Source organism: Leptosomus discolor, chromosome Z, assembly GCF_034619465.1.
Source record: "Leptosomus discolor isolate bLepDis1 chromosome Z, bLepDis1.hap2, whole genome shotgun sequence".
NCBI classification, from domain to species: domain Eukaryota; kingdom Metazoa; phylum Chordata; class Aves; order Leptosomiformes; family Leptosomidae; genus Leptosomus; species Leptosomus discolor.
In genome coordinates this window covers 68,571,981-68,644,069 of record NC_141419.1, presented here as the reverse complement: position 1 = coordinate 68,644,069, position 72,089 = coordinate 68,571,981, and positions in this window count along the sequence as shown.

Below are 72,089 nucleotides of genomic sequence, written 5' to 3'. Positions count from 1 at the left end.
CTTAGAGACATTTTATGCATACGGTTAACTAAATGCAATGAACTCTTTACTGAATACATGTAAGTATTTGTAAAAATCAGACGTAGGTTTGTAAGATTATGATCTAATTTGTGTACTGTAGTATACCCACTGTCACTGATATGACAAATCTCCTTTATGTAATTTCGCCAGAGCGCAACATGACAGAATCTGGGCTGCTCCTCAAAATAACCAAGAGAGAGTTAGAAATCTCTGGGATGGAGTTAATTGCCAGAAGGACTGTCTATGCCATACGACATACTGTGCATGCAGGTGGTCCTGCTGGTCTTTTCTCCCTTGCTGTGCTGGCATCAACGTCTCAATTTGCAGTGTTCAGGTGAAAGATGAGAGTTCACAGATCAAAACCCCCAGATTTCCAGAACCAGACAGTCAGAACTGGAAGGCCAAAAGTTAAGCAAAAGACTAAATATTTATAGGTACAGGGAGTCTACACACAGCAGACATCCCAGTACTGAAACATTATCTTCCTGTTTAGATTGCACAGAATACAACTCAGTGCAAATTAGCACTTCTCTCAGATAAGATAACACTCCTTTGAGAGCAAGGACACTGTGTCAAGTTAGCTGTTCACAGTCCAAAAGCTCTTCCCAAGATCTTGCAGGGATTTCAATCTTTCTAAACCTGTTTGGAGAATATAAGTATTCCATTAACCTTTGCTTGTTCTGCTGAAGACAAAATGCAACTCAGAAAGAGGCTGGTTTTATCCTCAATTGAGGATTAGGTCATTCCCTGGCACATCTCTGAGCTCTGTTACTGCCCAGGTCCATGCGTTTCATCATTGCCTGGGGATCTGTTGTGGCTCATTCCTACACCATAACACCACTTTACATACTGATCCGCTACCATTTGTTAGAGCTGTAGAGCAGAGCCTGAAACAGTCCCGTGCATCTTGATAGGTGTGACACGAAGAGGTGAGAAAGAGGAAGAACCCAGAGAAATCTGCATTTGTCCTACCTACCATGTGTGTAGCAGCTGTGAGATGGAGCCTAGACCAGCCTCAAAATCATGACACTGCAGACTTTCATGAACCCCAAGAAATTATATGGCTCCTTCTTGTGCGCTTTTCCTCTTTAGCCAGGTGTTTTGCTCAGTACATGTGGGAAAATTTCATCAGAAATAACCTAATAAAACCTTTGCTGTTGTTCTTCTACTCCATTTAGTCTTAGTTATCCACCTCCAAAGTCTTGGCCTTGGGGCTTTTTTGGTCCCCACCCTTAGTCTTTAACTGTAATTCTTGTAGCAAATTTTCAGACACAGTGTGGGCTACATTATTCAACTGACAGGCTTCTTCACCCATTTTCCCAAACAGCTTTTACAGTTACTGGTTTTACTTGCATAGTAAAAGCTAAAATAAAAGGTTGCATTTATAGCTCATTGCATCACCAACCACAGCAGCAGGCCCCATTAACAGCCACCTAGCTCAGGGAGAGCTGCAGTCCCGAATGCAAATCAGTTAAATGAGAAGGACTGGCATCTAATGGTAGATAAAATTATTTGACATTGTTGAGGTCACAATTTCCTATCTGTTTTTGAAAGGTACTGCTATCAAATTTAAAAGACATAAAAGGTCAACTGTATCATTTTAGGAAATATAAGGTTAAGGGAAGAACAACAGAAGGTGATTTAGCTTCATGCTCCTTAGGTTATGATTTTCATAGATTATTCTTCCATTAACTCACAGAACAGATGAGAAAGAACAATACCTGTTTGTTTTCCCCTTACACCTGCCTCTCTCTGCTGTATAGACTGCAGGCTACAATCAAGCTTCAAGCAAAGGAATTTGGCATGCTTCTGGTGGGACCAAAATTTTATAGACCTCTGTAGTGATGGGGAGCAAAGTTTAGAGATTTCTCACCAGGAATGAGTCAGCTGTGGACATCTTTTTACCTAGACACATGAAGCCTGGTACGAAGCATTACCAGACAACAATGCCAATGTCATATTTCAAGTGCAGAACAACAGCTAATCCCTCATCAGGGAATTACAGCAGTTGCAAAAACAGGGAGCCACCAAGTAAGGCTAGAGTGCTTCTCACAAATAGAGAATCAGAAAATCATTCTCATAATATATTTCACTTTTCAGTGTGAAATGGGAGGCTGAAAAACCTTTGAATGAGATCAAAATTTAAACTGCTTTTCAGTGAGTCTCACATAACATGTTTTCTGAGACAGGGTTTTGTCTGTGTTCTTTTCTTTTCTTCTTTAGATATTCAGATTCAAAATCATCCATGCTGTTAATGTTTATCTATTTGCAGGAAAAATCAAGGCATGAACAACAAAACATTAGCTGCACCTGTGGATAAATTAGGCTGTTGGAAAAAGAAAGGTTGTTCCCTTTTCAGAAATACCTTGTGATAGGGACAGTCTGATTAGCTGATTTACATTCCTATCTGTAGTAACATGACTTAAACATTTTTCCTCTCACTTTGAGGTTGCTGGTATGTTTTATAGCTAGCTGGCTGTCTCTGCTGAGATACTGATTGCTGAAGATCGAGCCTGCTGGACTGCCTTAGCACTGTCCATTATGTTTAGTCTGTTGGGGGATCAGCTAGCTTCTAGCAAACCTGTGAGGCCGGACCTAGTCTTCAATGTCGTTTTGAAGCCATTTCCACTAGTGATGGAGCTCTGATCTTTATAACATGATGACTATTCTCAGGACAATGCTGATCACAGAGCACGTGTTGATGTGTTTGAGATGCGTTGTGTGCTCACAGCTGGGTGGGAACAAACTGTCAGAGCGCATTAGGCACAATAATCAGTAGGATATAGTTTAGACACTTTCAAAAGACCCTACCCCAAAGCATGTGGCCCTTCTGCTTCACTAGCATCCTTCAACCCAATCAGCTAAGAAAAAAAAATAAAATAAAAAAATCACGTGCAAATGCAATGAAAACAGGTAAAAGAAAACTAATTTAAAAAATCTACATTCTGCAACATTTCACTATTGCCGTTGATTTTACCTGATAGGCTTTCAGGTACTCTGCTAATGGATGGCTACAGAAAATCCAAGACAAAGAGTTGTAGTTGCAGATGTGTCTCTCAGTGAAGCAATTGCTTTGTCCTGAACTCTTGCATTGTTTCTCCACATCACAGAACTCCAGAGTGTGAAATTACCAAACCTATAGATATCTGTAGTCCAATAACGTGGGCTCAGCTTCTCTTAGGAGCATTGCCTTGAACTAGAAATGTTTCAACATGAAGTGTGCTAAAGACTTGTGATGGCTGCTCTTTCCTCGTACTTCAAAAAATCTGGATACTCCTTTACATAACAAATACTTTAGTTTCACTCTAGTGAAGAAATCTACTGTGTATTGATTTCTATCTTCTATTACTATAACCAAAACAGCTACATGAGGCAAAAGATTCTGGCTTTGTCTTGTTCAAAACACATACAAAAAAATCGCTATGAAAATCACCCTTCAATGGCTGGTAAAAATAGAACTGCAATTTATGCTCCCAAATACTACTTTTATCTTAAGGCTCTTAAGGAGCATTTTCAGTAATAATGGCTGATTTAGATGGATTCCCAGGGTGCTGGATCATTGCCGATGACATTAATGGTTTAAGGCTCCCTGAATTTTGATTGATTGCTGTAATCTGCAGAAACTATTTCAGGACATAGATTTATTATTATTAAGCCTATAAAATGGTGTCAGGGTCAAAGCAAGCTGATGATTTGTGTTGTGATGCAAACATTACAGAGGAGAAGATGAAATCTTTTAATAAACGTTAAATTCAGGAGAGAACAGTGTTTCATCTTTGAAGAATCCATGGCCAACCAATATAGATTACAGCAGCAGGGAGGGTGTATTTAAACTGAGGTTGCACTGCAAAAAATAACCTTCAACAGCATGCTGAGTCCATTGAGTGTTATTCCACCCAGCAACTGAGATCTTTCAAGGTGTTTCACTAAGTTAAACCATGCTTACCTCCCCTTTGTCATTCTCTATCAGTGTAATCTGATCTGATACTCTTGATTTCATGAGATATGGTGGACCTAAATCCATCTAATAGCACACAGAATTTAAAAAAAATGATTTTCTTGGTGAATTTTCCCCCCCATGGGACTCCTAGCTAAAGAAAAAGGAGACCGAACTATACTCTGACTCCATCAGAACATAATGCAAGAAGCCATAACAGAATCTGGAGATCACTGGGTTTTTTTCTTAACTTCATGTGTGCTCACAAGCAGAATCAGAGCAGCTGGTTTCGTGTACAAAGGAGAAACAGGATTATAGCAAGATAATTCACAGTATTACATGGAAGAGATGCAAAAATATCCTTCTTTGCATTTCCCCTTGTGACTGAACGAAAAAGAAGTTGTCAGATCCAGGGCTAGTAGTACAGCCAGGAAGAATGGGAGAAAGACAGTCTTAAAAATGAAGTGTGACATGGATGTTTTGCCTTAGCCCAGCCTGCATGCTGATGGGTTAATAGGTTATTTATGCAACTAAGTACCTTCAGGCAAAAGTTTATTTTCTGCAGTTGACAAGACATCTACTGAAGCACTGAGGGGTACACAAAGTCTGATAATCCATTTATTCTGGCGGTTCTGATCAATTAATGACTTGGATAAGGGACTATCAGTAAGCTTCAAAAACCATGATGCTTATTTCAGGCTGGCACAATTGAACTTCCTTGTGTCCTACTACATCCAAAACCATTGTCATCTCACTATAACTCATTATGCTATTATTGAACACAGTCCACTGTGATCAACAAGATGCAAACCCAGAAGTAAAAAGCTATATTGGTCCCTATAAACTTACAAAAGTAATTTAAAAAGTAGAAAGAACTGAAGAACATGATACAGGAAAAAGTAGGTAAAGTACTTGGGCTTTCCAGTGGCCATACTGTTGTACAGTAGATTGTACTTTTATGTAAATATTTATAACAACTGCTGTGTTTTATGTCATTAGACAGTGTTCACTGGAGCTCAGGCAGGCTAGTGGAGGAGTAGGAGAGGAGAGAAAAAGACAGGGCAAGGAGCACAAAGGCTGCTACAACAGGATATAGATGTGACCAAAAGCCAGGGCCTGCACAGCATGTAAGTGACATCCTAGAATATAAGCAGTGCCAGCACACAGGGTTTAGTAAATGTTCATGTTAGGAGGCTGCAAAGACTTCTCCTATTGCTGGAAATACGGCTGCTGAGCAAGAAGCCCTGGAAGATTAAACTGTGTTGATAATGGAGGGTCACAGAAGTGGAGTGGACAGAGGAAAGGAAGGGAACTCATGTCTGGCTGGGACTTATAGGAACATTTTTGCCCTGGTTCCCATGGTTCAGATGTCACAAGTAATGGGAACCTGTCAAAAACAGTCATAAGCACTCTCAATCCCTGATCACCCCGAAAATGTTATACAAAAGCGATGGATCCTGAAAAAAAATACAGTTCGATGAATATATGAACTTTTGAGAGGCTATTCGAAATGATAAAATTTTTCCAAAGCAAAATGTTTTCCAGTTTTCTTGGTTAGTCTAGTATCTGTTGCATCATCTGTAAGAGTCTGTTTTAGAAGATGTCTTTCATGGCCTGAAAGCAGTCAAAATCAACTACTCCAGTCAAAGGCAATGAAGACTTTATTTGGACCAAACCTTATATACACAGTGCTGAACTGCTTCAATAATCTGCAGTATCACTGGAGTCAGTCTGGAACTCCTGGCAGGATAATGCTCAGGAGTACCTGAAGATCACAATCAGTCTGCCTGTAGGACTTCAGTCCTGCGTCTTCAGCCACATTTGGAAGTCTGCCCATAAAATCTTCTGTAGAGTGGAGAAGCAACACTACTGGAACTCTCTTCAGTGAGAATGTTCCCAGAAAATGCTGTCAGCCCTGTGACCACTGCTGAAAATATTTGGACAGGATTTGCTAGCTAGTCTGGGGTTGGAGAGCTGAGGGAATAGCTCTGATTTCTTTCACAGAGAGTCTGAGCAAGACCTTGGAGAAGCTTCCTCAGGGACAACAAGGAGTGTGTCCACATTTTTCTTCAGAACAATGAAGCTTCATACCCCATGTAGATAATAAACCAAAATACTAATGTATTCAGCGTTAATGAGAAGGAATAAACACTCTGGGTCAAAACTAAAGAGCTGAGCTGATTTTGTGGCATTTTGTTGTTTTTTTTTTTTCTTCAGGAGAGACCCTTGTCATACTATGAGTCATCTTCACTCTTTCTTCAAACCAGAAAAAAAATATATATATACATGTAAGTGTGTGTGATTTTCTAGTTATATATGTGTACAGTTATATATAAAACCTATATAACTTTGAACTTTCTATGCAACTCTAACATACATTTATAATTACAACTATATAACTGTACAACTACATATATAAATACATACACACACATGCTTACTTTTTTTTGGTATAAACTCAAATATTAGCCTGATAAACGATCTGACCTGATAAATGCTAAAACATTTCCACAGGCTCCAGGTAGTTCAGGACTGGCTGGAACTTTTTAGAAACTTATTTCTTCCTTTTCTTTGCTTTCCAGTGCTATGCTGAAGCTCTGCAGAACTTAGTGGTGTTTTTCACTTGCTCTCTTTCTTCTTAACATGTTATGTGGCTGTGATGTTTTCAGCATGTGAACAAGAAAAATGTTAGCTAATTAAATCTCCCCACTTCCCTGTTAGTTAAGCCCTCGTGAGTTATAGCCAGAAGAAGGGATCTGCTTATGGCTGCAGATGAACTCAATTACAGAGCATTGAACAGACACTAGTTCTTTTGAGTCACAACCCAACTAAATAGCTATTTTGGCAACTTAACTCAATGCAAAACCCATTCAGCATTGGTGATAAGATTCCTGAAGAACATTTGGAAGCAAAACGTAGTATTTGCAAAATTGAAGTGCATTTCCAAGATTACACTCCCAACCTCACAAGCAGGAAAAGCAAAGCAAAAAGGCTGCGGTTATATCTCTTCAAGGAGATAGATGCCCCCACACTTGTATTCTTCCTAGTGTCTGATAGCTGTGAACTCTGAGTGGGGCGTACCTGAGGCATCCATGGTGTCATCTCCCAGCAGTACCACCCATCCTACACCACAGCAATCTGGAGGCACTCTGGTAAGGAGGAGTTAGAACTGAGCTGCTCTTGGAGACAGAGGGACAGCTCTAAAAACAGTTCCTGAAATCCAGGGATGGGCAGGACTGTCTCTGTAAGCGGATTACTCCCTCCTCAAAAGACCCAAAGGATTTCCAGTAAACAAAAGTGACATGTCTTCCAAGAGAGTCGACCAAAAACACCTTCAGGTTTACCATAACTCACTCCACTGTATGTCTTCTTTGACATTTTGGTGTATTAATTCAGGTCATGAAAGAAAGCCAGAGCTTGGGTTTTAGAATCTTCTAAGAAAGGGACATGTTACTGGCTCCCAAAACCACATGTAAGGCATGAATGCAGAGTGACCTAGTGGATAAAGAGCAGCCTCAGACTGGGGCACAGGACCCCTTGCAGGATACCACTTCCCCACAGGACTGGCTCTGAGCTGTGCATGGCACAGAAGTCTATGTTCCCCTAAAAAAGAGCAGAGGCGTCACTATCCAGATCTGAAGGTAAGCATTGCATCTGTGTGTTCAGTAAGCCTAAGGAGGAAGCCCCCTGCACCTTCCTCCTTAGGCAGTTATGGGACAAGTGACCTGGAAGGAACCACTGGTCTATGAAACAAAGAAGTGTTTAACAGGAAGACAGACATAGAGCAAGAATTAGAGAGGCTGGGAAACAGAGGACCTGTCATCAGTCACCCACCCCAATCTCTCATATGTGAAGAATCTTTGGTACCAAACCCAAAATATTCTGGTAAGCACATTAAAAATCCTGTCACTGTTGATAATGGGACCTACACTGTAAACGAGCTATATGTGGGCTACAGGAACAAAAGAATCATGCCTGGAGCAATGCTGTGATAATTCATTATATATATATAATGAGAGGACTAACATGAGCTATGCAGGCTGCAGGTGGAGAGCCTCAAGCACAATCTGGATCCTAAGAGGTGTTTCTGGGTGAGTCGTGCCCTCGCAGAGGTACAAGCAGGTATAGCAGGCCTGGGACAGATGACCATGGTGATCAGACCAAGAGCAGAACTTTATCCTCCCTCTCTCAGAAGAAGCAAACTGCTCTGGGTACACTGGCTTACAGGCAGAAGTCTGTCAGAGTTGCTGTGATCTCACTTTACTGAAAAGTTAGATGGGGCAGAAAGCAAAGCTTTCTCAAACAGTTCAAAGGGGAGCTTAATTTTAATGCTGCACCCCTTTTTCTGACCAAGCTTGCCCTGATTGTTTCCTAGTACCGGAAAGGTAGGGCTCTCCCCGGACAGCAATACTCTTTCCATCCAGTATCTGAAGATAAATAAATCAGCCAGTGAGTAAGGCAGTTCCTGCTTTCCTTTGCTGTAGTGGAAGGACACCATCACTTAACAGCTCTCTACAGTTCACATCAACCTTGCCAAAACTTTCTAGCTTTACAGATAAAGGCACATCTGCTTTACTTCGTCTAAACTCAAACTTTTCTGAGTAAAGTTAAAGGAGAATTGAACTGGCTCTGTTCAGGCCAAGACCTTTTAATTATACATGTAAACAATTAACAAGGTTTCTAATAAACGTTCAGTGCGAGTCATGTGGTTGTTTCAGTCACATCTGAATTATTTCTTTGTGTAATGTAATCTGTGTCAAGTGCCCTTGGGCAGGAAGCCATTGTAAGCAAGTTGACTAGTTTACTTTGTTCCTTTATCAAAATGCCTTACCTAAGTAACCAGTTCTGCATTTGCCTGCAAGATCTGTGAAGAAATACAAAGTGGGGTACAAGAATAAACAGACTTGCTAATCATCCAGGTGGAAAGAATAATTCACGGTTAATAACTTCTCCAATTAAGTCAGCCTATTCCCTATTCGTCTGCTTCCAGAATATCCAGAAGCAGACAATTGCTCCTCATTTGATCTTTATTTGCATTTTCCCAATGAGTATGTTGCAAGACTGATTATATTCTATGACCTGCTCCCTCCTCCTCCTCCTGCCAGGAGGACTCCTTTAAATGGCTTTTCTTTCACTGAGTCTCTCCCCATCTCTTGTCCTCAACGACTCCCCTTTGCACATTGAAATCCTTCAGTCTCCTTTTCTGAGAAGCTTTGGGTATTTTAACAAGAATCTTCAGTAGCTGGCTGCTACTGGCCTCAGGACATTTTTTCCCTATTTTCTGACTGAATGATCCATAGTGATGGTGGAGGAGAGTCTGAAGTAGCTCTAAAGTAGCTGTAATGAAGAATTACAGCATCTTACAAAATTTTTGTTTAAGACCATACAGGCTTCTTGCTCAAAGAGTCTTTGCTGAGACTGAGCTCTGTTTAACCTGGCAAAGTCCTGACAGCCAATGTCCCCCTCTTCCTTCTCTGTAAGCAGGGCGCTTTTCTGGAGGAGGCATCTCATTTAGGAGAGTGTCACTGGAAGTTTCCTGACTGTTTTAACCCACAAAATGATGCCCACAGGCAAACTTGTGAACCCAGACCTCTGCAACAGTCAATCCATGCAGAAGTGTTCCCTCATGCACATGCAGGACCACCTCCATCCAGGATGTCAGCAAAAAGCTCTGGAAATCTATTACTTCCTTTTTTCCAAGTGTCAGTTTGATACATTTAAAGTATTTCAGTTGTATATTACAGATTGCTCTGGAATTTTCTGTCATCACTTCTGTCAGTGACACAAAATAAACAAGTGTGTGTGAACATGTCGTCACCACTTTGTCTCATGTCTCTGCCAAAGAGAAGAGGAAACTGGGAGCCTTGTGCTCCAGGAACCTGTATCCCAAGCCTGCTGCCTCCCACGGACTTGTTGATGCACATACAAGTTTTCACTGAAGGCAAGTGAGAAAATACCCACAGGAAAAATGCTGTCGTGTTCCCATTAAGCTGGTACTGTCCAGAATTAATAAAAACATTCATTAAAATGCTTGTATCCCCTGAGAAAGCAAAGAGAACCGTATAGCAGCTGGCATATGAAATCATTGCTGTATGCTTGGCCCAGTGGAAACACAGAATTGCACAAGTAATGCAAAGGTGGATGGACAAACAGATAGACAGGCTTATTTTCAACATGTCTGAGATTTGTTTTAAGACTGTCTTGTTCATTTGTACCTGTTCTAATAAATTTCTTCCATAGGACTACAAAGCAAAGTTTGGTGCAACCAACAACTGAGCTGAAGAGACCTATTGAACAATGCAATAAAGTTTAATGTGATATGAACACTAAGACAGAAGAGATCTGACTAGCTGTTGAAGATTTGTACTGCAGAGAGATCCACCTTCAGATATCTACCTGATTTTAATTTTCCCTGCTTAAAAGGCACGCAACCTGAAATTGGAGTCTATTTGTGAGAACTATTGCATACACTTGCATAACTGTCCCCTGTCCCATTCTTCTGCATTTTTTTCTCTGCTCTGTTTCCATGGAAAGCGGAATGAGAAGGTCAGACATACGGTACAGGCAATTGTTTTAAAGGTGCTTGAAAGGCTTTACTATTCACTGATTTTTTTTTTTTTTTTCTGAAAATGGAAGTGGGAATGGAAGTCACCCACTCACTTTTTGTTATTTTTCGTGGTATTTAATTTGAATCCGTAATCCCAGGAAGCCAGGAAAGGCCATTTTTCTTCCCTACACCTAGGAAGAAGACTGTTCTTCAGGGAAAGTGTTGTGGTAGGAAGCACTGGCTATCAGGGTCCTGTCATGTCACATGCTATGTGACACTGCTATGCAATGCACAAAAGGCCCAGTCTGAAACAAGGACTCTGTACACACCTGAGAAGGGAGCTTCAAGTCTATTTGCTCATTATGAAATGGGAGTACTGTTTACCTCAGGGATCTTTTGAGGCTGACTACAGTTACGTTTGGAAAGCAGTTTGGAAAGCACAACTAGAAATTACTCAACATATAATGCATTTGCCTTCTTGCTATTACTAAGCAGAAGTAGGATAAAGGTATTAGACTGCTCTCTCTTGATGATTTCCTCCTGTTTTATTTTCATGCTGCTAGCTTCCATTTCCATGGAAACAGGGCTAGAGAGGGAGCTCGTAGCAATGTGCAAGCTATAGTTGGGAATGGCACATGTAGATTTTAGCTGCCAAAAGTTGACTGGTAGCTGTAAAAATGAAGGCACAACACAAGAGGAATGAAAGAGGGAAAGGGATGGGCAAAGGGAAGGACATCCAGAGATTACAAAGCCAATGGGCAGTCCTCCTTCCTAGTAAAGGTCATGGACATTTTGTGTTTTCCCTCTGTGTTACTACCTTCATTTTCCATGCCTGCACTTGAACCTGGCCTACTTTCTGTTATTTCTGTTATAATTAGGTACTATTTTGATGCCATGATGCCTGAAGGCCCCAGAAAATCTGAGGCCCTCTTGTGCTAGAACTATGCCTGGAGCAAGAGACATTTCCATAGTGGAAAGGAGAAAAACACAGGAAAGGTAAAATGATTTGGCTGTTGTCACACACACAGGCTGGTGACAGAGCCAAAACCAGACTTTATCCAGAGCTCATTGTACAACTCCTCTCCACTTGCTCACTGCTTGCTGTGCCAGTGCTGAGGGAGACATGCTTTATCCACCTCTTTATCCAATGCTTTCTATGCGCTTCCTGAACCTGAGATTTCCTTCCAGAAGCTGTCTCTCTTGTCTTCATGTTCATTTTGAGTTTCTTTTCGAAACCCCATGCCTACAGCAGCCTACAGACCACTTCTTCATTAGCTCTTTTACCTGTGTTGCTGACTTGTTCCCCCCAACACTGCGCAGACAGGCCACTGACTCTGCTAAACCCAGTGTGAAGGAGCCATCTTTCCCTCTTCCCAGTTTATGCTAAACCCTTACCTGTCTGCCCAAGCCACCTGTAGTCCTTCAGAGAGAAGTTTTGCCTGTGAATTTATTTTTTCTTGGAAGCTCCTGATCAAATCATTCCTCCCCTTAAAAGCAGTGAGGCATTGTATTAACAGGGCAATTCTTGAATTTCCAACTCACAATTATGGATATTTCACCTTTGAATTGCTCAGTTAACACTCAGGCTGCTCCACCTTTCCACTGAATTCTGTGATCAGTCACCCTCTTTGCTATCACAGATGTCTGGGTTTTCTTCTTTGCTATCATGTACCCTGGTCAGGGGCCACAAGTCTTCTAAGGATACCACTATTTCTGAATGGAAATTCATGATGGAATTATTACATTTTAATTACTTAATTTCAAATAAGGTCCTCTGTCTAAAATATATGATATTGAATGAACAATTATTTTATTGTTCATGAGGCAACAGGTGCATGACCTTATTGACAGATACTGATTATTAAGGAAGGCCTTCAGCACTAGTTATGCTTGGTCACTGAGACACATGACCTTTAACTCGCCTGCAAAGTGCTGTTGCAGGAAGAGAGGACACAGGATGAACAGCCCAAAGGCAAGGGTCCTAAAGGAGGACTGAGCTAATCTTTCTGATGATGTGGGAAAGGACTACATTAGGGCCAAGTAAAGGGGAGGAATTGTGTTTTGGAGGCATTAGTGCATACTCTAAAGGCTTGTTCAGGCCCAAGAGAGATGAGCTATGAATCATTGCATTACCACAGCTGACTAGAGCCCCTGCTACCAAAACACAGGAACAGTGCAATGAGGGGCACCGCTATGAATGCCACTCTTCAGTGAAACATGTATTAAAGCCTGCGTTTATAAGGTGAAATGCAAACTCATTAACTGCAATCAGTGTGCTTGTTCAGCTTTACTGTTTGGATACTCTCAAGGCTAAGTAGGATCCAAATCTCATTTACACTGTGTCCCTCTCCACCTCCACATGCTTTATTTTTTCACTGAACTCTCAGGGTCTATGTATGACTCTTTCCAGTCTAAGAATAGGAAGACCGAAGCACCCTAAGTATTCAGCCAAACCCAAAAGCTCGTTGTTCTGTAACTACTTGAACAAGCATGTAACCAGCCTTCCTCTGGGTGCTCAGGAAGGGTTGGTATTCATAATGTTGGGGCAGGCAACATAAAATCTCCTAACAGCAGATAAGCTAAGACCTCATACATCAATGCATTACACTAAAGGATTAATTTGGTTTATGACAAAACAATCCTAGTGTGTTAGATTGTTTTGGGGGTTTTTTGTTATTTATTTAGTGCACTGGAGCTCTTTGAATCACTTGGTGTTCTTTATATACGTTCAAATAAGAAGAGAAGCACAGAGAACTTTTAGGGCATTTTATACTACAGGGAGAATGAATGAAGTGATGTAAATTCATGTTATGATACAGCACTATTCCCTTTGTACCTTAAAACTCAACAGAGTAACACATCCTTTCTGTGTGTTAACCTCTTCTTCCATCTTCAGCCTACCACAAACCCCTTCATCACTTCACAGCTGAAGTGTACCTTGTGGAAATATTGCCCCCTCCTTGTACCACCTGAAAGCTGATAAGAAATTACAGCTAAATACCAAAGAGGTCTGCTATCACTGGAGTGTGAGCTGTCCCAAAACCATTCCTGCGGAAAAAAAAAAAAAAAAAAAAAAAAAAACAGGTTTAAAAATTAAAAAGGAAAATAAAACAGAAGGCATGGAAAAGATTGTCAGATTTAGACATCCTCCAAATGTTCCCCAAATCCTCCATCACAGATGTGTCAAAGGCAGGGAGATGTCTCAGTTCTGGCCTTGCAGCAGCTAAATTCCTTCCCACATTCCAGTCTGTCTTGACCTCTACATCTACTTGTCAGCCCTCAGTGCTCCCCAGTATCTCCAGAAATCAACTTTGCACAGTCTCAGGGACTAGCAGACACATGCATCAAGCATCCCTGGCACTGCAGAAGCCCTTTCCATGTGGGAGCAACCACACTGAAAGCCCACAAGAGGATATGTTTCCCCTTCTTCCAGATTTCAGCGCATTAACAAAAGCCAGGCATCAGAGAAGTGCTGAAAGAAATCAGAGTCACCTCATGCAAGTCAAACCCGTTCCAACCATAGCGAATGAAAAATACCTATGAGTACCATTACTGACAGAGTTTGTCAACACCACCATGAAGAAGGTGGCTTACTGATTCTCCCAAACAAGAGCTTGGCATCTCCTGGGAACACTTTTTGGACCTGACTGATCCTATAAATTATGCTTGGCTCCAAAACACTTCTGAGTAATAGGATTATGAAGTAGCTGGAGAAATACTTTCTTTTAAATCTTTCGACCACCAGGCAAGCCCCTAACTCATAGTATTGCAACACGTTTGCTAACACTTACAGGTTAGCATCTGCCTATAGGCTATTAAAAAACATCTGTGCCTGCTCATGTGATTTAATACCTAGCTTAGTTCATAAATTGTTCAAGGGGTTGAAGAAGAAACTTTTGAAAGAGTTTAGTTCTGACTAAGGGATATAGGAAGGGGGGTGAACTCTAAGCAAAGACCAAAAGGAAGCAATAAAAAATACCTGAGTAACAAACACTGTAGAAGGGCAAACATCCTCACTACATGCCTCTACATCAAAGGAGTTTGCTCCTGCAGCATGAGAACAGGTCGATTCAGCAGTGTCTGGTTCCTCCAGTCCATTTTGCCTGAGCTAAAGACTGAGCATTAGAATACCATTAGATTCAGCTGAAGAGCTGTGAATGCTGAGTGCTTAGCTTCTAATGGCAACACCAAAATGCATTTAACACCCCACATCCAGAAGCAGACAAACGGAAACAATTCTATGGTAGCATACAAGAGACTTTTATTCCACTTGTGCCAACTGTTCTTCACAGTCTCACCATGCAGCAGATGTGCCACAGGGTGGCGAAGCAAAAGTTTCAGGGAAATGTAGATGACTTAATCTTTTTATATATGCCTAATGTAGATGACTTCATCCCCCAAAATAACCGAATCCAGAAGAAAATTTTAGCAAGCAAAGACAGCTCCCGAATACAGTGATTACAAGACAAATGGCATTACATTTGACAGATGAGTTATTTCTTTTGTGCCTCCTTAAAATCTTTTCCCTTACAGTCCCAAGACTAGAAGAACCTACAGGAAGTTGTAAGAGGGAAGAAAACCCTTCCTCCAGAGGAGTTACTCTTTCTTGGGATGATTTGTTTCTAATTATTCCAATGGTTTAAAGATATAGCATTGCACTCCTTTTACTAGCTTGGGGCCTTAACCAATTCTCTTTTTCTTACACTGCAGAAATCACCAGGACTCGTGTGGGCACATGTGAATATAAGGCATTATTTACAATCGAGCCATGTCTGAATATTTTCCTTCTTAGCATGCTGAGAAATGAAAGCAAAATACAAAGTGAAGAACACGTCCCAGAAATGGAAGGGCCATTGCTGTTACTTCATATGCCAGTAGATCCTAACCTGTCATAGCCAAACTAGCTTTGATGACTCTTGCTATGGCCTCTTCTGCAGGGTGAGTCTATCCACTAGGCAGCTTATACACCCTGGAAATGAACATCCCCTATTTGTGGTGGAAGGAGGGGAAACAGTGATCCTCTCATCATCCTCTCATTCCTTGCCTGCTTCTGATCTGAATAGCTAAGTTTGCAGAAAGATTTCCACAGCAGCCTGGGAGCAGTAAAGCATATGCACAGAGCCAGAAAGCTGCTTACTCTCTTGCAAACTGTAATCTGGCTCTATGATCTGCCTCTTGCAGACTGTAATCTGGCTCTATGATCTGCTCCCGCTAAGTACAAGATAGTTGTCCTAATTTTGTTCTCTCAGGAGTCCAGGGGAGCTGCTATGAGTTTCAAACACTGTAGTTTCTAAATCCAAAATGGCACTGCTCTCTCTCTCTCTCGGAAATAGCAGAGGAAGAAAAACTACAATGAGAAAGAATGAGAAACCCCAAAGACCAAATAAAAGGCGCTGGGTCATCTTACAAGGCCCAAAGCCATCTTTCTTTGCTGTGAAAATTATGTATCTATCACCACCCAGATATGGAGAACTGAGCACGATTCTGGCCAGCTCATCCAAGGAAAACACCAGTGTCCCCACAGCATTCCCTATCTCCTCTCTGTCTGGGAGGTGATGCTTTCCTCCGGATAGTGCTCTGGTTCCCTGGTGTCATTCCATATGTGGATACCTCTCTGAAGTCTGGACTGTCTCTGTCACCTCTGTAGCCCCCTCGACCTACTATGCTCACTCCTGATGCTTACAGTGCAGCTGGCAACAGAATTAGAGCAAAGCTGGATCCAGGAAGTGATAGGAAGCATTGGCCCAGAAAATAACCAGGAGCCTACTATAAATCCTTCACCATTCTGGGCTTGCATCATTCCAGCTTTCCATCACACATATCTCTGGTAAGATTTTTGGGTTTTTTTAATGGGGTGAATAATCTGAAATGTTTCCTACAGTAAATTTCCTAGTTTAAATATTTTAAAATAGATTAAACTTCTTTGTACTTGAAGAATTGGATCACTGCATTATTAAAAACTTTCCTTCTCTACTCATTTCCCTTTATTTCCTTATTTAGGTCATAAGTTTGGGATTTTTTTTCTTTACTTCCCCCCACCGTCTTTGTTTTAAATCTGACTCAAGCTGAGCACTTAAGGAAAGAAAAATGATACCATATTCTGCGCATTCTCCATCAAAGTTTATCAAAGAACTTGGTTAGTCTAATCTTGGTCTTCGTCAGGAGTTAGCACACTACTGTGCTGATTTGTGGCAGGTTCTGAAAGCACTTATAGAGGGAGTAAGATTTGACCACTGCATCAATTCTCTAAGACCCCTCACAAAATCATTTATCTAAAATAGCAAATCTATCTGCTGAGCCTGTGGGAGAAGTCCTTAGAGTAAGAAGAGGGAGAAAAATGGCATGGTTTCAGAAAGGCGTAGAGGATCAAAGTGCTAATGCCAGCACCAAGAAGAACAGAGACTGGAACAATCGTTTCATAATGATGGTTCACATTTTATTAACCTCTTAAAATGGTGTCCTTGATGGTAACAAACACCATGAACAGCATCCTTATAAACTTCCCTGTGGTGGAGCAATTACTACCTACTATTGAAAAAGCTGCCTCTTTTCTTTATCCCAAGGAACTGCCATCTGATGTTTTGAGCCAAGAAGATGTTCCTGCAGTCTGTTTCTGACTTTACGTGACTGAGGAAAAATCATTCAACCTCTCAGTGATGCAATTTCCTCATCCGTGGAAACAGGAGAATTCTTGATCATGTGGAGAGACACTGCGGATATAAGTTTTGCAAAGCGTCAGAATCAGGAGCTGCATAGCATGAATGTGAATATATGTTCTGCACAATTGTGAGTAGCTTAACACTAATCAACCACATTTGACAAGTCCTCAAGTCTATCACTCCAAACATTTCAAGTCGATAAGTGCTTTCTGTAAGTTTACAAGCATGGAACATGATTCTGGAGCAATTAGAGAGAAACTCAACTTCAATTGCATGTCTCAGATCTATCTTTTTAGGTCTCTTTTCACCTGGGGACTTTGGGTAAAGCATAAAATGTTCAGTTCTTTTCGTTTGTGTATGCTATAACCCAGAAGGACATGCTGACCTCGAAACCCCACCTTTCAGCAGCAGAACTGTAAATACGCCTGGCTCTCACTTCAGAAATGGCTACAGAGTTAAAAGCTGGGACTGGGTGCTAGGAGACTGCAAATATATTTGCAGTCATGCATGGTCATGAAGACAAATCAGAGTTTATGCTTTGTGGCAAAGGAGAAAGCTTGTGGGACTCAGTTTCAAAAGACTTCTCAACGAATCAGTCACCTTCAGGGGTAATGCTGGCAGTTGCTGGTGGTGCATACCAAGCTGGGTAAGAAAGGAGGATGTCTGACATACAAAATGAAGGCAGTCAGTTTTGTGTAAAATAAGCACAGGAGAGATTAGCCTCATTTACTGTTTCTATACTGAAGGCCTGCCTTAACATCTTCTCTTGGTTAAAGAGAATATCTCCTCAAACAGTTGAAGGTCCTGCAAACAATCATTTTAAGGCCTTCTCCATGGGAAGATACACAACCAGGTAGAAATGCACCAGACAGTCCTTCCTGCTCCTGTGTGTCTATCTGGCTCACATAGCAGCAAATAGGGGATCATTGGCACAGTTTATTCAGCTGTTTTCCCCACATAAGCACTGCAGCTTGCATCTAGCCCTAGTGCCTCATGTTTTCTAACTGCTGACCAGCAACTGACAGTTTTAACAATTATTGCTAGGACCTCTTGAATCTGAAACAGTAATCCTGAAGAGGAAAGCAGCCACAGAAGAGCAGATGAAAGTTCTCATGCAGAAAGGAAATGAATAATTGCTCTTGCATTAAAAAAAAAAAAAAAAGCAAGCTATAAATCATACCTACAAGCCAAAAGAGGGAAATTGCAAAACAAAAAAATAACCCCTGTAACAAACAAGCCAAAATCTTGTGATTAGCTGGAAACGCAACCAACTCAAAGAACACCTCACAGCACAGCTCCTTACGTTGTTACGAACGGTTGCCTTGAGGCACAAGTCAGAGGTAAGTCAACCTGCCCATAGAAACTCAGACAGTAGCAAAGAAAACAAGAGTTGCAAGGCCACTTCAAGCTTGAGAAGTTGCATCCTTCCTCCACGTGCTGCAGGGGCAGGAAGAAATTAATTAGTTTTTGTTGACTTACCCAGATGATTGTAAGTCCTAAAGCGTCACTGCTGTTTTTCTGCAGGTTATTCTGGCCATTGTAAAGTGGATAACATGTATTATATACTCTCTAGTATATATCTTTCAGCTATATATAAGATGCATGCATATAACAAACATGTATACCAACATATTATGTAGCTCCAGATGGGTTCATGTGGAATGTGACATCTTTAAGAAAATCTGTTGAGAGAGGGGAGTCAGTGTACCAAGGCACTGAATATCAGGAAACATTTCTTACGCACTTCTGCAGAGGAAAACCCACACAATTTCGTACAACCCTGACACTACTTTATCAGACTTGTCTCCATCACTTGTCTTTCTCTCTTTCTTTTTCTCGTGATCTTGTCTTACTGTGGTGTTTTACTGACACTGGCTAAATTTTTGCTCCCTTGTGTCTGCTATTCGCTTCCACAAAACCGCATTTAGTGCTGTTCTCTGCTCATAAGGACATCACAGTCTGACCCTTTGTGCTTAAACTTCAGTTTGAGTTTTTATTACTTTGAATAAAAGATATAGTTTAGTTTCCAGCTTATTGATCAGTTGTGTACAGTTCCTAGCTTGGAATAAAAAGATATTTAATGAAAACTGTGCTGCCTCCTCCCACACGGAGGGATGGAGTCTGTAATTGCACGTGACACTATATGCTTCTGCTATCCCTCAGTGACAACAGAGGTAATTCTAAACAGATACAGCTGTTTATAATGTTGCAGCCTACCCATACTAAAAGTTATTCAAGCAAACCAGTCTCCATCCATGGGCTTCTCCTTCTTACCAACCTTCCTGGAGAGGTAGTTTGGGGCAAAATAGCTGTGCTCTCCTGCTTCACAGAATCAGAGACTGGTAGGAGTTGGAAAGGACCTCTGGAGATCACCTAGTCCAACCACCCTGCCATAGCAGGTTTACCTACATCAGGGCACACAGGACTGCATCCAGGCAGGTTTTGAATGTCTCCAGAGAAGGAGACTCCACAGCCTCTCTGGGCAGCCTGTTCCAGTGCTCTGTCACTCTCAGACTAAAGAAGTTTTTCCTCATGTTGAGGCAGAACTTCCTGTGCTCCAGTTTGTGCCTGTTGCCCCCTGCCCTGTCACTGGGCACCCCTGAGAAGAACCTGGCTCCATCCTCTTGACACCCGCCCTTCAGATATTTATAAGTGTTGACAAAGTCCCCTCTCAGTCTTCTCTTCTCCAGGCTAAAGATCCCCAGGTCTCTCAGCCTTTCCTTGTAAGAGAGATGCTCCAGCCCCTTAATCATCTTCATAGCTGTCTGCTGGACTCTCTCCAGTAGTTCCCTGTCCCTCTTGAACTGGGGGGCCCAGAACTGGACACAGTACTGCAGATGTGGCCTCACCAGGGCAGAGCAGATGGGGAGGATAACCTCCCTTGACCTGCTGGCCGCACTCTTCTTAATGCACCCCAGGACACCACTGGTCTTCTTGGCCACAAGGACACATTGCTGGCTCATGGTCAACTTTCCGTTCACCACAACTCCCAGGTCCTTCCCCACAGAGCTGCTCTCCAGCAGGTCTACCCCAGCCTGTACTGGTGCATGGGGTTGTTCCTCCCCAGGTGCAGGACCCTGCACTTGCCCTTATTGAACCTCATTATGTTCCTCTTTTTATGTGATAGGCAGCTAAAATGAGATGTCTTTTTACCACTAGGCTCATGTGAATTTTTCTTCCACAGATGGGTCATTATATAATGGCTTTACTGCAGAGTAATGTATGATTACTATTCTTGAGACACTAAAAAAATATATCAGCTAATACTGCTTAGTCCTAAGCAGTTATCAGGCTTTGCTTCAGTATGTTGGAAATCCTTTGCCTAGCAGAAGCCTAGGACACATGTAAATATAATTTAGATTGTATCTGACATCAAAAATGGTAAAAGAAATCTGCTCATGAGGGTAGTGAGTCACAGGGGATTTAGAAGTAAAGCTGTATATGATTTCTTAGGAGGAAATTATTTTCCTGCTCTCTGAAATGAGCACAGAAAGATCCCAAAGAGAAGCAGATCCACCTAAGTGAGATGATACAGGCTGCTGGAAGGCTTCCTAGAGGTCTGGAAGGGAAGGATGCTTGGGAGAGAGCTAGTTTTAGTAGGGCCATGACAGCAGGGACACTGGAAGACCTCAGTACCTCTGGGAAAAGCCTCAGCAGAGGTGGCATGTTAGGGCTTAAAGGCCACTGAGCAGGGAGGCAGGGCAGTAGCAGGCTCTGCTCCAAGGCTCTGCTCCCTCCTGCACCTCACAGGACTGAGCCTGTTCCATTAGGATTCACACCTAGAATAGAAGTAGAGGTCTACATACTTACAAACTGCTCCTTACCAATACTGCAGCAAACACTGTGCCTTGGTGGTGTGGTGCACACATAAAGGATGTGGAGAAGAGGGGAGGCTTCTGTGTTACTATTCTTCATTGCATGAATCTAAAATTGAGATCCTCAGACCAGAACTGTGGTTGCTGAGAGCTGATGGACAGCTCATCTTGGCCACAGCCGCAATGCAATCAGAAAATTGTACCTTTATCTGCACCCAAATCCAAAGCTAATGTAGTTGCCACTGTTGCATTTTCAACATGGAACTGTATTTGGCCCTGTAAGCTGCTGTTGTCCCTTACTTGGTTAACATCAGAGCGTGCTTGGAGGTGTACAACTGGAGAAATAAACATAATCCCTGTGCTGATGATCACGGGACTGTGTTGCAGTACTGTAAGGACCTCTATAAAAGGTTTGCTGCCTTAGAATGCATGTAAGAAAAACTGATTTACACAGGAGCTTTTGCATGAAGGCTGCAATAAGATCACAAGGCAGTCTCAGTTATCACCCTGAGTTCTAACCTTTCCTGAGTCTGAAAAACTTTCACTTTTTGAGCTGAAAATGTTCATCTCTGCTTTCTGGCCAGAAATAAATTATTATGGTGACCTTTATCCCTTCAATTGTTATTGAGTTGTGGCAGAGTTGTTTTTTTTTTTTTTTCCTTGTGTTATAAAACAGGTTCTTACAATGCTGTAGGGTCTTTTTAAGCTAAACAACAGCAAAAAAACAGCTGAGCTCTAAGAAATAAAATCTGGCAAGGCCCCAGTTCGGCTTAGCATCCTTCTGCCAGTCCTTGATCAGGAAAATAATTTAGCATGGACAGCAAGTATATTCTCACATCTCCTTTAGGACAGCGCTAAAGTTACAGTTAAGTATGTGATGAAGTGTTGTGTGGGACAGGGATGGTGTACTGAATTGTGACCCAGTTATATTTCTTGTCTGGAAAATAAAATGTCCAAGCAGGAGCTAAGGAAAAGCATTTCCAAACTACATTCCAACTACGCAGAAGAGACAGTCTAAGTCTGTGGTGGCACATTTAAACTCAGAAGGCCAAAGTCCCAATACCCAGAATACGGAAATCCAAACTTGTCTCAGGTTCTTGCTGCAGCTCAGCAAGTCTTGGAGCTGCAGAATTTGGGAGGGGAAGAGGGAACACAGCCCCATTATGCAGGGGATGTTGGTCCAGCACTGCCCACAAAACATTCACAGAATCCAGGTACACCAGGATGGACAGAGAATATTATTAGATGCTTTTTCCACTTCAGGTCCTCCAGTCTTCCTCACCTCATTCTGATGACCAGGCTTTGTGGCAGACCAGAGAGACACTGAGCTGCTCTGCAAAAACATTTTTACCCCAGGACCCTGCATCTGCCACACAACTGGTTTAACTGCCTCAGCTCTGCACTACTGAGAAATCACGAAACAATCCTAAATTACCAAACCAAAAATTCGACCTTCACTGTGCAAATCTAACACTTCTGCTGCTATTATGCCCCTTACCTCTATTTCCTTTTTAATAGTTAGTACCAATGAACAACAACATTGATCTAATGTGTCTCTCTTATTTACATTTGAAAAATAGACCACATTGATTTACTATCCAGAAACACCAAAATGTCTAGTTTTCTGTTTTGTTTTTTTCGTGGAAGAAGACTCCTGAGGACTTGTAGGTGCTCTACTATCAGGTTCTGCTTTCCCAGGCAAACAATCTGTTTCAGGCTTGCTTCATACCTGGGATGTGTGAAATATTTTTGTCCATCTAACGCAAATTTCCAAATCACGGTGCTTTCTCTTAGCGTGTAAGATTCTACTTTCAGGATGGTGCACTTCATTCAGAAACCACAACTAATGCTTAACAAGCTAAACATTGGACCTGATGTGAACTTGTTAACTAACGTGACCTAAGCAGAGGCAGCATCAGGTTCCTCCTGAGCTGGCAGCAGGAGGTCATATTGTGAAGTCTGCAGGGCCCAAAAGCGACATGAGCAAAGCTTTCCTGTGAAATGGAGACTCATTAACTTGAGGTTCAGAGTACAGAGCAGACATATGAATGGAAAACTCTGATTAGGGATTGCAAAAAAAAAAGGTTAATGTTTAGCCAACTTATCTGCTGACAAAACATTGCTAAAGATCTTCCTTGGATTCTGATTTCTAAGTGGCACACAGCACAAGTTCAGTATCACAGAGCAATTTCAGCTTGCCCTTTCTGAGCTGAGCAAAAGCGTAACAGATGTACTACCCAGTATATTTTGTTTAGCTTTAGCTTGTCTGTTTTTCAATTCTGTCCTCATCTTCAGTGCTCAATAATGCATATGAGGTATCTGTTCTTTCAACACCCAAGTGAAATGGGGAGGTGGAAATGGTTTAAAACGTTTTAAATTGCTGAAATCTTGTGTGTGACAGGTTTAAAAATGGTAGATAAATAGTTCTAGGCAAATAAATTAAAACTCTGCTGAACGCTGAGTTGGGAGCTGAGAGTGTACACTATTGCAGTTAGCCCAACAGCCTTGCGTGCGAATGCCAGAGCTCACTTTTGTGTTTGAAGTGATAACAGTGCATCGCTGCCAGGGAATATGCAGCACTCTCACACTGAATTCCGGCACTTCCTCATCCATCTTGAAGGCAGTGGAGGAGCTGGAAGAGGCTGGAGCAATGCTGAAGCAGAACAATGCTGTCTTGCCCCCACCCTGCATCTTGAGTGACACAGAATGTTGTATATCCATGGTATGCGCATTGTGTGTCCCTGCTGGAAGCCATCACGGCAGTGGGTCTGGCAAGGGGACCCCATGGCCATGTCCTTGATATCACTTCTCTTTACAGCTTCTTGGAGGGACTTCTTCATGTCAAGGGCTGATCTGTCTGGAGCCAGTGATGCAAGGCTAAACACTTTCCCATGCTGCCCACTAAGCCACAGCATTAAGCCAAAGCATCAAAAACACTGCATAAAGCCATTTTTTATCTATCGGGTTTTTACTGAGTCTCCAGTTACTGTCTCTTTTACTTTGCTGTCATCCCTTTTCCTATCTCATTTTGCAGTTTCAGTCTTCCAGGATTCTTGCAGAAATGGAGCTGGCTTAAAAACTTATACATGTCGGTTTGCAAAAATCACCTCTCACTTCTGGAGCAGCTGATTGGGCCCATCGTGCAGGGCTAAACAAGAAAGCAGGTCATTTCTGCTGATCTGTGGCCATGGGAAATAAATAAATGTTATTTACCTGAAGCAGAAGTGGGTTGACTCCATCTATGTGCATTTACCCAGAATTTCATCAGTGTGAGATTGCATGGAACTAACGTCAATGAATTGAGTCCCTTTTTGAACTGCTATTGCTGGTGTCACTGAGAAAATTTTCTAGGGCAGTGGCCATCCCTGGTAGCTGTGCACTTAGGAGGCCAGAAGACATCTTAGGACCATGGTTATTTTCTCTGGGATATTTTTTGAGCAGCGTTCATGGTGACAAGATGCCTGGGGCTGCAGGGAGCTCAGCGCATCCCTGGGTACCAGCCCTGCTCAGTTGCTCCCACCTCTGCATGTGTAAAGATGGATTTAAGCAGACTTCTGGTTCTGCTTTACGTACTGGTTGATTTTCGTGTACTTGGGTGACAGCTGGAAGAATCACAAGGCAACTTGTGGAGCTACAGCTGATTTGCAGTTGTTTGTCGGTGAAGGAGGCATGGCTGGTTTTGCAGTTGTCCATGGGCAACCTGACAGCATTTAGACTACTTGTGTGCTGCAGTGAGTGTGAATACTCTGTCAGTTTAGGCAGTGCCCTCCTACTGCTTCCCTCTGCTCTCCCATCTGCCCAAGCCCTACTCTCTCTGCTATGCTGCAGTCACCCAAAGGGGGAACTGCCTTTGGTCTGTGGTTGCTCCCCGCTTGGCACTGTCATTCGCAGTGCGCAACGAAGAACGTCAGCTCCTGCAGTACTGGTATTATCCAATTACTACTGCTGCTGTTGCGAGGGCAAGAGAAGGTGCAACCTAGGGGTCTGAACTGGACTGAATAGCCCAGCCTGCTGTGTCCTGTCATTAAAAGAGACATAATGAGAACAATGAAAGAAGGTATGGCATTGTGGAGTTGATATGCTTATCTGACCCGAGAACAACAGTGTCCTAAGCCTTGACCAAGGTTTGTAGATGTCACAGCTATGCAAATACACAGTAGTTGTAATGGTGCGCAAAAGCACTCTTCAAGAGCGAGACAACTTGTCCCCTGTTTCTGTGGGAAAAGGAGTCCCTTACAGGCTGGTTCAGATGTAAATAACTTCAAGAGCAATTGAGAAGGGAGGCAGTGCTTTAAGGGAAGGCTATTTGGTCACAGTTAAATTGTGCACACCTGCACCTGGATGGTGTCAGATTCCCTATTGATATTAGGTATCTGTATTCATTGCAGATGTTTATACCCTTTGGCTTTAAAGGTATGAGCAAAGAGAGAATACATCAGGAGCTCTTAAGCTTAACACATTTTTTGAATAAAATTGCTCTGTCTCTTTGTATGGGAAGCATTACCTTGCTTTACTAGGTTAGGTATAAGCCCAGCACGGACATCATTATACTCACTACTTTGGTGATGGAAGTAAAGCAAGAAGCAATGCTTTTGACCCTCTTCCTTATGTAGAGACTAAGCATTAAGAAATTAAATTAAGTTGATTCAAAATTAAGTAAATCAACTGGAAAAATATTGAAAGAAAGTCAAGAAAGTAGATAGATACAGAGGAGAGATCCCAGAAAAATCCAAAAGCCTTCTGAAAGCAGTTTACAGCAGTACAGATCCATACATAATGTAGACATAATCTGAGGAAAATCAGTAGTAGTGTAGTCACTTCCATTGCCATCTTGGTGAAGGCTGTACGTGTGTGTCTGTAGGTGATGTGGTTTACTGTGTCCTAGGGGAACACTGGTCACAAACATCTGTGCTTGAAGCTGGATCCAGGATCTATGCTTGAGCCCCTGAATAACAAGTTTTGACTTTCAAAAGTGCTGAGCCTCATTTGGACCTACTAGAGTAACCAGGATTGGAAAATGAGGCCTGTTCCCTCTAGAGTCACTTGTGCTATAGGGTGCAAAAGCTCAGCTCCTGCTTCTCTTTTGTAAATGTATGTCCTGACACTTCACTGCAGTTTACCTGGGAGGCAGCCAGTCATCAAAACAGAGCTTTACCCGAACTTAATATCTATGACAATAGATGCAGTGGAAGGACATCATGCCTTGAAATATTTGGATTTTTACACTTGGAACATCTCATTTAAGTGATGTTTAAATTAAAAATATTAACCATTTGGTATATCATGCTGGGTAGGCACTAGAGTAGCAGTTAGAGGAAGAGCGCTGAGGATGCCTACACCAGCTCGGCACCACTGTTCATAGGGACGTGGTGAGAGGGCACAGCCAAAGGTGTGGGCATTTACTTCCAAGAGGATAGCTTCTGGAGGACAGTGGGAAAGGGAAAGCAGATCAAAGGTGATATATGACTTCTTCCTAAAGGCAAAAATAGAAGAAAGAGGAAAAATACATCTGAAATTGAAAGACACTTTGAACAACACAACCCAGAACAAAGGAGAGGAAGTGGATTTGGCTTGCCTTTCATTATTTCAGCTTGCTGGCTTGATATGAGATACAGAAAAATTGTGAAAGCTTAATAATTTCCACAGATTGAGAAAAAAAATCTGCCCCTGTCCAGTTATCAACTCTTAATGTCAGGCTTATCTTCCTTCTGGTCCCAACCTTACCCTCAAGCTCCTTCCGGGAGAACAGGCACAAGTAGTGGCAGATGGGGCAGAGTGGGGAAAAGCGTGCCATGCTAGCCAGCTGTGCTCAGCCCAGACCCACTGTGGCTATCACTAAAGGAGGTATTAGAGCTTCCTATGGGCAGATTTAGGAAGGAGCTTCGTATGCCTACAGATGATGGGCAGTGACCAGTGCAAACAGATGCTTCTACATCAGCTGCTCTTCAGGACTTCTCAGAAAAATGCAGTGTGATGCTCAAGTCCAGAAGCACTAAAGAAATTCATGAGAAAGTTATTAATGTCATTTAATTATACATCCTGTTGAAAGTAACTTTCCATTCAGTACATAAAGTTTTAAAACTACCTTTAGCGGGGATAGGATCTAAACTGGAAGTGATGCTGCTGGTATAATGATTTGAAAAAATGAAAAATCTAGAGTGTTTTATTTTTCTTGTCTTCAACAACGATATTTCTATAAATTAATGGAGCTACAGACCATGAGCCTTGTGCCACTTCAAGGATTTTCTTTACTGAAAAGGCTGTTTTATAACTCTCCATGTAGAGGAATCAAGCAAAAGCTTAAGGCAGCTGGCTGTGCTCAATGTAGGAGCATAAAGCAAGAACATGACAAACCAGTAACTACTGAAGGTTAACAGGGGCTCAAGGAGACACTGGACAAATATCCAGAAAAAACATATAGACAGAGGCACATCTAAGTCAGGATATCCCCTGAGCTGAAATAGCCAAGGATGAGAGAGTGCTTGAGGGAATACCATACGGCCCGTCACTCCCCTATGGACATTGCTCCCATTGATTTTCTGCAGCCTGTCCTTAGCAAAAATAATTGTTACCTCCTCTCATTCCTCCAAAATAGAACAGAAACAGGGAGGGTTAAGGGAAAGTAACTTGGGAGAAAAGCCAAGTGATCTCAGCACAAAACATGTTTCTGGTTAAAGATGTTCTTCTGCAATATGGAAGATCCAGCTAAAAGTCCTTCCTCACTGTTGGGTAAAGAACTTGTACCCTGAATCCACGACAGTCAAGAATGGGAGCTCCATCTTTGGACTACAAATTCCCTCTTTTACACATATGTTTTTCTTCCATGGTTTTCACAATGAACATTTAATGCCTTCAATAAATCTTGCTGCAGAAGTGGCAAATTGTGGCAATCACAAAACTTACAGCTCGACATGAAATAAACATTTCTAGCCCTCTTCCACTAGTAGTGGTCTGATACAACTGACCTCCCAGACGCAGGTAACGTGAATGAAGCTTTGTGTAACATGGATTTCCCCTCTGAAACCACACCATGAAATTGCAGGCCCACCATGTTGTCTTTGTATTGTATATGTGCTGAAGTTATGTTGTCCATGCCTCTGGTCCCTAGGAGTCTGAGCAGCAGTTTTTATTGGAAGCACACTAGGTGATTGCAAGGAAAAATTCCACCCCTGCAATGCTGCCAGGTCTGTTAGGAAAATGGTTTCTTTTAATTGCCTTTGAATTTCCCCACACATATCAGAAGTCATCACAGGGTGTTATGGTCAGGTGGCTATGGCATCTCTGCTTTTCCAGCTTTTATTCCAGATTGGCTCAAACACGGCTTCAAGAAAACTGTTGCTGTGATATGACTGCTTTTACTATGGTGCTGCCACAGTCCACTCATCCCGTCTCACCAGTTTTCAGAGGCAGATCGTGCCTCACTCTGATTGTTCACCCTCCCAACAGAGTGACTGGCATGAACACTTGCAATTTGTTGGTTTATATAGCTTGTTCTCAGATTCTTTCTAACCTCTGTCTTGAAATTGCCTGCTAACTATCTTGATTGATGTTTTCTGTGTCATTCAGCTGCTTGTATTTCTTTCAAGTTGATGATGTCATATTTTTGGTAAACTGCCATGCTTCATGTTGCGATGTCCCTTTGGAAAAGAAGCCAGCTAGGTACATCTCAGTCTTCTGAAGCACATATTTAAATGCCAGCTCTGCAATATTGATAGCATGTGATGAAAGCTTCCAGAAGCTGATAGTAATTGCTTTTTAAAAAGCTATCTAGCCATTCGTGGTCACCTTCTCTTTGAAGGTTTCCCACGCTTGGACACACTGAATGCATTACCCATATACTTTTCACACGTACACAGCCATGAAAGCCCCTGTCTCAGTGTGCCCTTTAACACAGAAGCCACCAACTGCCACTTCTGCAGCTTCTGTCACATCTTTCTGTACACATCCCAATATTTTGGGATGCATAGGCAGCCTCCGAAGTATGTGGTAGCTATGCCATGTTGAGATAACCTTATACTACATTGTGTAACCATAATCACGAATGTTTACTTTCACCTAAAGGCTCTAGAGGAAAAAAGTGTAGCTTGTTTACCAATGCTAATAGTCTGTTAGCTGACTGAATCCTTTTAGTGTGGATATGTGTTTTATCACTTCAAGGCCAGGCCACGGACCTTGCACAACCAATGGACTCCTGCATGTGATGCCAATTCTTACTGCAGTCCTGCGTCCCTAGATGGTCCCAGAAGACATGATTTGCAGCCGCCTTCCCCAAGCTATCGTTGTATCTGTGCTGCCAGAACATCATCCACAATTTCCTAAGAATCTTGTTTGTGCATCTTTCTGGTAACACTGAAAGTCTGGCCCTTAGTTTTCACCCCAAATGTCATTCTTTGCCATTCCTATCAACCTGATAACATCCCAAATATGGTGAAGCAGCTCCAATGACATTTATTAACATCCACTGTTGGCACTGGTTGCCAACATTCTTTGCTGATGTCAAGTCAATTTCTGTTTCTCCTTTTATGAGCCTTTGATGTTGAGCTCTTTTTAGTGCTTTGAAGCACTAAGAGCTTCTGGCAAACAGCTTCCCTGGTGTCTAAGCAAGTACCATGCTATTCACCCAACTCTTGGCTTCTGTGACAGTATGATCTCCTTTTCCATTCTCTTTGTGGCTCCCATTGTTAGTTGTTTTGCTCTTGTAACGGAATTGATTTTCTGGGAGTCAGCTCCTATAACAGCCAAACTATTGTATCCATTATCACATGTAACAAGTCTGGAAGATATCCTGGTCCATCAAAAAAATAACGTCATGGTAATTTACTAGTGTTCTGGCTTCCTTGATGGAACAGAGGGTTTTGTTCCTCCTGATACACCTTCAGTTTGCCATTTGTCTGTGAGAGGAACATTTCTTTTGACTTTGGAGTTGTTAGGGTCAAACACTTTAATGAAAGCAGAGGCTTCTTTGTTCTGTTTGTTTTCTACCTGATATCCCAGCCATCTTCTTTCCCTGCACCCCGCTTTCATGTTACACTATGTTTCTGGTTTTGTGAGCATGCCATCATATGATTTTAATTTTCTTCGTTTTGCTGCAATTTCACTTTCTTTCCTTGCAGAAGGCTTAGGGTGCCTTTGTGACACAAAACATTGGGCCATGTCCCATGTCTGTTTGGCTTTTGGCTTCTAGCTTTTTTGTGGCTTCAGCCCTTCTCTTGCATCTGGTACTCCAGAACTTTACAGACATCTGCTGTTCATTTGTGTGTTTTGTGGTTGGTGGTTTTCTTCGCTGTTTTGTGCTGTGCTGAGCTCATGTATGTGCCAGTACTTACTCCTTGGATGCCTGCTTGTTTCTCTGATTTTGTTCCTTTGTTTCCCACGTTTGTACACTTTGTTTATTGTGGCAATCAGAGCGTTTTCTCTGCAGTTTTCCTCCTCTGTATTTGGGCATGCTCTTTCTGTTTATGCCACCACATTTTCTGGCAGCAGCTCTTTTGCCTATCCTATCTTTACTTTGTTTCAAATGGAAGATTGCCCATTAGCCTTGCCCAAGACCATCAGTCTTGGTGTAGTTACATGACTGCTTGGGTCATTTTACTTCAAGTGCCATTGCCTTTCATCCTGACTATGAATCTAGCCCAAACTCTTTCACCTTTTATGAGCTGGTCCTTGCTCAAGTCAGTCCTTTTGCATGCATTGTAATTTGATCAGTCTCTTGTTCTACCTCTTTGTGAGTACTCCCACTTAGAAGATAGATAATTGTTTTGTCCTCAGGGAGCTGAGTATGCTTTTTGAGCATTTCTAGGATTTTGGATGGAGCATCCTAGTCTACCACTGCTGGATGCTGCTGATGCAGGTGATGGCCTTTCCTGCCATGCTAGTATTATAGCTTAATTTTGCTTTCTCTTTTAGCCAGCCTTTTGCAATCTTACAGTTGTTCCAGCAAAATAAAAAAGTTTTGCCAAAAGAATTGGTAAATTCATCCCTTTTCAAGAGCATCTGCTTGGGAACAGGAAATCGGTCACTACAAGAACAGTTTTCTTTGTTTGAGGGGGGTTGCCTGTGGTGTTGGGAGCACTTCGGAGATCTTTTGTTTTTTCTGCCCCTGATTTGTGTACTGTATTGGGAAGTCTTCTGTCACTGTCAGCTGTATTTTCTTGAAAAATTGCTATGCCTGAATAAAGACCACAGTCCCCTTCTTCTCCCTCTACCGGGGGACTGAGTGCCAAAATGCTATAGCTTTATAAAGAGAATGAATAATGACTGCACCATCTTCTCTTTGGATCAAATCTACGGGGAAAATTGCAGGTGTTATTTCAAATGCTACAATATGCTCCAACCTGCTCATAACTGGACAGTTCTATGCTGTCAATAATTTCCCCACAAGGAAACAGTTTGCCTCTTTGCCTACAGTACAGTTTATGTACCAGCTCTCTGTAGAGTCTGTGTTACAAATGTGGGAGACAACTTACACAATAGGTTTATCCACAGTGTTCAGACAGACGTGCTATGTATTGTGCTTAAAAATATGCTAAGCATGATAAAAAACCAGTAAAAAGTGTGTTTTTCTGATATGAGGGGGAGCAAAAGGCATTCCATAAGGAGTCCTTCCCACTTTGTGAGAAATTATCTAATTTCTAGGTCAAAAACATATTTTACAGAAATTTTTTCCCAAATCCCCGTGATAAATCATGCTGTGATTAGAGTGATGTAGTCACATTCATGTAACACAGGGAATCCCTCCTACATTTCATCTGGGTAGCAAAATGCTAAGGCTGCCATGCTGCCATGTGTGCAGTGTGACACTGCTAAAGTGCAGGATATGAATAGCTATTTAACAACCCATATGATTCCTAGGTTTAGGCCCTGAACTCTTGTAGGGTGCTGCTGCTCCACTGAAGGCAGCAGACTCAGGGATCTGAAGAAATCAGATAAATTCTGTGAAATCAACAACTCAACAAAGCCTCTCAGAGAAACACTCCAGCTCTTTTGCCTGTATGAAACCCCAAGTTCTAGCAATCTTCCATGTGCTCTGCATATAAATCTTGTTGGGCTGAACTCCTCACCTTCTGACAGCAGCCCTGGACAGCAGTTAAATTTGACTATAATCTGGTGTAATCTTGCTGGTTGCTAGTGAATCAGCCCCCCTGTACAGTCTTCCTACAGACCACCTAAGCCTGGTGAGCAGATAAAATAAGCACGTTTGTGGGACACTGCAGCATACAGCTACCTACTCCAACAAAGAGCTTTTCTGCATTGGTCCGTGTTAGGTTTAAGTTAATGTTATGTCATGGCACTGTTGGCACAGCTTCTCGGGAAGGAGAAGGTGGGACAACAGCTTCCCACCAACCTTCATCATCCTTGTCAGAACAAGAAGTACATGGTGAAACAAACCTTACCCAGTCCTGGAGACTGTTCATCTCATGCTGAAGACTTTTGACACGCCCCCTCTGCTTAGCAGCCGGAAAAAACATTGTGATATTCAGGGCATGCACTTCTAGGCCTGTAAAATTTTCTCTATATTCTATAGTCTGGATTACAAATGCCAGGCAAATTATAATACTATCTCTACAGCTTTTAGATATTGATCCCTTTATCTACCCTATAAAGAAAATAACAATTACTGTAAAGAATACTGGAGATTACAGCTAAGCCTCAGGAGTCTTCCATCTACAGCTGCAGACTGGGAGACAGGCTTAACTTCTGACTCATGCCCCAAACAAGCCCCTGAATGTGCATTGTACATAGGAATAGATGAGAATGCTCTGGAGGAACAGAGCCAGGAAGATCAGTACTGAAGGTAGATAAGGTCAGACCAATTCTGGTAATAAAGGCTAATTAGTAAATCAGCAAAGGAGTATTTCAATAATGTAGGCTGCATTGCATCAGAAAAAGGAAAGACAGAGTATACCACGTGTCTGCTGGGATGGAAAAACCCCGAAGGGATGAAGTCAGCACATCTGAAGAACTACCTTTACTTAACCATTGAAGGGCTGGGTATGAGACGTATCTCAGACACATACAGTTTTATTCTATCAGCATTTTTTCACTGCTGGAGACCAAAAAGATTCTGGTGGAGTTTACCTGGAAAGAAAGTATCTGAATGATGTTTAACATTAAAAGGATGCAGCTCGCTTTAGGCATGGGTTTAGACTGAAAGTTAATGTCCCAGAAAAAAGCTCTAGCCTCACTTAAAAAAGATTTTCAAGACAAAATTGGAAGGTCATTTAAGTGTTTGAAAATGTATGTATAATATGTTCTGTTGCAATGAAGAGGAGAAACATTAATGTTATTGTCTGAAGAAAGATGAAGTATGAATTATACAAGTCATATCATAGGTCCATATCAGATTTGACATCAAATGTTATATATAGTAAAAATGTAGTGCTATAAGAGTACGTCCAACAAAAGTAAAAGTGAACAAAGAAACCATTAACAAGTGTATGTCATTTACGTTCACCTTTGGTGTGTCAACAGGCCTGATTTTTCACAGTGAGAAAAGCAACATTCTTTTGTTTTAGATTGCAGTGGCATTTTTATGAAGCCCCCGAATGTGAGCCCTCCCTGTGAGAGCTGAGATACAGCTGCTCAGACTTGTGACTTTAAAGTAAAAATGAAAGATAGAATTTAGTCTTCTGTTAAGACGTGACTGTTCAGCACCTATGGAGTTAGAGACCTCAATGAGGAAAGGCTGATTGCCCTATGATACTGTCTACTGAGAGCACTTGCACCGCTACAGATAGACAGTAGTGCACAGCACCATGTAGAGGCTTAGCACTGTGGGATCCCCAGCCCAGAGACAACAGCAGCTCTGTCCCCAGCATTGTAACAACAGCAGAATGATTAATTTCTTTTTCATCAGAAATGCAGCCTAGAAAACCCTGCAGACTATAGAAACCAGGATGACTGAAGAGCTAATGAAATGATGAGATTATGTAGGGAAAAAAAAACTTAGTAGAAACAGGTGGGAGTGACAGGACTTCAAGACGGCCTTTTCAAAGCTCTTTATCTTTTATTTGCTTTTATTAACACCTAGGTAACATCAGTTATTAAATAACAGATGAGACAAGGAATCTTTCGTTAAAAAATCTGAAGTCTTCATCCTTTTTCACTCAAACTGCTAGACGCTCCTGAGACTTCCCCTTCTGCTCCAGGAAACCCAGAAGACTAGAATGCCACTTCCAGTATTTTTAGTATGGTAAATCTGCAGACTCTTTTTTAGTTACCTCCTGCCTCTCTTCCTCCTCTACCTGCCTAGAACAATGCTACAAAACATGGTTTTTCCCTCCAAATTTATAGGGCAGTTCAGACCAATATAAATCAAATAGATGCTAGCCACAGCAGTGTTGGTGTGCATTTTTGTTATGAAATGAGAACTGGTCAGACCCATATTTAAGAGAGAAACATGAATTTGGAGGGTTTATTTTACAGCATTGATCTGATGTTGATCTATAGTAGAGTTGGCAAGGAGGGGTTTTTTGATCAAAGGTTTTCAGGGGAAATTGATGATTTATTGACCCATGAACACTTTCATGATCTTAGCAGTCTAAAGCTTTCTTTCAAATAATTAGTGTGGAGAAAAGGTGCCATTCCCATCTTGCAAGGGGACAAGCCAAGATCTTGATAGCAGAGCCTTTCCTTTAGAGCATCCAGGGGTGAGTATATTTGTCTGGGCAGCAGCTGACCTAGCTAGCTACAGGCTCATGACTGTGATGAGTGCTCCAGCCTAGACCCCAGGGTACATGAGCTGTGAGCACACCATGTTCTGGGGTCTTTCTTAGGAGCTGCTTAGCATCAGGTGAAAGCATGTGATGTGGTGACCAGTCTCTCCCTCCTTTCTACACATCCTTTTGTGTTCAGGAGGCTCAGGGTATGTGTGTGACAATGAGCTACAAAGTGGAACAAGCAGGAGGATGTAAATTTTGTGAATCAGGAAGACTTAGTCGTGAGTTTCTCCCTGGACAGCACTACCATTTGGATATCTACTGACCAGCAAAACAAATTGCACAGATTTAGAAGTTTTTGTTGGAAAATCAGATTCAGAAGAACTTAACCTTACCCAATGACAAGTTACCCAATGTGAGTAATAGTTGTGCCTCACAGTTGAATTCTGGTGTTACAGAGACATTTAGGCTAAATCTATGCAGTCTTTATGATCCATGAAAGGAGCCTAGGGCCTCGGATCAGCTGGTGAAGGATGAGTCATGCTCACACTCTTCATGATCACCCGTCCTGGAGCCGACCCAATTCAGCAAAACTCAGAACAAACCTTGTTGTTGTCCCAGTCCCAGAGCCCTTCTTATTCCTTCACCAATGTGCCCCTATAGCTTCACTCCTCATCATCTGTGCTGTGTTCCACACATGGCTACAACAGAGCACACCACAAAAGGCCAGCACACCTTCATCGTTACTCCCTAGCAAAGCTGACCCTAAGCCTGTTCCTGCCCTGCTTTCACCCGTGGCTTCTCAGCACATGATGGCAGAAGCCCTTCACTGGGATGGCCTCAGCCTGGGGAAATGCCCCAGCTGATATGGGGCAGGCTTGGGCCAGTGGTACCACCAGATAGGGTGCAAGTCTGGCTCCTAGATCTGCAGACCACATTTGCTTTTAGCTTTCCCCAACACAGCCCAACTTGCTAAGCAACCTTGTTTTCAATTGCAACCTATGACAGGCCTTCCCTTGTATGCGGAAGTGTTGGGGTTACGAACAGCAGTGCCTGTCACTGTTGGGACTAACCATGTGATATTGCCAACCCAGGATGCAAAATTTAGAGAGATGGAATGCCGCCTCTTAGGTGCCTGGCTGGGAACCAGGAATCCCCTTGGAGCCACATTATCATGCTTCAAAGCCACTCCTGTAGGAAAGGTGCCAGACTTAATGAAGCCATTGATTTAAGGATTTTAAAAATCCCATTGTGGTCACAGAGGTGATAGATGTTTGCGGTGGCACCCTGCAGAGTCTGTGCACCCACATGGTCTACATTGCACAGAGTTGCCCATTTTGGGGGAGGAGTTGCTAATAAGCTCCAAGTCCATGCTCCAGCCAGTGGGCCACAGCAGCAGATGCTAACTCTTTTACGCAAACTCAGTCTCAAGGCCAGGTTGGATGAGGCTTTGAGCAACCTGCTCTAGTGGAAAGTGTCCCTGTCCATGGCACGGGGGTTGGAAATACGTGATCTTTATGGTCCCTTCCAACCCAAACCATTTTGTGATTCTATGGCTCTCCATGGACCTGCCTCTTGGATGGGAGGCAAGTGCCTATTGCCACCTGTGCATATATAACTGCCCTAGCAACAAATAACCCCTGATCCTGACTGACCTAGCGTCAGCCCTCACCTGCTCCCAGAGGACTGGTCTCACTCTGGAGCACCATCTCCTGGGGGTCATGAGGGATGAAGATCCAATGGTGACAGGTCCCTTCCTCTGGTTCCTCCTACTTAGCACTAAGAGTCAAAGTCATGGAGGTGGCAGCTGGGATTCGTGGTCTATTGGGCTTGAGACAGAGCCCCAGTCCCAGTACATTGAACATGGTACAGGAGAGGTGAGCTAGGGAAAACCTCCTCACCAAAGACTCAATGCTGCTTGCACATTTACATGGAGTTGCACCAGAGCTTTTGGTGGCATTTCTGGCCTTGGAAAAGTCTGTATTCAACTTCTGAAGTGCAAGCAGGCATAGCACAGCACAGCAGTTGTATTTTGTTGTGCCAAGCTGCTGTGCCATCTGGTGGGAGATGCCTGGCCAAAGGAGTCTAGAGGGCATCTGAGATGCCTTTGATCTCTTTGGCCCCAGCTTGCCTCTTTGTGCCCCCGCAACACACTCGTTGTTCTTAGTGTACCAATTCAAGACAAGACAGATATATTTAGAGAAAGAGCCTTGACAACCCATGAGCATGGTGTTTTTAATCTCAGGAAGCCGCAGTGTGTCATGCATACACTGGATGTGGGGGAGCCCAAGACTTATGTAGATAATGTCGAAAGACTGGTGGGCTGAGCGGTGAACCCTTGCACAGCCCACATCCTCATTGCCTGCGTGGAACAGATCCTGGAGCGAAGTCCTCATCCACCAGTTCTGGGTTTCCTCTTGGGAGGACTTAGCTGGTCCACAACACAAAGAAGCTCGGGAGCAAACTAGCTTATATGCTGGCTGGGCAATGATCACAGCAGGGCTGGAGGGACCAAGGTCCAGAGGAACCCATGGAGAAGTGCCTTCTTTAGTACCTTCCATCCCCCCCAAAAATTTAGAGTCTCCAGTCCCTCACAAGCTAGCAATGCCTTAATTGGGAAAAAAAAAAAAAAAAAAAGTTTAGCTATTCCTGCTTTGAACATACTTGTGTGAGGAGTGGGATGGAAATCTTCCTTTTAACAGTGACCCCAAGGCAACACACATATATGGTCTCCTTGTCCTGGGGAGTTAGCAGAAGCACTGTTCTGCTGCCTGCACATGTTCCGCTGGGGGTTTCCAGGAGAACGGAGAGTTTTCCTTTCAGTCTGTCTGGTGAGTCTACCCAGTGAGTTCATGGTTTTCCCCCCGATTCAACCGCATTCCTACCACCCTCAGCTGGGACCAGGGGCACTGGTTAACTCCCTCCGCACCTCTTCGTGCATCTGTGGTGGCTCAGCAGAGGTACTGCTTAACTAACTAACTGTCCAGGCTTTCTGGCAGTTGCTTAAATTCTCAGAAATCCAAGTGACCTGCAGAGCCTGACTGAACGTGCCACTAATCACAGACTGTCCCCAGGGCCAATTCCCATTCCCCGTTCCTTACTTTCCTCTAGTTAAATCCCCTATCTAATTTCTTCTCATTGTTTTACTCATAGCATTGAGAGCTGCTCTATAGTCAAGCAGCTGTACCTGAAGGCTATCCAATGCTGCACAGCGAGGTGCCTTTCTCCCACACTAAGTAAACAGGCTTTTTTTCCCTCAACAAACCATTTTCTGACACTATACACTTGACTGTATTTGATATATTGGACGATATAATTCAGAACCACATACTGTATGTGCCAACCATTACATTTTATAACAAAGCAAGTACAAGGTATTCAAATGCAAGAACAATAACTTTTTTTTTAAAAAAAGAAAGCCTAGGTGAAAAATTGTGCTTCCAATTAAAGGACTTGTAGTAAAACTCAGCTGGTGGGTTGGAAGTGCAGGTGGCATTTTCTGAATTATTATTGAGCAGATTTACCAGCATGATGTGAAGTGGTCATAGCACTTTATCATATAGAAGAGAGGTAAAACTGAGATCTTGATCACATGGTACTCATCAGTTGATGTATAAATGATTGTAATTTTTCTTAGGTGAAGTCACTAAGGTTTTTTAATGACTTTTCCTTTGTTTCTGGGAGAAACCACATCTTAGCCTAGGTTGTAATTTTGATTTCAAAATTACTAAGATGAGGTAGTGCATGCAACACTGTTGTTACCTGCCACAGGCATCGCTTAATTCACAACTTTCACCATGGGAGGAACAGCAAGGTGGGAGTACTGTTCTCTGGTGCACCAGAAGAGATACTACATTACTGCAATCACTGCGAAGTGGCAATTGTTATTTTAATGATGCCCAGCTTGGTAGTTCCCCAAGGGCGAAATCAATATCTTGATGGTTAAACTGAAGTTATGGTTATATTACTGAGAATATATGTATGACCTCATTAACGATACTAAGAACATTAAGATGAGAAAAGGAAATCTCCCTGTTGAAGGGCTACAGACCTCCAAATTCATCTGCAATATAGAAAAGATGTTCATTTAGATAATGCTAGAAAACAGCAACAAAGTAGAGATTGCTAAATGTTCATTATAGGCAATGTTCCTTCTGCTGCTTTTGAGCATAAGCAGTAAAAGGTCACGCTGTCTCTAATTGACTTACTTGGTATTGTGCTGATCTACCTAATGTCCTGTTTACAAATATAGCACCATCTTAAGCACTTTGTGCCATGTGGGCTAACGTTCCAATTGTGCTCTTTATTGCAGTTGTGCCTTTTGTAATTGAGTAACTGTGGTATCAGAAAACTGTTGGTCTATTTATAGCTTTACATTCCTATGAATGGACTATTCGTTACTGAATTCTTTCCTGAAGACTTATATTTATCCCACCTCTTCAGAATTTGTACTTGGAAAAAACCCTGTTCCTTTCAATCTGGAGGAGACCTCTCGCAGCCGACGCTAGAGACTTTACTTCTGAGAATGAGTCCAGGTTTGTTCCTTTAGCTCAAAGCAGGGATTATATTTACAAAAGGTTTTCAGAAATGTGCACTTTGACTGGCTGCCCCTGCTCTGCCCAGAGAAGTGAGTGTTATGTTGTGCACTAGGAGGGGATTGTTTCTGATTTATTTATTAATTTTTACTAAAGATAACCTTAGGAACAAGGTCAGTTTTGCAGATTTCTGTTTTTCTTCTTGTTCTTTCTAAACTTTGCACTTCATTCTTATGGAATTCCTTGACACAGAGGATGTGAAGTAGCCAGGACTTCTGTAGTGAGGAAAATGCTGGTTAATGTCCATATGAAAGTCAGGGTACCACAGAACTTCTGTCCAGATAGAATGACACGGTAGGGTAGGGAAGTCCCGCAGGAATGTGCTGCTAACCTTGGTGTATGATCATCTCTGAAGAATGAGGACTCATGAGCAGATAGTACAGTGCTCTTCTCTTCTGTGAGATGCACTCAACTTTGTTCTTAAGTTACCACTGTCACTTTAGCAGTCTCAACATCACTTTTTGCGCTAGCTTTTCCCTAAGGACTCATCAGATTTTCCACCTCACAAGGAAAAAAGAAAGGCCTCCAGCCGTCAGTAATCCAACATGGCATCTTGTTCTAAGCCCATGTGAGTAATAGCAATGCTTCAACATTTTGCTGCCTTATGGGAGATCAGTCTGGTCAGGTATGCTGTCGAGAAAAGGCAGGAAACCTACAACTGAGACCAGCTAACGAGCATACATTTCTGGAAACAGCTTAGTAAGAACATCTTTACATTCACTTACATCTGTACTACAGTACTTAATGTTAAAAGGTGGAAAATCTTCATTGTTCAGTAGAGAAAAAACAAACCTACTCCACCATCATTTGATAGGAGTAGACAGACATCTATCATGTTTGTGCAAGGGCCTCCGTTCTGGTGTTTACTACTGAGGTTAGATCAGGAGTAATTCATTAAAATGGCTTTGGGTTTACACTGAAATGATTAAGGACATGTCCAAGTCTTACTTTTTTTTTTTAAATATTGTCTCATGGTCATTAAGAGCTGGGAAAAGTAACTTTGTTAGCATCTATACAGTTATTCTTTTAGGGTGGAATATCTTATCAATCAATTCCCATGTAATGCTTAGCAAACCAGCTCTCGCTAAGAACAACATCTTTGTAGGAGTCCTTCATTTGCCACCAGAAATTCTTCTCTTGCCACGGAGATGCTTGATTCAGAGGTGAGGAGGTAAATTTGAGTTGAGCACGGACAGTATTTTGTTCACACAAAGAAGGCAAAAGTTGGACAACTGCCAACTCACTATTCAGACAGGTAAGATGGTATCATCATTTATAGCCTTTTATTTCTAAAACATGCAACCTGGATTAAAAAACCAACCAAACAAACAAACAAAACCCCAAACCAACACAAAAAAAACCACCGAAAACCACACCAAACCAGATGAAGAAAAACAAGAAAAGAACCCAAAATACTTGGCCATGAAAGCTGCAGCACAGAAATCTTGCAAATTTTTAACAATAAGTAATTTTGTTAGGAAATATGAGAAGGGATAAATTACCATATCTTTATTGGTTGAACGGTGACTTGTTTGAAATTACAGCAATGCCTCTACAGCTCTAATGTGCAGGACTTATTAGGTATTGTCCTCAGCTCACTGAAGCTGGTGGCATTTTGCTGTCATCCTCTCTGCAACCAAAATGCTCTACAGTGTGTAGTTACAGACAGCTGGCAACAAAATCCAGGTAAGCATCCAGATGAAACTCACTAGCTTTTTTTCATACAAAAAGTTTTTAAAAGTCATAGGCAATAGTTAAAGTGAGAATACAGAGGTCGAAAATGGAGCTGGTATATGAAAAATACTTGTAACACTGTTGTAACTGCAACATGTATTCAACCATTGGTAACAGACACAGAATGTCATGCAAAAAATAATTGTAAGGTCTTCTTTCAGTGGAATTCAGTGCTGCACCATGCTTAAAATCTATGTTTTGTAATCAATTTTCATTTTCATTTGAAAACCACTGTCTTGTTGACAGAGTCAGGAGTTTGACCTGTGGAAGGCAGTTCAGCTTAATGCAGTGAGAACTCAAAATGCAAATCACTCCAGCTCAAAGTCAAAAGCACTCTGTGTGCAAGTGTGTGTGTGTACTTTGTTGACTGCTCATAAAATGTAAGTAGGTCTTTCACTAAAAAGAATTATAATAAAGAATTCCCATACCAAAAGCCAACAGTTCCCTGCGTGACAAGGAGAGCAAGTATTTCATTACACATTATAGGAGCAGAAGCCAACTTGAATTACCCCTTGATCATAAGATGATTGCAAAAATCAAGAAAGACCAGGTTCATACCATCTAGTAAACTTATCAGGTAACAACTGATCAGAGGCTTTTTGTCTAAAAGATTTTTCTATTTGAACAATCTTTTTTTTTTTTTCCATAAAATGCTTAAATTGTAGCAAAATTTAGCAGAGGGAAAACATTTTGAAGCAAAATTTGATAATCTTCTAAACGTTTTCAAGACAGAATTTGTTTGGAATACCATTATCTTGTTAACTGACAATTTTAAAACCTTTTTTCATTGCTTTACGTTTGTATTTCTTCACAAGTCAGTACTTGTACATAATGTTATGTGACAAAGCACATATGCAAATAAGTGAAAAGTTACACAATTTAGAAAAAATAAAGATTGTAACAAAAATATTTAATTTAGGGTTCACATTTCAGAGGAAATTTGAACATATTTGTGTTTCTGAAAGAAATGAAAAAAGACTTCGGATGTAGAACTTTCTAAGAAGTTGAGTTTCCACTGCTCTTGATTATGCTGTTCCCGCAGTTCACAGAGGTCATCACATTCACTGCACCCTCTCTTTCTCAGCACTGCAAACCCACACAGAGGAAAAAAGCAACATCTGAAAACCTGTTCATGTTTGAAAACTCGTGCATACTCTGTCACCTTTGACTTTTGTACTCACTTTCCACAGACACTTGTGTGTTTTGAGTGCTAGCATCATGAATACTGAGGGAACCAGATGGTCACACTAATCATCGCTCACCTCTCTGTAAAAGCTGGAAATGTCAATTACAACTAAAGTACTTTTAAACAGGGAAATCACGTGAAAAGCTCATTTTCTTAGGACTCAGAAGGATTTTCTGTGGATCTGACAGCTTTATACAACTGGCAGTGTTTTGTGAGCTGTTGGGTCCTCACATGGGACCTATGAGTTTGTGGGGCAGAGACAAAATGATAGCCAAGATGAGTGGGTGTGGGTGACAGGCAATAAAAAACCACCAAACTACTTAATCTGTGAGGTACATATGGACAAGAAAAATCTGAAAAGTATTTTTCTCTCTCCCCCTCAGCTTAAGCCCCAGTACTTTCTAACTACCACAGGGAGAATAAATATTTTAATTGAAATACAATAGTCACAACCTGCACAATCTGTTCTTGCTGTATATTTGAAGTTTAGATTCTCTTATCTGAAATTGCTGGATTAGAAAGTGGACCACCATGTATAAACTATTTTTGATGTGTGAGTATGAACAGTTTTGCAACACTAAATAAGCCTACTGATTACTCCCTGAACAAAACAGCTGAAAGTAATTTTCCATGTATTTCAGTACTCGCTGTCTGCTCCATTATACATCATTGCATTGAGCAATGTGACTGCTGAGATCTTGATATGTTAATAAGCACATGCAAGGAACAAAACCTGCCACCACTGCCGTGGGTTGACTCTGTCCAACAGATAAATTCCCACCCAGATGCTCTCTCACTGCCCTCTTCCACAGGTTGCAGGGAAAACAGAAGGTGAGGAGACTTGTGCACTGATATAATGACTTTTTATTAGTGAAAGCAAAAGCCACTTGCACAAGCAAAGCAAAAAGAGGGATTCATTCACTACTTCCAACTGGCAGATGGATGTCCTGCCATTTCCTGGAAAGCAGGGCCTCAGCAGGCATGAGAGTTGCCAGGGGAGATAAACATCATACAAACATCCCCCTTTCCTCCTCTCCCTGAGTATTTATTGCTCAGCATGTCATATGGTATGGAATATCTCTTTAGTCAGCTGGGGTTAGGTCTCCTGGATGTGTCCTCTCCCAACCTCTTGCCCACCCCAGCATACTTGCTGGTGGGGAGGCAGAAGAGAGAAAGCCTTTGTGCTGTGCAAGGACTGTTCAGCAATAGTCAACACACTGGTGCATTATCAACACCTTTTTAGCTATTAATGCAATATGGGCTGCTATGGAGAAAGTTAACTCCACTCCCACCAGACCCAGTACAACCACAGCCAAGCAACCTTGCCTGCCTGAAGAGTGCAAACTGCTGATTGTAATGGGGCAACCTAGATGCAAGAGAGCAGGAGCGTAGAAGGTATAGCATCCTTATATCACCATTTCTTTCCTACCATTCACTTCCCACCTGTAAGATAATTTAATAGCACTGTAAGAGGTCTGGCTTGAAAATAGCATTCCTTACATTATTCTCTGTGTCTTCCAAAACACGATTATTCCTTTTGCATGCCAGCACCTCAGTCTTTATCTTGATATCAACCAGCACTCTTGGGATTTCATGGACTTTGTCAGTGGTGTGTGATTAAGAAAGAAAATTCAGCTGGCGTTTTGTTGAGGTGGAATATGTCTTGCAACAGAACACAGTCTTCAGCATCTAGGATGGCTTTGCTGGTAGGACTTTCTAAAATCTAGTGTGAAACAGTTGGCTGTCCTGACAAGTGTGACATGGGAGAAAGATACAGTCATCAGTAAAACTGTATTTTTACAGAACACTTTTCCACATTGCAAGCAGACATATTGTACAAGTAAAATTTACCCAAACCGGTGTGGAAATCAACATAACACTAGATCACACTATGCTCCCACAAGAGTTACAAACAGTCAGAGAACTACCCATTTCAGTGGTTTTATCCCTCATAACAATTTCAGGCAGTAGAAATACTGCTTACCTGCTCTGTCTTGCACATACTCCCATCTCCAAAGGCAGAAACCATCAGTCAATAACAAGACAATATACAGATATCCCATGAGTAATCCTGTTCATCTTTTTGCTTCCCACCTGAGGAAAGGTATTTTAAATATTCAGGAAGGCCCTGTATGGCATGATAAGAAGAGGCTAAATGCAGTTATACCTCATATGAAGTACTCTGTCAGGTTAGAGAGCTGAACTGTAAAGCTGGAATTTTAGTGCCCACTGTTTCTTGACGCTGCCTGGTAGTCAGTGATTGACTCCTGACTGCAAGTCTCATAATTCTAAGGGTTTTTAAATATACTTTCTCTCCAATTCAGTGCACATTGTGGTCCATACCTATATTTCCTTCTGCACTGCACTTAATACGTGCAAGATAATAATATATCGCATGTAAGGAAGATGAACTTTTGTCTCTAAAATAAGATATATGCCAATTATCAAGTTTAAAAGGTCATTAGAACTAAGTAATAAATGAATGGGGAATTTTGTTTGCCTTTCTCTCAACACTAAAACTACTGGCCATGAAAGCATTACAAGGGACTAAGCTACTGATCAACCTGTTTTATAATAATAAAAGAAAATACAATAACAAAAATAAGGAAATAATAAAATACATACAAATAAATACAAACCAAATACCGAATCCAACCCCCACCCCACCCCCACATCCCCAATGGCCATATATCACCACCGATGCTGCAGGTCTGGCACTGGGGCAGTCCCAGGCTGGACTCGGCAGCAGACAGGGACAGGATGCAGGAGCTGGACTTAGGCACTGGATTCAGGGATGCATGGATCGGGATAGAAGACAGAAGAACGGACAGAGTTCTCCTCTGCTGTCCATGGAAGAAGAGGGCTTAACCCTTGTGATCCCTCAGCTTTATACTGAACATGACGTATATGGGATGGAATATTCTGTAGGTCAGGTTTGGGTCACCTGTCCAGTTCACTCCTCCCTGTAGGTGCGGCCTTTTTACATGCTTGTGGCCCTTTTCACTTACAGCACCCCAACACAGAGTACAAGATCTAGCAGTGACCTTGGTGCTGTAGGAGCAAGTATAAGCAAGAGCCTTTCTGTACACCATTCTTTGGTAGTAACTATAACCACAAAGCACTGTTGCTACTAGAAGCAGACACTGTCTGGAAAAACATGCCGTTACCATCAGAAAGTTCAGTCACTTAGAAGAGACTTGGCTGAAAAGCAAAATCACTGAATGAGGTGTTGGTTTTGTTTTAGCTCAGACCAGGACACTGGTCAACTTGAACCACTCTTGATGTTTTACTGCTACATTTGCAACTCCTCAGTTAAAAATCCAAAGTCAAGCTTTATCAGCTATTGAGAACTGTGCAGATCACAGACAGAAAAAAGTCATAGAAATGTTCAAATTTTCTTTACCCCAAGCAAAATTCGAGGATAGGGTTAGAATTGAACTCAGAAGAAAAGCAAGGAAGATCAGGTGCAGTCTGAATGTCTGTACAGAGTAATTCTGCTTCGTAGCAACCCAAGGAGGAAAAAAGGGAAATCTATTGTTAGAAACTTGTTTCATCTGCCACTGCAGACTTTAAGCCTTAATCTCCATGACAAGTTACATGAAGTTTTAATAGCTATGGAATCTCTTTATAAAGGTACTTTTCTATAACTGGGCTTTATACTGTATGTAGAATTGAAGATTAAAACTTGCTAAGAGTTAATTTTGCTCTTCATTGTGTCATGTGGGAAGAAATTACAGTGAAATTACATTCAGGAAGATCATTTGTTTGAAGGACCCGTATCATACTTGTGGAAGAACTGCAGTAACACAACTAACTAAAGGAATTTCAGTTGCTGGATGAGAACAGGAGCTAGGTAACAGGAGCTTTACCAGGAACTAAATAGTATGATGAGTTTAAGGATCTTGATGAAAAATTGTTAACAAATAACCACTAAGTTGGCAAAAAGAACAGTACAGGGGGAAAAAAAAGAGAAAAAAAAAAAAAAAAAAAGGTGCCCAGCACAACTCTTCATCCATAGAATTAATGAAACAAGAAATTAATGGAACTACAAAGAGACAAGTAAATGCCCTGATGAAGAAAGGTATAGCAGCCATTACTCATTAACTCTCTTTTAATAAAAAGTAGCAGTAACCTGCTAATAACCTCTATGAGGTGTGGTGATTTTGCAGTTAAGGGACTTCTGCAGATCAGAATGGCTCTTGCTTGTGCAACTTCACACGCAAAAATCACAGTTGGTGGAAAATTTATTTTTATTTTCTAGTCATTTTCCACTGCACTAGACTTTAACATTTTTGAAGGAGGAACCACATCCCGTTCATCTTGCACACGGCTTGACACCTCCAAGGAGACTGAGGTGCCTCAACAGCATTAGGGGCCAGACAATGCAGCACACACGAGAGAGGACAAATAACAACACTCCTCCAATGATAATAGTCCTCTCTAAATACCATGACCCTACTGACAGTTCTGTTCTTAAGCCAATATCATTCTTTAGGGACAATCCAGATAGGAATGTAGTATCAGGACAGAAAAAATGTAGCTAATGTCTAATGGACCTTCAAAAGGCGAATGGGTCTGTCTGAGGCATCCCTGGACAAACTTTGAGGCACTTACACATTGATGATATGTAAGCATAGTCAGGTTACCTTGAGAGGGTTGCTCTTTTTTCATGTGTAAACACAGAGGATCTAAACAATGCCTGCATTGGGTGTGCTGGACCTCCAGCCGGAAAGTGAGCATGTGAGTTTTGAAGGTTGTATATCATACACATTACAGACCCTTTGTTTCAATACTGTGTGGAAGGGATAAAGTTGGTAATACTGTTCTGGGACTGATGCTCTAGCAAAAACAATTTAAAGAAAAAGAACATAACCAGGTAAGGCTCTGGCCTGTACTCTTGTATGTAGAAGCACATCCGAGAGAAACAAGATGTGCTCTCTGCAGTTCACAGTTTTTGACTGCCCGCCAGTACAGCCACTAGTTACATATAGTTTTATCAAGTGAAGCAACAGTTATGACAGGCTGGAAGGTCTTAAATACAAAGCGACCTTTATGAGTGGACACTAAAGCTGCTGCTCTGTTCTAGTTGGACTGCCTGGGGCAAATGTCGAGCATGTAACAGGCAAACAAGAGCCAGGATCATCAATGCCTTCTGACCTTCCCGTTAGCCCCAAAGGAAAGAGGGCCTGGGAGTGAGACAGAGAGGAGGACACAAGAGAGGTCATCATATCACAACTCAGCAGCCTGCTGGCAGGTGTCTGGGGATGCAGGTTGTCCCCTCTGTAGCACATAGAGATGAGGAAAGGACTTGTCTGTGTTGAATACACATTGCCGTGGAGTTGTACTGAGGTCCCTGTTACACTAGGAGACAAATGTCCCCAGCAGCTGTCTGCTTCCCAGCTGCAGCCAAGACCCCCATTTCTGTGGCATCCTCCACATAGAAAGACCCTCAGTGCCCCCAAAAGCCAATCTTTCTGCTTTCCCTGCTATACAACGTAGCTCTCCATGTGGAGATGTGGCAGCGACAGAATGACAGCTTTTAACTCAGACTTTCATTTATGAACTTTCTGAGAGCTGCTGATGTCATGGGTTTACCCACTGGGTGGCAGACACCTCAGGTACAGCTCAGTCACTATGCTGGAGAAGTTCTTGCGCACCAGCTGAAGTACAGTGTGATCATGCACACTTCTAGCCCCAAATGCATGGGGCCAGATGCTTTTCACTGATGCTTAAACTACCGCCTTTTACACTGAGAGAAAACATAGTTCGTTATTGTGGCTCAGCTGACGCATATGAACTTGTTCCTCCCAAAGACTGAGATCTGTGGCTAAATCCTGAGTGGGGAGAGCACAACCTCAAAGTGTCTAAATGGCTGAGATGATGCTTTATTTGTTTCCTCTTGTGCATCAGCTGTACAACTGGAGGGAAGTGACAGTGCTCAGTGCAATGGGCTGCATGAGAGCTCTGGGTGAAGGTACTGTTGCCTCCTTCTCACAGCCAGCTGTTTTTCTTGTGTTTACACTGGTCACATAACACATGCTAGCTCTGTGGGCCAGCACCAAATTTTTTCTTTGAAACACCTTGTAGGACAGAGCTACGGGTTTACCCGGTGATACTGCTTTTGCAAATTCCTCGGCCTTTCTTGTCCTAAATTCAAACTGCTGGGCACTCAGCCTCCCCCTCAGAATGCTTGACAGCTGGTGATTGATTCTCCAGGATTTTCTCCACCAACACTTCACATGCAGTATGTGCATTGCTACACACAGGAGACTTCTTCATGAGCCTTTTCTGGATCTGTGCTTGCCCCTTCTGGAGGTCTGGTTAAGAGAGACACTGGAGACCTCTCAGGTGCTCAGGCATTTGGAAGCAGCCAAACTTCAGCTCTTGAGGTTTCCAGTAAGCCAGGGACCACAAGCACAGGACACAGACATGGCTCATTAGGATAAATGTTGCATGTGAAAAATCTCAATTTACCTGCACTAATTCAGCCCAAATCTTCTGGTGCCAAGAGAAAATGTCCAGTACTTACATCACTTTTTGATCCAGCGCCAGTTCCATATTTGCAAAATGTCGCACTTCCTCCAATACAACCAGAAAAGCCCTTTTTCCTGGTGATATCCTACCTTTCTTCAGAGATCTCCTACACAGACTAAACCCTGAAAGCCTTGCTTTCTCTCAGTCCTGGAGAAAGTTCGATGTCCCAGACTTTTTGGACTCTAGTTATCCACGTTTTCTGTGATACTCCCATCTCTCCAGTTACAAAATATCAGTGAAGCCCAACCAATCAGAGACATGATTATTACAACCATAGTTTTCAAATGTCCAATGGCTATGATGAGTCTCGTCCATGAGACACCTGCATAAAACACCAGATCACAGGGCAATCAGAGCTGATTCTGCCTTAACTAGTACTTCACAGGAAACATACTCAATGCAGCTGCTTCTTTACAGGTAGACACTAGCAGGACCTCTGTGGCTCTTGTTCCCAGCTGTGCAGGAGATATCATGCGCAAGACCTGTGTGTCGTACATCAACCTTGGAGGTCATCAAGGTCGCAGCTTCAGAGCAGCTGTGCTAGAGTGCAGTGCTTCTACTGGAGGAGGCTCGTACCTCCATGGCAACACTGCCCTGGGGAAACAGGACTGGTTGTTTTCGTCCTCTATCTTGACAATAGAATGTGGACTTCCTGCAATGCTTCTGCATCACCTCTTGCCCCCGTCCACAGCACAGTTCTCCAGCAAGACAGCAAAGAGAGAACTATCCAGAAGGGCTCTAGCAGCAGCACGACATGCTCTGTGATGCCATGGGCAAGACACCAATGAGTCATCTCAGGAAACAGCTGTTTGGTCAGTGGAATTCAGTTCCTTGGGCTATCCAGTCTGAGGTCCTCACCTCTCAGGCTGAGCTCAGAGGGTTTTCCTGTGCTGTCAAGGAAATCCACAATGGGCAAGAGATGAGGAATAGGGTAAAGAAAGTTTTAGGGTTTTGTAAGCAACTTGAATAAAAAAATGTGTCACTTCCTCTGCGTCTTTATAGAATGGAGCACTTTATAGCATCTGAGTTTGACCCACAGCTTTGGACACAAGAATATGCATAGTAGACAGAAATTATATGTAACAACTTTAGACAAGGAAAGAAGTAGTCAGGTTCCTGACTCACATCCATCTGTTGTAATGTACCTCTGATGTAAAACAACTTCTTAAAGGTACTTCCCTGCTTTCAGCTTGCTGCTGGATTCAACTCTTCAACTGTGAGAGGTACTCATTAAAAAAGAATAAAGTCCTATAAACTTAAATAAGAACTTCCAAGCAACTCTGACACTGATAATACATGTTCCTAATGAAGAGAAACCCAGCTGATAAGACTGACTAAAATAGCAAAGGATATACATTGACGTGACCTAACACCAGAAGCACTTCTGTCATAAAGCAAAGGCTTGTGCTTGTTAGTGTATGTTTACATCTCTAAAGTCTTTTGCAGCAAGTTCTATATGGGAGTTGTCTCATTATTCACTGTCTCATTATTCACTGCGAGAAAACCTCAGAGAAAGACTTGAAAGGTAAGCCACAAACAGTGCTATTTTTGAAATCCTCTACTGTATTGATTTCTACTTGACCTTTTCTTGAGGTAATCTTAACCTTAGGTCTATGCACTAGTCCTATTTCTAGTCTAATTCCTAGCACCCCATCTTTATTCTTCTGAAGGTCTCCTTGGATTCTTAAAGGTGTTTCAAGACTACCCAAAACTGTAGTCTCCTGGCTATACTTCTTTTTGAGGAAATGCTCATAACTCTGTTTTGAATTTCAACTGGGGACGGAGTTCAAAATAATGTATGTCCTCCATGATACTTCTGTAAATTCATGTATGATATACATGTATGTACGATATACATGACTGTACTGACTATAAAACTGCGTGCTGCTAGTTAACACCTAGTGTTGAAAGAAAGAAAAATTAGAAAGATCTGCCATTTTATTTCTAAGTAGACAGGTTTTGGTAAGCCGGGAAAGAACTGTGGTTTCCAAGATAAGGAATTCACACCTATGGAGTGAATGTTTCAAGACCTGCCAGTGTAAATCTCATTAATTCCTTCCGACTGCCTTGTGTTGATCCTGGGATAGTAGTTTTTCATGGAATAGCAACAAGATCGTGTGATCGTGTTGTTTCTGCAGACAGTACTTTGTTGATTCCAGTCACATGAATTGAAGGTTTCATTACAAAGAATAACTTGAGGCCTGTCTTGTTGTTTGTTGTTGTCAATGGCATGCACACACCAGAGATTATTCTGGTCAAATCCTACCTTCATCAGCCATGCCTAAACCTGAAGTGGAAATTAAAAAGCTGTGTTCCAGCTGGTGACTGTATCATCTTAAACAAATGTTTTCAGTTTCCAGAACACTGGAAGACACAATGTTTTGAGTCACAAGTCACTCAAGAAGTTATCTGTGCCTGTGAATCTAGTCAAGCTCTATGATGTCAGGGGTTAGATTAGAGAAGACCAAGGTACCAGTAGTGGTGGTGCTGTACCACAGTGATGAAGGCAGATTTTCAAAGCAGAACCTAGAAACTGGTGACTTGGTAATGAAGATTAACTGAGAGATTCATGTTCGTGTCTCTTAATAAATAAAGGAAGTAGAAAGCATAGTTAGATTACCAAAGGCAGAGGATGGTCTTGCCTTCTGGAAAGACAGGAAAAAGCTGAGACTGCAGCTGGAATGCCTTTATGTGCATGTGTTATACAAAGCTCCTATGTGTAGGTCCTATGTGTGGCTCAGAGACAGTGGGGATTTGTTCTTCCTGTGATTATTCAGGTTTGAATGAGGAACCTCTGGAGAAGGAAAAAGTGACAGATTGTCTGTTTGCTACTCGTTAATCATTCTTTTGGAAATTACAGAAGAACAGTTCTTTGGAGACTAGGGAGCACTTCCTTTGGATGACATATTTTCCACACATAAATATTCAGGGGAGCAGTTTGAGATGTCAAAGCAACAAGTGTGAATTAGTTCATTAAACTGAAATGCCACTGAGAATTGCAGTGATGATTCTATCCTAGCTAGAAGTAGGGCATTGCAGTTACTTTTGTCACAGAACGGAACTTGATGGGGGATCTGGACTACTGTACTCACAGAGCCAGGGACTGGAACTTCACTCCATACCCCTCAACAATGTGCAGGTGTAATCATGCAAAAGTCAGAGGCAACATGCACTGTAATTGATGTTATATTTGGGAAAAACCTACAATGAAACACTAAGATAATTTCTCTTTTTTTTTTTTTTTTTTTTTCTGGGAGGGGAGGGCACAAAATGAAACATGATTTACAGGCCATACTGTGACTGATACAATCCAGAATTGACCCTTCAGCTGTACTTCTTGTAGGGGCTGACAACCATTCTTATGGGAAGTAGTTTGATCAGACTGAAGTTAAAACTTCCTTGACAGGTCCCTTGCCCTCTCATATGACTTAGATGTATCTACAGTTATACTGTTGCTTTAGATTCAAACTCACCCAACTATTTATTAAAAAAAACCTCCCGCAAACATAAAGTCATACCAGCCTCAATCCAGAAGATTAATTCATCCTTCAAGACTAATTATCTAAGTGTGCAGTTAAATATCCCAAAGTGTTCCTCATAATGCCAATACCTGGACCATTTGTTGATCTTCATGATTTGATGATGACTCTATTTCAAGATTATGTCTGTACATGCACTATAAAACACTTTATGACAATGAACAGATGTATGAGGAACCTCATCAGAACAAGCCCTGTGCATGCTCTTTGAAACTTTCTCAGTGAGAATTGCATTTTGAGATCTATCAGCAAGTTGATTTTTAATCCATCTAGCATGATCCCCATAAATTGCATAATTCAAGTGTTTTAATCAAACTGTCATGCAGGATGCCTTGAGGATGTCAACTATTGTATCAATACAGTTACCTATGTCAACCAGACCCATAATCATGTCAAAAAAGATTGTTGCTTTTCTTTGACAAGTCCTGAATTACCTGCAAATATAAGTAAAATAAACTTTTATAATTTGCAACATGTTAATTCAAAGCTAAGTAATACAAAATTAAATATGAAAATATCCTGTTCTGATAAGGTCAAAAATGAATCAAAGCTATTAATTTTCATTTTTCTAAATGGAAGCTTGTCGAAATAGACATATTTCACCTAATTGCATCCAATGTTTCGTCTAAAGGTATCAAAGTGTAATTTTTCAGAGGAAGAATGTTTACTCTCAACTTTTTTGACCAGCTGTGAAACCAAAGCTCTTAATACCAGTAACTGCTGGCAGGTGAGAGTTTTCTCACAAGCCTGTCATCAGTATTGTCGATGCACCTTGCGTGGTCTCTCTAGGAGGCTGGTAACACACCACAGACCACAACCTTCACAGGACACATGCATAGTTAAGTTTTTTTGTACTATTGGTACTATTTGGCATGCAGTGTGTGTAGATCCAACAGGCACAAGCATTAAATGGCCCATATTGGGCAGCAGTAATTAAACAACAAGCCAATAGAGATGAACCAGAGACAGTAGTCCTTAATCACACAAGCAGCCTACCTCCTAATAGAGCTGTCTATGACATTTGCATTTTTACCTAAAATCTGTAGTTCTAGTGAGTGAAATTTTATAGCGAAGCCGTAGCTCAGGAGAAGAGGGGCAAGTGGCTATTTAGAGATAAGAATGAGTCTAGAGTATACGGGACCCTGTGACATCAAAACATGGTTCACAGCCCTTCAAGCTGATACATACTGTAGACAGAAGAATGGCACAGAGAGCTCACCCAGCTTTACCTCCAGAAAGTGAAGCAACCACTCAGCTGCTCCTGTATTCCTGTGCCTGGGTTTCACGTTTGGTTACTCTTGCATAGCAGAGCCTGGGCACTAGAATACTAGCCAGTTTCCATCTGGAGTGTTGTTATTTACATTGTCTTTTCTTGTAATTTATTTCTAGTCTTGCAATTAAAAGTCTGACATGCAGCTTTGATTAATAAGAATCTTGTTTATTTTGCCCCTGAAGCCTGCCCCAGGACATGGGAGCAAGGTAGAGGAGGAAAGAATGGAGCAAGTTACTGAAGTGGGGTAATGAATCCAAATAAAGCAGTGTGGGTGCTCTGCACACACCTACACACCCCTCCAGACATATATTAGGGACTGATATGGTGGGATCACTTTCTGCCACACCACAACAGTCTGATTTAGGAGGACAGTTTCCATCCTATAGGCATTAAGCAGCCTTGCAAAGAGCAAAGGGAAGACCAGACAGTCCCAGACCAACAAGTAGGACATCAGGCCTGGCTATAAAGCCATCAGCACAAGACTGAGGCACTAGCAGACAAAAGCATTCCTGTGATTCTCACCGTCTTTCAGTCACAGCTCTCAGTACACAGCATGGTCCAGATTTCTTCAGTGTTCAAAAGAAAAACTGTTTCTCACAGCCAGGGAAACTAATACAGTGGCATACTAGCAATTAGAAGGTTGATTCCTTATATATATATATATATGTATAAAAACTGATAACTGGCCTTCATGTCTTGTGGCTAGATGGGAAATATGCAACCAAATAATTGTAAGTGCTGAGACCTGTAAAGACAGTCGTGGTTGTGTCTGTCTAAGAACAACAAACGGTCACTGGCCTCAGAGTTCGAGGTGCTAAACCTGTTTTGCTGGCCCCTTACTTCAGATCAATCACCTTCACAAGGCAGTGGAGCTCTGAACTGGTACAGACTTGTTTTATCCACCCATGTTTATTCAAAAAAAATCTGTGAAAAAGTAACTTGTTCTTGCGAGCTTGACAGCAGCTCAGGACTGGTCTGCTCCACAGCCTGCATGAGGCCAGTGCAGGACATGATAGCAGTATTACCACTCTACTCTGTGTCTCCAACACTGGGTAGAAATGTGCTTTGCATCGTCACACCTCATCTGTGTGAGATTTGTATTGCAGGAGGAGTTGATGGGGCACAGACCTGGTGTTTGTAATTGCAGGCTCCCCTGGCTTTCCTTCAGATCAGCCCTCTGAGGTACTTTCAGTGTGACCATAAGCCAGCATCCTGAAAGCCACCCACCCCCTGGCTCATGGGCTCAAGCTGCTCCCAGTGCTGGCACTGCACCAGTGGGGACCGGTGTCACTACACAGCATCCTAGCTATCACTATATGTAGGTGATTAACAAAGAGCATAGGGTGGGATTCAGCAGAAGATATGACATCTCCCTCAAAGCAAGCATTCTGCTGGGAGGGGTCTTCTAATTTCTTACTCTTGTGTTGAAACTCATGCAAACGTACTATTTCCCTGTTATTTATACACCTTCTCTACATTGATTAAAACAGCATTTTAGCAGAATATTTTAAAGGTCTAAATTAGGTTTCAGTTTAAAGTGAACAGTCAACAGCAATGGGCTCTTGGTCTACACATGTACTCCCTGGCATGAGTGCAGCTGAACCAAGCAGTTCACTGATAGGGCACAATTTGGTTATCTACCACTTTGCACATTAAGACCTGGAGCTAATGAAGAGTGCTGACACTTCAGCATAAAGCCGGGGAGAGTGTATATGCCCTGTCTACCATTGCAGCAGAGAGGGATCCCTGGTTCCCGACACACGAGGCTGCAGAGACAGCTGCATGGGATCTCTGGAAAGCTATGCCCCGCTGTGCCAGGTCTCTGTGCTATTTAAGGCTCCTCCCATTAAGCAAATCCTTTGTAGACAGTTTTGTAGACAAGCTAGGCTAGCAATGTTTATCATCGTCATCATAGCCTGTGCAGGGTTATATTCTGCTTAGTTTCTGTTAGTTTTGGATTTCATGTCTGTGCTAGGTAAACTTTGCTGATTTTGGAAAAGCTGAAATTGCTGACTTGCATAAAAGCATATTCATCGTCATACCTCCCTGCTAATAAATAACCCGTCTACTGACCTCCAGGGAGATGGACATAGCAGCATGAACATTGTTTCCAGTAACACTGGCTTGAAATTTTCCAGGTGATTTTTTTTTCCTTCAGAAAACTCTGATCTGATTAAAAAAAAAAACAAAAAAAACCCAAAAACAATAGAGAAATTACTTGGTCACTGGTTATAGTTTTCAATGTAAAATTAGTGATGCCTTTTGTATGACAGGCCTGTATGATTTATGTTGTGTTACAGCTTTACCTAAAAAAGTCAGACCAAGATGTCTTAGCCCAATCAAAATAAGGCATAGGGGCCTTTTCCAAATAGAATATTTTATTTAAAGGTGTTCTTAGCATTTCCAAAATTAGATACATGAAGAACTTCATTTTGTAGTAAATGCCAGCCTTTTGAGTTTTGATGTTGAGCAAGAACAAAAGGTAAGACTAAGGTGCTGAAATCTCTTCTGGTGTATACATTTTTCTTCTGGGTTGATTCCAGCCCACATAACGCAACAAAGTTGTGGAACAAATAATCACCCACAAAGATTTTGCAAAGAAGATGACTAGGCCTTTCCTGGCACTAGAGGAGGATGAGGGCAGTGGGTCATGGGTACAAAATGGCTACTTAAAACATCTAGTTTCACTATCTAGATGACAGAGAGAGCAATAGCAATATAATTTCCTTTCCTGTAAAAGGGAATTCTTGAGGAACAGGATCTCCTTCTCAGCACAGAGGGTCTTCTTTCCAGTAATGCCCAGCCATCACAGGGGTCAGGAATACTTCACAGTTAATTGTAAAACAGACCAGCAGTCTCATGCTGACCTAGTTTCCTATTGTCTACTAAAGCAATAAAACATCTTTTTTTTGTTGTTGTTGTTGGGGTTTTTTTGGGGTTTTTTTTTGCCAAAGAACACAGCTGAGCTGAGCGGAGAATTCAGCCTTGTCAGAATGAGGAATTCTTACATAACTTCTAGTTGCTTTGGAAAATGTCTGGAAGCGTTGAAATAAAAACATTCCAAGGGAATTTAGGCATTCTTTCACTTTATATTTTTTTTTTTTCCTTTTTTTAGCTTGAGGATCTGTTGGTTCGTTCTTGAGAGTGTGAAGGCATCAAACACTCCTATGCAGGTATCTAACTGAAATCAACGTGTAATCTTTGATTCCAAGATCTGGTCTAATATTTAAGATGATTACATTTCATTTGTAACAGAGATTGAGGGCATTTAGGCTCCTGCTGCTCAGACTCAGACAAACAATTAGTTCCTAACTCCTTACTGAACCACACGGGAAATGGAGGCCTGCTGTCCTTACTCCTTGAAAGGACACAGAAAAACCTTTTAGTGACTTTAAAAATCTGGGCCACATTTGGATGAGTTTCTTTTTGCCACTATTTTGACATTAACAAAGCTGGGGGGCTTTCCTGGATCCTGCCAGACTTCAGCCTGGTCTACCCAGAACTGGCTTCATCGCCCAGATGGGATTTGCTCCAGCTCTGCACCAGAGTGAAGGAAGTCTGCAGTCTTGAGCACCCAGCCATTCCTTGAAGCAGCATACTCTTATTTCTGCATTTGTGGCACTGTTAGTTCTCAACCAATCATGGATTAATGAGTTTAATATCTACTTTTATTATGTAAACATTTAATTTGTCTTTCTCTACTAGCATTACCTACATTGGTGGCATCCAGCTGGCAGCAGAGACCATCTCCTGGCACTTGAAGTAGAACTCAAGTGCCATCACTGTGGTCAGTGTGGCCAACATTTCCTCATTCCCCAACAGCCCTCAGCAGGATGAACATGTTGATAATGAAGCTACATGATAAAACAAAGAAAATCCTGGCTAGACTCAATAGACAACAGTATAAATTAGAAAAATACCTAAGGCTTATGTGCTGACTGACTCTACATGTTCAAATTTAGATCTCAGCCTAAGTGCTTGTACTGTCCTTAGGAAAGTGCACCAGGGACCATGTTTAAGCCCAACAAGTTTCTCAACTCTTGCTCCAGGTGCCCCACATTGCTGGACATCGCACAGGGCTGGCCAGCACCCTAACTGCCCCTGTGGCAGAGCTTTTCCTAGAGGGATCTGGTGTCCACTTACTTTCTCATTGGCCAGTAATGTGGCAAACTGCTGTTGGTTGCACCAAACCAGACAGAAGCACATCTAGGACTGTGTCAAGAGATGGTGAGATCCTAACCTTCACCTCTTTCCCATCCTCTCTGTCTCAATGTTTGCGAATGCACATGACTACGTGCATCTTATGCCCAAGCCAGTAAGCTCAGACACATGTCCATATACAGGACAGAATTACCTACGAAAATCTGACTCTGGATGCCTAACAGTTGAGTATTCGAAATTGTGACAACTTCCGGAAATGCTGATTATTTTATCCAAATTTATACTCATTATGAGACTGAATATGTACTTGAGACTTTAGGAAATAAAATTGTAAAATGTTAACACTGAACAGAACTAAAAAGTAGAAGGTTTTGTGGTGCAGGTCTGTAGTTCCTTTCTTTCACTGTGTGCAGGTGGCACAATGAATATACTTCCGTGTAAATGCAGAAGAAATAACTAGCTGCTTCTGATTTGCAGGGGCTTTTCTTTTGTAATTTGCAACTACTGCATTATTCCCACAAGACTCCAGACCCCTTTGTAATAATTTCTTCAATAGACCTGCTATCCTTGTTAGTATTTGTCTCTGCCTGTTCATAAAAGAGTAAAAGAGCTTGCCTATACTGCAGTAGAAAACCATGTTGACCCTACAGATAATTGCCAGGCTGAAAAATTCAAGAAGTATTGCAACTGAACTCAGTACTAGAGGGCTAAGACTATTCATTTTAACAATCTTTGTTGTCTTGAACTCTTCTGAAGATCTAGACATCAAAAGCAAGTTGATCTCTACCTTCATCCTCAACTGTGTGAAATGCATGGCTTTGCACTTGCTGAACTCAGGCTTTCATTCACAGCCTTTCACATTCACTTTCTTTGACCCAATCCCTAATTAGCAATGGATAATAAATACTTGCACTTAAAATTAATAACTCAGTCTGCTGTTCTAAGGAAAGGAAAAGATCACAAGCCACATTTCTGTCTTATAAAGGAAAAGGATTTTGATGTAACCTCAGTGCTGAAAACTCAAGGCCGTACACAAATTTGGCTCCATGGCAGCAACCCCAGTCACACCAAGAGCAAGAGGGGCTGGACTCTAAAGGACCTCAGTGTTTCCAAGCTGAGTATGGAGGATGACTCATGTCCAGTGAGCCAATGTCCTTGGTGCCCATCTTGCCATACCCCACACCATAGCAGGGGACCACATGGTACCCCTTGCAGAGCTGTGCAGGATTCAAAGCCAATGGAGTGACATCAGTATGGCCATGTCTTCACCTTTTTTTTTTCTTTCTTCCTTAGCTCCATCCCTAGGGAGAACAGACCAGATCTCCAACTTGTACCACAGAGAGGAACAAATGGCACAAAACTGATTTGCATTGTGAAAATTGCTGTGATGAAGGCCTGGCCTGTCTGATCTGAATCGGCCCCTTTGCCACTTTATCTAGGCAAAATCACCAGTACCGCAAAGACAGAGTTTCATCCTTAGCTCTCAGACACTGGGGTTTAAGTAATCTCCATGTTATTACACTGATCAATTATTTTTCTCTTTTAATTCCAGTATGTCTGCACAAAGCAGACAATAAAATATAAGCAGAAGGAACTGCAAGATCAGATAAGACAGAGGCTTGAACATTTTTCAGATTAACCTAATTGCTTTGTGTCATTTGAGGAGATAAAATGTTTTTTCTTCTTGCGGCTAATGAAAAAGAGGCCTCAGAAATCCCCAGAGCAGGAGGGTGTGCTTGGCCCCAGCCCTGCTCCTTTTGCAATTGCCTGGGACAAGCAGAACCCAAATGGGACTACCTACGCGCGTCAGTGGGGAGCCAGGGCAGACATACCCATAGGCAGATATAGCCATTTCCACAGCCCAGGCACAGCGAAATGTACCTGATCGCATCCCAAGGTAAGAGGTTTCCACCCACAAAAGTGAGCACTCCTTCAGCCCAGTGAACCCAACCAGGCACAGAGTTCAAATAAATCCATTAGCCACCTGCAGTCCCAAAGGTTTCAATCCTATAAATCTTCCAAACACCCACATTTTTTCCAAGTCATATGCTACATTAGAGTTTAAATTGTATTCATACAATTATTCTCTAATTTGCCCAATGCCTTTATACAGTCTACAGCATTTAATGGTGCTTCAAGGCCTACGTATCATCAACAGCACCATAAGTTAGAATCTGTGCCACAACAATTAAGCTGTCATTCAGACAGCTGAGGATGGTACAATGGCAGAATAACATCTTGTGAGGACCTTCAGGGGCCTAAGGCATTTAACAGGGAGTGGTGAAGAGGGAGCAGAATGAAACAAATCAGTGAAAATTTAGATCCATTTTTATAAATGAAATGGAAAAAATAAAATAGTTCAAGGATACATTCGTTGTTATCCATGGGTATCTCATCTTAAAATCATAGAATGGTTTGGGTTGGAAGGGACCTTAAAGACGATCTAGTTCCAACACCCTCTGCCAGGGGCAAGGACACCTTCCACTAGACCAGGTTGCTCAAAGCCCCATCCAGCCTGGCCTTGAACGCTTCCAGGAGGGAGCATCCACAACCTTTCTGGGCAACCTGTTCAGTGTCTCACCACCCTCACAGTAAAGAATTTCTTCCTAATATCTAACCTAAATCTACCCTCTTTCAGTTTGAAACCATTACTCCTCATCATACCACTACACTCTCTGATAGAGTCCCTTCCCGTCCTTCCTGTAGGCCCCCTGGACGTAATGGAAGGCTTCTAGAAGATCTTCTCTTCTGCAGGCTGAACAACCCCAACTCTCTCAGCCTGTCCTCATAGGGGAGGTGCTCCAGCCACTTGATCATCTTCATGGCCCTCCTCCAGACTCGTTCCAACCAGTCCATGCCATTCTTATGCTGGGCAACCCAGACCTGAACACAGCACTCCAAGTGGGGTGTCGCGAGAGCAGAGTAGAGGGGGAGTATCATCACCTCCCCTGACCTGCTGGCCACGCTTTTTTTGATGCAGCCCAGGATGTGATTGGCTTTCTAGGCTGCAGGTGCACACTGCTGGCTCATACTCTGTTTTTCATTCACCAACACCCCAAGTCCCTCTCCCCAGGGCTGCTCTCAATCCACTCATCGCCCTGCCTGTATCTGTGCTTGGGATTGCCCTGACCCAGGTGCAGGACCTTGCACTTGGCCTTGTTGAACTTCATGAGGTTTGCACAGGCCCACCTCTCCAGCCTGCCCAGGTCCCTCTGGATGGCCTCCCTTCCCTCCAGTGTGTTGATCGCACCACACAGTTTGGTGTCATCAGCAAACTTGCTGAGGGTGCACTCAATCCCACTGTCCGCGTCCCCAGCAAAGATGTTAAACAGCACTGGTGCCACTACCAACCCCTAAGGAGCACCACTTGTCACTGGTTTCAGTGACATCCAGCGTCTGACATCTGACATCTCAGACATCAAGCCATTGACCGCAACTCTTTGAGTGCGGCCATCCAGCCAATTTCTTATCCACAAATTGGCCTACCCATCAAATCCAGGTGTCTCCAATTTAGACAGAATGGTGTTGTGCAGGACAGTGTCAAATGCTCTGCACAAGTCCAGGTAGGTGACGCCAGTTACATCCGTTGCTCTCCCCTTATCCACCGATGCCGTAACCCCATTGTAGAAGGCCACCAAATTTGTCAGGCATGATTTGCCTTTGGTGAAGCCATGTTGGCTGTCATCAATCACCTCCTAATTTTCCATGTGCCCTAGCATAGTTTCCAGGAGGATCTGTTCCATGATCTTGCCAGGCACAGAGGTCAGAGTGACTGGCCTGTAATTCCCCAGGTCTTCCTTTTGTCCCTGTTTGAAGATGGGAGTTATGTTTCCCCTTTTTCAGTCAGCGGGAACTTCACCAGACTGCCACACCTTCCCAGCTATGATCGATAGTGGCTTAGCCACTTCAGTTCCCTCAGGACCCGCGGATGCATCTCATCAGGTCTCATGGACCTGTGCACCTTCATGTTCCTTAGGTGGTCTCGAACCTGATCACATCCTACAGTGGGCTGTTCTTCATTCTGTCAGTCCCTGCCTTTGCCTTCTGGAACTTGGGTGGTGTGGCTGGAGCACTTGCTGGTGAAGACGGAGTCAAAAAAGCCATTGAGTACCTCAGCCTTCTGCATATCCCAGGTAACCAGGCCTCCTATTTCCTTCTGGGGAGGGCCTACATTTCACTAGACTTCCTTTTATCACTAACATACCTATAGAAGTCTTTCTTTTTCCTTTGACATCCCTAGTCAGATTTAATTCTATCAGGGCTTTGGCTTTTCTAACCTGATAAGCTACTCAGACAATTTCTTTGTATTCCTCACAGGCTACCTGTCCTTGCTTCCACGTGCTCTAGGCTTGCTTTTTGTGTTTGAGTTTGTCCAGCACGACCTTGTTCATGCAGTCCTCTTGGTGCTTTTGCCTGACTTCCTCTTTGTGAGGATGACCTTGGAGGAGGTCATCCTTGAATATTGACCAGCTTTCTTGGGCCCTTCTTCCCTCCAGGTCTGTATCCCATGGTACTCTACCAAGCAGGACCCTGAAGAGGCCAGAGTCTGTTCTCCTGAAGTCCAGGGCAGTGAGCTTGCTGTGTGCCCTACTTGCTGCCCTAAGGATCTTGAACTCCACCATTTCATGGCCACTGCAGCCAAGGCTGCCTTTGAGCCTCACATTCTCCACCAGACCCTCCTTCCTGATGAGAACAAGGTCCAGCATAGTACCTCTCCTCGTCGAGTCCTCTATCACTTGGAGAAGGAAATTATCTTCAACGCATTCCAGAAACCTTCTGGATTGCTTATGCCCTACTTTATTGTCCCTCCAACAGATCTCAAATATCTTCTTTCATGACGACACTTTTTAGCTCTTTTAAACTGCTTTTCAACATCCTGCTACTGTGTGTTATGTATCATACCGTGTCATTAGCTGTTGCTTCAGAAATACAGAAGTAGGCTCACTACATAAGGAAAATAGGGTCCAGGGTCTAGGAAATTAGATGAAATTCCACCTGAAGGCCCATTTTAAGCTAGTGCCTGAATAAAATTTATCTGTTGCCTATGTACAAGGCCCAAGTATCTGCATACACAGTTATCCAGACAAGTGTAAGCGAGAGCACCTGGAGACGGCACAGAACATTTGTGCAGGATGTTTCAGGAACAACTTTTCTGTAAATAGAGCACATAGACCCTAATCCACCAGAGGACAAAACACACAGCTTAATTCTAAGCATGTGAGTAATTCCCATTGCCTTTGCACAATGTACCTGGGCAGATCAGCTGGCTGTGCTTCAGAAAAGCCTTTAATAAGTTTTATTTTATTTCAGCACAACTGCACATGTGCTTCATATTAGATCTCTGTGTTAAGTACTTTGCTAGAGTTCTCCACTCCCCAGATGGGCTCTGCTTCCTTTTTCCCTTGAGCTGGGACTAGCTTATACAAAAATCTTCATAGTTTTTAATTATTCGTGATTGGCAAGCACCAAAGAAAAATAAACATGATGAAGCTGCAAAATCTGATTGAGAAAGACTCAAGGCAAAAGGGGACAGAAAGATAGTGCTAAGCACGCGACAGTGCCATTAGATTTCTGACGGCAAGCCTTCATGGTACTCGCATCCTAGCTACTTTTGCCCTGAAGTTGCAGGTGATCATGCAATGGAGGCTGCAAGCACAGGGCTTGGGGAGGGACAACCTGATGAAGCAAGCTCAGAGGCAAGGCGTGCAGTGGCAGTGACCAGCAGTGAGGATCCCTGATGCTTCCCTGCCGGAAGCAGCATATTCATATGGGGCATAGGCAAAGCACCTCTTTCCAAAGTGACCAGTGCAGTCCTGCTCTGCACAGCCCTGGGCAGCCTTCAGTCTCCCTCCTGGCAACACAGCCTGCCAGCTGGGACCCTGGGGTTACCGAGGCACTAAGAGATGACTTCTTTTATTATACACATGTGTATCATCTTGCATTGACTCTAAATCCCAGCTCAGTGACTGCACACGAGAGGATAGTTTGCAAGGTCTCTACCGACAAGAGACACTTTCTTTAGGGCTCAGATGTTGGCATTTGCTTTTCAACACCTCCCTGTAACTTTACACACACGGTTTGGGTTTATTTTGAATCAACATATCACAGCATATAGTTTATAACTGTCCTCAGACCCACTTCCAGGAAAGGACTGTGTCACCCCACACCACCACCACCTCTGCTCCATGCCTGCTAAGGTCATTGTGCCTCAACTCAAGCAGGAAGGTTATGTGTTGGCAGAGACAGCCTTCCCTGCTATTCTCTTTGTGCTGGACCACTGCAAAAGCCAGGCACGCTCCCTGTGAAACTCTCCTAGAGCACATTCACTCATCTTCCTCTTAGTTAGAAAAAGCATGAAATAATCGCTTGATAAATTATTGCTGTTACAGGCATAGTGGCTGTTCTCCCAGCCCATCACCACTTTACTGAGTTCTTCAAACTAACTGACCTTCATGACTCTAAGACTCTGCTCCATTTAGGTGAAATGAGTAGACCTAGACCCATCTGTGAAGTCACAAGAAAACACCTGAGGATTTCCAGAGCAGCCTGTTGATCACCTGCCTCAGCAAGGAGGGTACCAAGTTGGGGTAATACCCAGGTGTTCTCCCAGCTGTAGGCTTCTGCACAGCTCAGAGCAGCTGTCTGCATGCTTTAGACACTGGCCTCTGGCTGCACATAAGGTTAAGATTTCAGCTTGTGTTCTGGAGGGACAAGGTGTCTAGCCTTAAGGACACTTGGTGGTACCCCTGAAAACACAACATATGGAAGCTGGCGTTCCTATGTCTCCCAATCTGGCCACAAGTCTTTGCAGTGTTTTGATATATTGAGAAAAACACTATATTCTGTACTCAGAAATCTTGTGTATCTCTACATTTATTAGAAAAGGAGGGATGAGAGGGGAGAAAAATGTTCCAAACATGTTCTCAGAATGTCTGAAATTTAGAACCCCCCCACATTTTCTAAAAAGTAAATAAAGGAGTGATTTTTGCTGTGGTGATTTCAAAGCAAACTGCATGATTGTTATCTCTTAGCCATGTTCATGACTGCTTAGGGCTGTCACCCTTATGGAGGAGGTGGAACTGAAGTAAAGAACGCCCAGCAGGATAGAAACACACTTAAAAACAGCACCAGCCCCTTGCCTTGTGTATCCTGAAGCAGCCCACTCATTGGTTAGGGCTGCTGCACTAACTCTGCCATCACTTCCTAATCAGAACTACCAACATACCTACATTTCTGCAAAAGGTGAGGCAGCCCACGGAATTTGCCTTGGCATCAACTCAGTAGGTGAGTGCGGTGCTACCTACAATAAACCACAAGGATAAAGTCATCAGTGTCAAGGCAGTACTTCGCAATGATTTAGGACATTTGATCTTCAGTTGGGTCAAACCATGGTCAATGACACTACAGAGTGAAGACGCTTTGTATGGTCTGTGGATGCGTCAGCCCTCAGGTCCCGGTGGGCTCCCTGCAATGTTGGCACTGCAGCTGTCATGTACTCCCAAGCTGGCATGGAGTAACAGCAAGCCAAGCATCTGGTTCTCTACATTCATGCTAGGTTTCCATAGATCTTTTCCATAAACAGTCTGATCTCTATTTCGATAGTGCACATATATTCTCCTCCAAGACCCCTATTTCCATCTCTGGCTATCCACACCACCCTTCCTTGCACTGTATCACGGTCCTTTTCTCCACCATCTGCTGAAAGAAGCTGATTTGTCGAAGGGACAAGATCCTTAAGTGTGTAAAAGAAGCAACCCATCAACACCACTTTTGTCCTACTGTATTTGTTGGAGGTGAGCCAGGCTCCAGCCAGCCACGGAGAACTTTGCAGGGCCAGTTTGTTTAAATACATTTTAAAATAAATGTTTGTCAAGGGCACAGTGCCCTCATGTCAATGGAAAGGGGCCCGCCCTGGAAGGAAACCAGATATTTGAGAATGCCACATCTCCCAGCCAAGGGCAGCCACCTGCCCACAGTTCTGCAGGTGCAGAGGGAGAACATTCAGCCCCTGGCTACCACCAGGAGCAGAAACAGTGCCAAATTGATGGTGTATGTGACTTGAGCAGAAAACTCAGAGAGGCAGTGCTGGGTAGGCCAGCAGCAGCTGATGGTGCTAGAGTTGCCCCTGGTCATCACGGTGTCTGGGCATACTACCAGCCAGTTCCCTGGCCTCACTGCCCAGCACTGCACTGGACTCGTGATTTTGAGAGAGACTGAAAAAAATACAAGATTGTGCTCCTCTTGATTATGTAAGGTCTGGGGTTCTTCACAGAGTTAAAAGCCAAACTCCCTGCCCTGAGCACAGTATCCCACATGGGAGGTACCACAGATGAGCACCTGCAAACTCCAACACAACCACCTCCAAAGGTGCAGCAAGCAGGGTGGAGGCAGGGCCTCATTTTCCAGCTGCAAACCACTGGACTGATCTGCTGAGGTAGAGCTGAACATTTATGTCATCACTGACGGCTCTGAAGCAGCAATTTATTTTTTTGTTCTTTTTCCCCCAGACTCATCTGGTGCCCACTGCCTTCCTGCAGCAGTGAGGCAAGGCTAAAGGCTCAGAAAGAGGCATGTGTTAGAGAGCACAGAACTGGGGCTGGCAGACCGCACCCACAGAGACTGCATGGAGGAAAGTGAAGGACTGCAGTGCACAGAGTTCATCAGCACAGGCCAGCTGGGTTATTCACTGCTCTGGCCAAATGACAGCCGGAACTACAGTCACACTGTCTCGGACTGACATGGACTATATCTACACCACACCTTCAGGAGAAGTTATACATCAGCATGGATGTACTCCATGTATTTTTATGTTCACCCCAAACTAAACTGCTTCAGTGCCAAGGGATTCTTAGCAGAGACATGAGGGAGGAGGAGAGATCTGGAAAAATTTAAGAGCTCTAGAAGTGACATAAACCAGCCTTGCTATAAACGAGGGTAGTGCAAGTCTAGGGCCCACACCCAGCCAGGACTTGAAATAAATGCCTTTTACATTAATCAAGGGAGAAGGCAGGAAGGCTCCCAGCTCTCCAGTGAGGAGAGGCATGAGTTTCCACACCTCATGGTCTCTGCAAATGTTTAATACTCTGTTGTTTAGAACTGAGCATTTCAGACACAGAGATCAGATCAATGCACTTTTTCAGGTTTTATGCTAAGCAGGATATTATGGCAAATCTCACAGCTCTGAGTCAGTGGGGAACTGGTACAGGGAGAATGGAGGGGTGGTGGTGGCCATATTCCCCCACTAGATTTTGGGGGAACCCACACAGGGATGAGACCTTGCTGGTATTTTGGTAGCAATAAGGAACCAGCGCATCAGCCACTGTCCCGTGCTGTGCCCCACTCCCACTCCCTGTCACCAGTGACAGCCAAGTCACTGTCCAGCATCATTAGGAGAGAATCTTTCCCCAGTCCTCTCCACACAGACCCAAGCTCAGTGTGCACTGCCCATCCTTTGCCCTCCCTGGCTCTGAAGAAAGATTATTCAGTCCTTATTGTTGATGGCTGAATGAAAAGGCTATGCAGCAGTTCTGAGTCACAGAGACTTGATGAAAACAAGCTGGAGAATTTAAAATGCCAGCTGCTGCCTGATGCCAAGTCAAAATTAATCAGATTGCTTGATCACTACTGTGATTGCTAACAGAGAAGTGCTTGTATATTAACTTGGTTTCCTCTCTATTGTCCAACCTGCCCTGGGGTTGCATAATTTACAGGTAATTAAGTTCAGCAAAGATTATTGAAAAACAGAAAAGGATGCCAACATAACTCTCTTTTATTCATCTGCCAATGAGACTATGGTATAATTTACCATTTAGCTTTGGAAATGTCTCCTATAGATTCAGGCTAGAGGGAACTTTAACTATGCCAAAACATAAAGGGACCCTCCCCATCCCTTGGAAGTAATTGTAACAGACTAAAAACCACTTAGGAAAATCACTTCTGCCAGTGAAAGGCCATTTAAGTCTAAGACCTCACTCCTTAAGTCTTTGCAGACATCTAACTTCCATAGAAGCCAAATAGGAGGGTGGCATTGTGTGTCCATGGAAAATTTGTATAGATAGGGCATTAGAGGGAGAGAGAAGGCATATTCTTTATGGTGCTAATCATAACACAGAGTCTTGTCGAATGTTTAGATCCACACTGATCTGCAAGAGCTTTCTCCAAAGATGTTATAATCTGGGATATCTATGGAAAAAGACTGCCTGGGCATTTGGTGACTTTCTGGCCAGAGCTCCGAAAGTTTTCAAAGTTCGAACAGTTGTTTCCTTAACAACAACAACAACAAAATTAAAACATATTCTTTTGCAAAATATAAAATCTTCCAGACTGTTTAAGAAACATAACCATGAATGTGTTCCTGGATTTTGAAGTTAGAGAGCTAACTGAATTTTTGTGTAGTTCTAAAAATCACTGATATTTTGGTTCTGAAAATTCATTTTAAATATTAAAAAACAGATTTGATAATTTAAAGATAAATTAGTTAGTTCTGATACTATTAAAGTTCACCACAAGGCATAAAGGAAGACCACCCTTCCATTTGAATATCCATCCTTTTCTCAGAAGAATACGAAGTATCCACAATTATAATAGGTGTCCATCTACCCCAGTATCCTGTCTGCCTGTGGCTATTGACAGTTGATAAGGGAAAATATGACCCTTGTTGGGTGTTTTTTTTACCCACAGTACAGACATCAGTGGTTTGACGATTTCCTGAACCAGTGGTCACACACAGGCCATTCGCTTCAATAACTCTTGATGGAACCTTCTTCCATCTTATTAGGTAGGGTTTGGGGTTTTATACAACTAGGCCATAAAACATCCCATGGCAATGAGTTCTGCTTATGTGCTGTGTGAAAAAGTACTGCCTTCCCATTAATTTCATGGGTTTGGGTTGGGTTTTTTTCACAGCAGTTTAATTGATCTTGATAGGGCTAAGATTAGAAAGCAAGGGGGTTTGGAAGCTCTGGATTTTGTTTCAATCTTGTCTTTTCAAGAGGTGCAAAAATTTTAGCCAGAAACGTGTATTAAAGATTCTTCTTAGCAACATCAAGGGCTACGTGAGATAAGTCAGAATATGTTCACATAAAATGGGCTTCTGTCAGTTGAAAAAATATTTTCTTTGTTACTTTCACAATTCTTCTTTTGTTTGATTTGCCTTGTGCACAGAAAGACTACTGGCTTGCTGCCTTTCGAGCTGTTCCTCACAGCCCAGTGCAGTTGCACAGACCTCCTGGGCTGGGGCGGGTTGCACCTTCTGTGAAGAAGAAGGTCACTTCTAGGGCCTGAAGTCCATCTCCAAGAAAAATTTTTCATTCCACTGCAGATAAATCACTTCAGAATGATGCCATGAAACCCTATGGAGTCAGATCTGTTAAGGTCAGAATCTGACCTAAATTCCCCCAGGGAGCACATCTCATGTCAAAAAAACGCATTATGTTTACTCTTATTGCCTGCTGCATCTTGCCAGTGGGTGGCACGAAGCCATCGTGAGGGTTAGTACCAGGACAGAGTAGCATTTTAAAATGTTCTGAACATAATTGACTCAGTAGTCAGCTTTCCAGTTCTAATGGGCTGGCTGTTTCAAATTAAATTGAGTTATAGCAGGGCCCCTAGTCCACATCAGAGGATAAGAGCATGCAAAATGGAATTGGAAAAATGGAGCCAGTTTGCATTCCTACTTATGAACATGCAGACAAATCAGCATCTCAGAAATCACCAGCTATTAGTTTATTGGCAATTCATGCAACTTAAAAATAGCCCCATGGAAATTCGTACCCAGACCACTACCCACCCTCAAAATCAGCTAACCATGGTTGCAGTAACAACAGAGCGCCCAAGTGGTAAATTCCTGATGCAGCTGTTAAGCTGGAGCCAGAGAGGGAATGAAAGGCAAGAGGTGGAGGGCACAGAAACAGACTTGCATACATCGCCAGCCCCACATATCTAGACCTCATGAGTCAGAATCATGAGACTGACTTGAAAATTCTCATAAATTCAATGTTATATCTTACAGATTTTGAGCCTTTATTTTGTATCTTTTGTATCCACCTCATGGTCAACAAACAAAAATTTTCTTAATGAATTTGGGAGCTTTCTTCACTGCACATCCAGGGAGGCTTTGGGGAAAAAACTAAACACCAAACTCTGAAAATATTTCCTGATCTAGATGGAGAATAGGTGTCATATCAAAATAGAAGAGGTCCTGTCACTGACTGACATGGAGGAGGGGGCAAAACCAGTATAAACCTTTCCTCCACCCCAGTAAGTTCATGCCTGGAGTTGCAGTGGTCCGTGAGAGACGGCATCAGGCATGCTGTAGCCAAGGGGACGCAGATCAGAGTGGTTATCTGCCAGCTCTCACCTCAGAGCTGCGAGTAGGGGAAAGCAGAGCTGGCTGAGCTGGCTGCATGATCTGGTAAGATCAGTATCACAGACATGCCTAGGTGGTGCCACACCAGAGCTAACAGGACTCTGATCTCTCCATGTCCCTGTACTGAGTTTGGGACCTTGACCTGGCCCACAGGATACTGCTCTATGCAGTGTGGAGGTACAACGGGGAGGTGGGTGTACACTAACCTGGAGATCTTGAAGCAAAATAGCTAAACCATGCACTTGCTTGTGCATTTTGTTAGACTGTGGCTTTGGATTGCCTTTTTCAGTGTCATGTTCAGTGAAAAGACCCAGCAGGTTTCCTCTGCTCCTCTGCCACATGTCCTGAGTCTGAACTGCCAAGCTTGCTTTAGGGACAGGGAGAGGAGGGAGAGGAAAATAGTCTCCTGTATTAACTATAGTTTAGCCTGGTTAGGGAATTCGGATGATTACTGTGCCTCCTGGCTAGTGAATCACTGCTTTTACAGATAAAGTATTGACTTGAACAGGGAGATGGACATCCACCAAAGAGGAGAAGGCAAACTGATTTAAGATCCTCTGAATGACCCTATTCCAGAAACATTACTATTTCTATAAATAAATGACATGGGATTTCTACAACCTCTGGACAAACACCTACTGAATTTACCCATTTGAAGGGCTGAGGCTTCCATATTTCAAAGTTGTTCCAGTGCACTCTTCCAGGTGGACTGTAAAGTTGAAGAGACCCCAGACCAAACCTCCTGTCGCAGACGTGAGCTTTAACTATTGCAGCAGGGCACATTGGCACAGGCATCACACCCAGCAAAAACCCCTCAGATTCTGAATCTTGAGACCCTTACTGAGTCCTGTTCTTAGGACTTCCTGTGTACCTATGTATAAAGTGTTTTCCAAGCTTTGAGGTACTATTGGACTTCTGGAAGTTACAGTGGTGATGCAGTGAAAGATTTCAAGGCCATTCGTAATTTCCTTAGGGACATGTTATTACCTTGGTGCAAACACATGTAATTCCTACTAATAGTATGCAAGTGGTGTGTTCACACAAAGAAGCGATACACCCCCTACTGAATAGATTATAAAGGGTCTATCCAGCAGACTGACATGTGTCCATTCAATGTGGCAAATCCCTTTTTCATGCTTGCAAGGTACTGTTTGCACATTGCTAAGGGCCATTTCTTCCTGAGGTGCTTCTGAGTGCCCTGAGGGTCCAGACCCAGGTGAAGAATGACCCAGGCAGGTGCAGAAGAAAGCATTGATGTTCTCTGTGGGTGCTTTCCCACACCACACTACGTTATTCTACACAGTTTGAATGCAACTCCCTTATACCAGCTAATTAAGACTGTGTTAGGATTAAGCTAATGTTTTGAAGCTGTGGAAGTAAACAATCTTCTAGGAAGAGCTGGGAAAATGTAGGCCCTCCCCAGAAGGAAATGGGAGGCCTGGTTACCTGGGATATGCAGAAGGCTGAGGTACTCAATGGCTTTTTTGACTCCGTCTTCACCAGCAAGTGCTCCAGCCACACCACCCAAGTTCCAGAAGGCAAAGGCAGGGACTGACAGAATGAAGAACAGCCCACTGTAGGATGTGATCAGGTTCGAGACCACCTAAGGAACATGAAGGTGCACAGGTCCATGAGACCTGATGAGATGCATCCGCGGGTCCTGAGGGAACTGAAGTGGCTAAGCCACTATCGATCATAGCTGGGAAGGTGTGGCAGTCTGGTGAAGTTCCCGCTGACTGAAAAAGGGGAAACATAACTCCCATCTTCAAACAGGGACAAAAGGAAGACCTGGGGAATTACAGGCCAGTCACTCTGACCTCTGTGCCTGGCAAGATCATGGAACAGATCCTCCTGGAAACTATGCTAGGGCACATGGAAAATTAGGAGGTGATTGATGACAGCCAACATGGCTTCACCAAAGGCAAATCATGCCTGACAAATTTGGTGGCCTTCTACAATGGGGTTACGGCATCGGTGGATAAGGGGAGAGCAACGGATGTAACTGGCGTCACCTACCTGGACTTGTGCAGAGCATTTGACACTGTCCTGCACAACACCATTCT